General features: G+C 37.1%; 1 protein-coding gene across 1 annotated transcript; it reads left to right on the top strand.

Moving 5' to 3' along the window:
• The first annotated feature begins 3,554 nt into the window (after positions 1-3,554).
• Positions 3,555-52,212, top strand: LOC121416942 (condensin-2 complex subunit D3-like). Its single transcript, XM_041610473.1, has 32 exons — positions 3,555-3,655; positions 8,019-8,183; positions 9,067-9,228; positions 9,700-10,001; positions 11,322-11,455; positions 12,797-12,896; positions 13,910-14,028; positions 16,096-16,294; positions 17,208-17,277; positions 20,094-20,175; positions 20,400-20,544; positions 21,058-21,274; positions 21,881-21,966; positions 22,287-22,450; positions 25,477-25,662; positions 27,651-27,753; positions 29,431-29,727; positions 30,069-30,339; positions 31,568-31,817; positions 33,092-33,200; positions 34,132-34,216; positions 37,324-37,428; positions 39,157-39,311; positions 40,014-40,103; positions 43,642-43,815; positions 44,079-44,163; positions 44,887-45,077; positions 45,918-46,015; positions 46,870-47,263; positions 48,231-48,393; positions 49,530-49,620; positions 51,771-52,212. The coding sequence occupies exons 1-32, from the start codon at positions 3,586-3,588 to the stop codon at positions 51,976-51,978; spliced, it is 5,070 nt and encodes a 1,689-aa protein (XP_041466407.1). The 5' UTR covers positions 3,555-3,585; the 3' UTR covers positions 51,979-52,212.
• The last annotated feature ends 2,544 nt before the right edge of the window (positions 52,213-54,756 follow it).

Raw genomic sequence — 54,756 nt, 5'->3', positions numbered from 1 at the left:
CATCATCATAGAAAATAATCCATTTTGATAGTGAAATGAAAATGACCGAACATGTAACATACTTGTGTCGGACTCTCAACTGGCAAATCTCAATCGCATTAGAAGTTTCCTTGATAAGCGTTGGAGCGTTGTGGCCCAGTGGATAAGTCTTCTGACTTTGAAACAGAGGGTCGTGGGTTCGAATCCCAGCCATGGCGTAATTTCCTTCAGCAAGAAATTTATCCACATTGTGCTGCACTCGACCCAGGTGAGGTGAATGGGTACCCGGCAGGATTAATTCCTTGAATGCATGAGCGCTGAGAGGCAGCTCGAGCTAAAGCCGGGGTAATAATAATAACAACGCGCCTCGGAATAGAATATTTCTAGATAGATGGCGCTATATAAATGCCTATTATTATTATTATTATAAGGACACGTGTCATTAGGGCTCTTGTGCTCTCCAGGCTGGACTATGGTGGTTGCTTGCTGTAAGTAAACAGGAACTTGGAAGGGCTTGGAAGACTTCAACGCCTTCAGAACAAAATGTGCGCGATTAGTCTGTCAAAAACCCAAATGGTGTCATGCTACCCCCCTTCTAAATGAACTACATTGGCTACCTGTTTCTGATAGAATACATTATCGAATACTTGTTCAAACCTATAAGTCTCTGTCAACCACACTACCTTCTTACATTTCTTCATTGGCAGCAACAAAGATCTACTTACTCTCTTCGTTCTATAAACAGGCCGGTTTCAACTCCTTTCAATCTCTTGCCCCCGTCCTTGGAACAAACTCCCTCCATCTCTTCGAAACCTCTCTTCTCTTAACCTCTTCAAAAAACATCTCAAAACACACTTATATAACCATAAACCTTAACTTGTCTTATGCAATTAACAGCGCTTTGTATCCTTTGGAAAAAGCGCTATATAAATCCAATTATTATTATCATCATCCTCATCATTTTATTGCAAACCCAAAATATACAAATGCAGTGTTTTTGTGAGGAAAATTCAGATTTGGGTGTATAATTTGGTCAAGTTTGTATAGTGGCTTTAAAACACACACACACACACACACACATAGCGCGTTTTGAGGTTTGACATGTGACCAAAGACAAAATACAACGTGTTTATGGGACTTCATTAATGCCATGGTCACATTATACGGTGGCCGTATAGGCGAGTCGAAAACAGCCGTTTTAGCATTTTTTGTCCAACTTAATATAGGCGGTTTGAATCAAAAGTAATACAACGGCTGTTTTCGACTCGCCGTACGGCCGGCGTAGAGCAAATGTGACCAAGGTATAAGTCCCATGCGTCATTTACTTTTTGCGGCGCCCGGCAGCGCAGGATCACTGACCATACGGCTTAAAGCGATACCTCACTCACATTTCCCATACAGACACTAGTGTACCTATGAGGGGCAGGGGAGCAGACCCTTGCAAGGGACGTATCCCTGCCCCCCCCCCTGACGAGTCACAAATGGCCCCCACTATGAACTTGAAGACATTTTTTCTTTTTCTTCTTTTTTTTTGCTTGTCATTTTTTTTCTGGTGCAAAATGTCCTTTACATGCGGTTGAAGACCTTTTTTTGCTTGCTTGTCAAATTTCTTGGCGGACGAATTTGCCCCCCCCCCCCCTTTGGAAAATCCAAGGTATACGCTACTGCATACAGATCAGTGCATTTCTCCGTACGGTGGCCGTACAGCTAGTCGAAATCGGCCATTTTATCTTTATTTTATCAAAACCACTTGTTTTTTCGACTCGCCGTATAGGGAAAATGTGAAAGGCACACACGTATTAAGATTTTAATTCTCCATAGACTTATGTGTTAAAAATGAGATTCGAAAAACTTACTCGCCAAAAATGAGCCTAAATAACCATCCAAACGGCTTTACAATTTGGTAGTTCATCCAATATCCTTCAAGCGCTAAAGATATGAAAAGGGGTTCTCGGATCGCGCTACAGGGGCTCAAACCCTGAGTCGACAGACTATATACAAACTTGGTTGCAGTCACAGTGCTCACAGGGTTTCTTGGGCAACTAATTGAGTCCCCCCCGTTTGAGAAGCATAATTATAAATTTGTAAAAAAAAATGCAAAGAAAACAGTTGTGGGCCCCGGCCCTCTTTTGAACTTTAAGACCCTTTCTTTTCTTTTTGCTTGTCAAATTTATTTTGCTACAAAAAAACAATAAGTTTTGCTTGTCAATTTTTGTTCGGGTACGAAATATCCTCCATTTGTGGTTGAAATCCTTTAATTTTTTTCTGAAGCCCCCAGCCCACCCGGTTCCGCGGCCCCTGTTATATTATATATCATCCTTTTTATTTTCCTTTAATTTCCGAGTCTCCATTTTTTTTTCTTGGTCGTGATTTTTTAAAATTTATTTTCATTGATTATTATCATTTTTTTTTGGGGGGGGGGAGCATCGACTGTTTACGGCCCCAAGCGCCGTGTCCATCGCCACACCACTATGTTAAAGGTCAAGTCCACCTCAGAAAAATGTTGATTTGAATCAATAGAGAAAAATCAGACAAGCACAATGCTGAAAATTTCATCAAAATCGGATGTAAAATAAGGAAGTTATGACATTTCAAAGTTTCGCTTATTTTCAACAAAATAGTTATATGAACGAGCCAGTTACATCCAAATGAGAGAGTCGATGATGTCAATCACAATTTCTTTTGTTTTTTATTGTTTGAATTATACAATATTTCAATTTTTACACAATTATAGAGCCTCCTTGCCTGAAGCACGAAATGTTAAAATAATGGAATTCCACGTGTTCAGGGAGGAATGAAACTTCATTTCACATGACAATGACGAGAAAATAAAAATATTTCATATATCATATAATAAAATACAAAAGAAATAGTGAGTGAGTGATGTCATCATTTCCTCATTTGCATACCGAACGAGATGTGCATATAAAGTGTTTTGTGAAATGAAGCGAAACTTTAAAATGCCATAACTTTCTTATTTTACATCCGATTTTGATGAAATGTTCAATGTTATGCTTGTTGAATTTTTCTCTTCTTATTCAAATCAAATTTTTGTTGGGGTGGACCTGTCCTTTAAGTTCATCATCATGGTTACTTTATTGATGACATGTATGTTTAATTTGCAGAATTGAAATAAAGTAGAACTTGAACTTAACCCACCGCGCCGTCCCCAAAAGCAGTGCAAAGCATAATGTGCCAAAAAATACGAGGGGGCAGACATGGCGTATTTTTGCATTATTTATAAACAGCTACGAGCGAGTGAAGCAAACAAGCAAAATTGATGTCTGAGCCTTTTGCAATATTATACCAAATCTCAGTTTGAAATATGTCACATTAGGGCACATATACACTGCCTTTTCCCTTTCCTTAATTTTCTTTCTTTTCTCCTTTTTTTTTTGGGGGGGGGGGGTCTTGAAAGAGCTTGGGGATCCGTCCATTTGCCCCCTTCCCACTTAACTGATCTGCCCTCTCAGTGCCCCTCCCCTGTGCAAATAGCGAATTTGAGGTCGCCTCTAGCTCTATAATTTATATTATGCACGCACACGCGCGTTTGACGTACCGTACGTACTGCAAAAGCGCGCGCGGGAAATTTGATTGAGAAGGAAGATGGCGAAAGGACCGGAATCTAACGTTGCTGAACGCTTTGCAACTTTGGGTATTGAACTCTTAGATGAAGGTGAGACGATACTTAAAGTCAATTAGGAGATCTAGCGTTAGGTATTCCTGCTTAAGAGTGATGTTGTTTTTATAATTTTATTTCAAGATAACTTTGGCCTTTTTATTAGCTGATCTGCTCTGGAACTTGGAAGACTCGGCAGCTGGTGCCGCTATGCGGTACGGTACGTGCACGACTGGCCCGCCGGCGCTCCGGGGCGACAATGTTTTGATTTTCCGCTCGTTGAAAAACAACGACACAATTTGTTGAAAGTCATTTAGACTTCGTGCCTTCCGCCTTGCCCTTGCCACTTGCAGTCTGCACCCACCCTATGTTACCTCTAGACTATGTTCTGGAAGTCTTTCCTCAGGCTCAGTCATGTGGTGAGGAGGGTTAGGCCCTAGGGCGCGACAAATCCGCTTTGAGTGAGAGTTGAGTTGCAGTTGCATTTGCAGCCATGCCCCAATCACACATTGTACCACTTGTTCACTGCAACCATCCTGCCTGTGGAGAATCTACAGGTAGGACTATGGTATGCCAATGCTGTATAGAGTAGGTATGTTGCAAAAAAAATAAATCTCAGAAATAAGGTGTTTTCTCATGACATTGCATGATTTAGCTCATCAAGACCTTAAATTTAACACCTCCTTTAAGGCTTTATCTCAATAGCCCCAGAAATAAGAAAGTTATTGCAGTTTTAAGGTCATATAAATCGCCTATTCAATTCTTATGTATTCCTTTGTTTTTTAAGCCAAAAGTTGTGATCTTAACTGGGACCAAGGTGCACTAATAGAAAACAGCAATGCGCATGCATTTGCATATGGAAGTGCCCCAAAACACTCCCAAAAATAACAGACGCCGCCGAAACAGGGACATAAAAAAACACACTTGGCGTCAGTAGATTTCATTAAAATTTCACCACAATATAGTTAAAATGTTGCTCTATCGGTATGAATACCTTTTAAAGTGGTATGAAACCTGTAAATGTGAATAGCAAGAGGTTGAAAGCAAGGCCAAAGTTCCAGTAGCACACAGAGTCCCAAGATCGCCGAATGATTTTTTTTTTCAAGTCTAGAGAGCTGCTATAAACATTCAACTACGTAAAAACAATGATGCCATGGGCAATAACCTTTCCTTGCACATGCAAAAACAATGCAAAGCACTGCCCCCACAATCGCCCTGCAAATCAAGCCAGCACACTCATTGCCTCATTTAGAAAGCACCTAGAGGGCGCTTTTGCAACATACCTATATAGAGCACACACTTTAAAAAATCATTAAAATATCACTTTTGTGACCAAAATTACTAATTTCCATACAGTTTTAATTTATCATTAGTAATGTGGTAATAATTTTTGTATTTCACCAGAGCGCTCAAAAACTTGAATTTTGGGCATATTTTTGTGTACGCCCTCTATTGGTGGAAAGTAATATGGGAAGGAAATTTTCATTTTTTTATCTCTATTTTTTATTAAGAAAAAATGATATAAAGAATCAAATTTAAATAAGAGCCAAGCGGTATGAATTAAAAGGTCTAATGGAAACTGTCTGTGTAAAAAAATCAAGCATTTGCCCCAAAGAAAAAGAGAAAATAAGCCAAACATTGCCACCCTTATTTTGTCACACATGGAGAACTGAGAACAAGGTTATATTATATTTATAACCTTGTTCATTGAACGAGTGCATTGTACGAGGTTAGTATAGGAATAACGCATTCTGCGGAGTTGTTTAGCAAGTAAGCAGTGCACGAGAGGTTTCTTCTGAGCATGCGCACTCCACACGAGCCGAAGGCGAGTGTGGAGTGCGCATGCTCAGAAGAAACCTCTCGTGCACTGCATATCGCTGAAAAACGACGGGTAAATGCGTTATTCCTTTTATAAGATGGCTAAGTAATTTCGAACGCAATTTTAAGCACCTTATATGAGAAAGAAATAATGAAATAGATCTAAATCAAATATCAAAAATTTTGAAATTGCACTTACCGTGGGTTAGACAATTTGGGTGCGCGAAATTCGCACGGGCGTGCAGGGATAGACACTTTTCGCGAATGATCACGTGGTACGCTTTGACCAATCAGCAAGCTGCAAATTATTTAGCCATCTTATAATATGTACTAACCTCGTACAATAGACCGTGTTTGACCCTGGATTTCGAAGTAGTCGGCAAACATCGCTTCATTGCTGAAGTAATATTTGCCGAAACTCCTCGCTACGCACCGGGGCTCTTGCCATGCTTGCCGGTAAGTAGCAATAGTTTATTAAATATGAAAATAATAATAGGGGCCTAATCATAAAAAAAAGGAAATTTCGCTTACCTCGGCCTCAAAAGTAACTTTGCTTGTCTCTTCCATGGAATTACAAGGAAGCCTGTTGGTGGCGCTAATAATTTCACAACCTTGATTCAGCTCCTCGGTAATTTTATAACTGTATCTAAATTCTTTGAATGCGCAATCCTTATGATTAATTTACTAATTATGGGCACCAATGAATGAAATACCTTCAAAAACATAATTAAAGATTATTATTGGTGATGATAACACTTATTTGCAATTAATTTAAAAAGATGACTGATAAAAAAAAATAAAATAATATACGTGCCTGGAAAGAAACCAGCAGTACAAGCTTTGACGAACGTCAATAATACGTATACGGTATACCAAAGTCTATACAATGAAAAGATTGGACACTTCATGGACTTTGCGTAATGCCTTGCGTCGATATGCGTGTAAAATAGTGTAGGTGCCTATTCTTTCCCTTGTCGTGTCTTTGATATGAATATAAATCGCGCGCCCTCTTCAGGAGAAAATTGATATCCACGCTGATTGATTTCTATCTCCGTGAAATCTTCACTAAAGATCAAGAAAATATACATATTTTTAGAAAGAAACTTCAAGGAGAAGTCACGGAAGGATCTAAATGATTCGGTAAGTGTCATAGCAGGATGTGGAATACCAAATCATACATGATGTTTTATGTGGGCAAAAGCCCACTGTATTTTGGAAGTGTCGTGTGTGTCGCGTGCGTATGACTGATATTCCTTCGCACGCGAGATGATATGAACCCATGGGTGGCCATGCCCGGCCCGCCATGCCCGCAGTGCAGTGAAAGTGAGACGTGGACGGTGGAGGCGTAGGCAAGCATAGATCTAGATGATAGATCTAACTTGATTCAAACTAAACTGGGGCAAGTGGTTGTTTTTTAAATGAAATAATATCAGTAAATTATGATAGATTTTAAAATATTTTGAAATGGTTGCCATATTGCCAGTGTGCAGCCTTTTTTTTCTTCTTCTGGAAACAGTACAGTCCACCGACTGGTGTACTATTGTCGTACTGGTGAAATGCAGCATGCAAGTGTATGTACATTATCCAATAAAAAATTGCTTACAACGTGCTGCGATTTTGGCCCGGCACACTTTTTTTCTTGAACCCAAGAAAACAATATTGTCATTTCATGTTGAGATATATTGGAATAAAACAACTTTTGCCATATTAAAATGACAAAAAGGTATTTTTTACCCATGTTTAGCCCACTCCTAATGGTAGTGACTAAAATGAAAACGAAGTAGGCCCTAGGCTATTTTTAAGGAGCATTTGTCAGAAATGTGTTGAACATAGATTTTTCCCCTCAAACCCATGACAATTTTTGGGTGTGTGAGTGCGGTGCAAAAGGAGGAATATTAGCTCTGTGTGTTCAGTTTCCCTAGTAATGAATTGAAATTGCTGCATACATGTTCTTTCAGGGGATTTAAAGGACAAGTCCACCCCTCAAAAAAGTTGATTTGAATAAAAAGATAAAAATCCAACAAGCATTACACTGAAAATTTCATCAAAATCAGATGTAAATAAGAAAGTTATGACATTTTAAAATTTCGCTTAATTTCACAAAACAGTTAGGTGTGCATCCTGGTCGATATGCAAATGAAGAGACTGATGAGTGATGACATCATCCACTCACTATTTCTCTTGTATTTTATTACATGAAATATGAAATATTTTCATTTTCTCCTCATTGTCAAGTGAAAAAAACAAATAATTCCTCTCTGAACATATAGAATTTGCATTGTATTATATGGTCCAGTAAGTTTATAGTCCTTATTGTCAAATCTGTAAAATTAAAATATTGTATAATTCAAACAATAAAAAACAAAAGAAATAGTGAGTGAGGGACATCATCAACTGTCTCATTTGCATATCACTGAGTTGTGCATATCGTTATTTTGTGAAAAATAAGTGAAACTTTGAATTTTGATGAAATTTTCAGCATTATGCTTGTTTGATTCTCACTATTTATTCAAATCAACATTTTCTGGGGTGGACTTGGCTTTTACATAACTGAATATAAACTTTTAACACATTATATACCGGTATATTTTTTCCCTTTAAGGATGGGTGAATGCAGTATGGGAGAGCGACTTCACAGAAAACCCAGAGCTTCCAGAGGGGGTCAAAGGTCAATGGGACAACCAACGTGAAGTCCTAAGGTCATTGAAAGATGCCATCGACTGCTCCACACCGTGGGCCAGGGTGGACTTTGCCACACTCCCTCAAGGTACAGGATTAAACTTTATTAAACTTTCACAAAGTTATTTGTTATAATAACAATGCACAATAGCAAGTTTACTATTGATCAGCAAACGAGATTGAGCAATTTCACTAGCTTTTAAACTGACATTGCAAATCAGTCATTTTTATAACAAATTTTATGAAACGGGGCCCAATTTATTTAGCAAGTTTTTCATTTTTATTTTTTTTTGCCTTAGTTGTTTACTCAGGTGGAGATTCCCCATTAACAATGTTGTACAAAAATCAGTGAAATGTCATTATAAAAGAAATTAAATGTTTTTGTACATTAAATATATCAAAAGACAAATTTCTTCACACCCACTTTTGAAAGAAAAAAATATTAGTTTAATCATGATTACCATTACCAAATTTCAATTTCTGCAAATACATGTATCAAAGACTTAAAATTCTAATAACTTTCTTCATCTTTGTATTTTCCACAAACCTTTTATACCAATAGTTTTATTTTTTTTCTGGTATTTTAACATTTTTTTTTTAGGTTTAACTTTCCCTTTAATGCAATTGTTCTTTCATGTACGACAATGAAATGTCCTTTCTGAAAATTGTACTGGGGGGGGGGGGCATTTTATGAAGAGTTACAACTCTGGTAACTTTACCATTATAGTGATTGCCATGGTAACAGGGCTCAGCAGCCAATCACAAACAAGGGTTTCCATAGTAGTTGTATCTACAATAATGGCAAAATTATAATAAATATAATTCTTTTTATTTGAAATGGGTTTTCTGCATGTTGTACTGCACCATTTAATGAGGATAGACTGTCCTTTCATCAGAAGTATAAAGAGGGAGAGAGATATTTTAAATTTCACTTCATGCAGTTATTAATATGTAATTGTTCTTCCGAGCAGGGTTTTGGAACATCCTCTGTGAAAATGGAATAGTACCCAGGTCTCTGCTGGCTGGGCTGCACCATTTTATGAATAGGGTGGACAGCCTCCTTTCATCAGCAGTGGAAAGAGAGATTGCAATATCGGCCGCTCATCTGTACATCCTCCTGCTTGAGATACCAGGTAAATATGTAGTCTGCAAGCCAGGGTTGGGCTCAATTACAAGGTATTTGTTCAATTACATAATTAATCACACTTTCTCAAGTAATTGTATTCTAAAAATTTTGAAAGGGAAAGTATTTGTAATTATAATTGAAAAAAATGTAATTGACTTCAATTACTGTTAATTACTTTTAATTACATTCAGTTACTTTACAATGAACTTACTTATTTTTATGATTGATTTCATGACTTTTTTCATGTCGACTGCCTCAGCATCAAAGAGTGTAATGGGCAGAATCTGTGATTTTTATTCAACATAAACCTTCTTGTCCGTTTGTTTGTAACTTAGAATTATGTTGAGCAGCTCAGCTACAGCCAGGTTAATAATATGATACCAAGTATCAAGGGCAGTTGAGTATATATGCACATAGTAACAATGCTATATAAATGGACATGTTAATATTATTATCATTATTTATTATTATCCACCAGGAAGCGGAGCTTACCGTGTGCAGCAGCCGATGCTCTTCGAGGAAGCTTTGGACACCTTCAAGCTCTGGCCGAAGACAGAGAGCAACAAGCGGAAGCGCCCCGAGTCCAAAAGCCATCGAAGCTCCCAGCCACAGGGGGGCAAGAAGTCCCGTCGCATCACCTCCAGCCAGACCGCATCCCAGAAGGCCCACGATGCCGGCAACGATGAGGAGGAGGATATGGAGGAGGATGAGGAAGAGGTGGTTTCCTTGACGACGCAGGAAGTGGATCGCATCCACCGGGCTATCTACCATGCTATCAGGGTATTTATCTTTGATCCTCCAAGAAAGAAATTTAAAAAGCTATAATTCACAACTATAAGCTAAGTGATTTTGGATTATTAAGGCTCTGTTTTGACAAGCAAAGTCGGCGACTGTGAGGATAAAAGACTCGCCCATCCTATGTGCTGTGAACAGGGATTTATCTCCTGTGCAATTCGAACTACTATATCACAGAATTGTGATATCCCAACTGGAAATGTGTGCATTAGAAATTGCACACGGTGAAGTATGGAAAAACTGTTACGCGCGCACATGTATGACAGAAAAAAAAAGACGGACGTACGTAGCTCACTTTTTATGGTACAAAAACAAGACGCACTTGTTAGTTTGAAACTGTGCTTATCGTAAATTGAAAGTTACTTGATTTTGGCTTTACGGATATTTAAATTACATATGTGATATGGCTTCACTGCTCTCTCAAGGTGGGCGCAATTACCTGGAAAATATTTGCATCTGGTCGTCAAAATATTGATGATATTGGGGCTTTATTGGCGCAATTGATGGCTTAATGAGCGCGAATTTGCGCTCAGTGCCCGCTTATTTCAAGGCTTGCTTGCATTGTCACTCAGACTTTTATCCACTGTCTGCCATACATGTAGTTGGTTACTACCAGTGTTGAAGCTACGCAAAGGGGCGCCAGGCAGGCCTGCCTAGTGCTTTAGATTTGCGCGCGGCACTCGTGTTAAAACAAATGATTTCACTGACGAGGACATGTTCCCCTTAAATTGATTGAAAATGGTACAAAAAATTTGCTCAAATGAAGTCATTACATGTACAGGATTCACATCCATTACAGGTATAATGATAATAACTGCTGGATTTTTATAGCGCTTTTTGCCCTGGGATACAGAGGGCTTGCTATTATTGTTTGAAAAGTTTAAACAATTACAAAAAAAGTTAATAGTTTTCAAAGCCAGAACTGCTGATATATTTAATCGCATAATGCAGGTGAGACTGCCAGAGGTGCTACACTTGATGGCAGGAGGTTGTTTTTCCTACTGCTGAGTGTTGCGTTGAAGAGTTCTGAAGCTATCTTGGAGCATGTTATGCATCGTCTTATTATTATAATTATTATTACTGCACATCCAATTTTGTCGCCATTCTTGTCCTTAGCCAATCACATGCAAGGATTTCAATAGCTTACAACAGACTAATTATTTCATGAAATGCTCCTAAGGCCAGCACTATCATTGTTCCACAGCTTGAATTTATCTTTGAGACTTTACCTAGTATTTGTTTTTTAGGGAATTCTGTGCTTATCATCTGCAACATTCTGTAATTTAGTCACCATGCTTTTTGCAGGAGGTTGTTTTCTTGCTGAGGAACGTGCCATTGAAAAGTTCTGAAGAGATCATCGAGCACGTCATGCAACGTCTGGCCGAGGTCAGTCGTGTCCCCACGGAGCAGGGCTGGGATTCCCACTTTGGAAACAAGAGGTGAGACAGGAAAATAAAAGTAAATTTCAGTGCATGCAAAATTCAGCTGCAAGGCTCTTAGTTCACAAAAAGAGATTTGAACATGTTACACCGATCCTACGTAGTCTCCATTGGCTTCTGCTGCTGTCAGACGGTAAAACGGTCTCTCTGGAAAATCGCTGTTCTGAGAAAAAGGACTTTAAAGTTTAGAGGTTTGAGCTTCTTTATGAGACAGAAATAATGCATTTTTAGCAATGGGAAAAGAAGAAGCACAATAAACACTAATAACTGAAGAATCTTTTAGCTTATTTGGGGTTTTAATTATGAAATGAATGAGATTTTTGTGTAGATAGACTGTTTAACCACAGCACATGTATACACTCATACTACACATCATAAGATGGTAAAATGGTCTATTACCATCTTACCCCTATGCACAACATTCTTCAGCGATTTTCGAGATAGACCTTTTTATCATCTGACGGCCGTGTGAATGGTGGTAAACTGGTCTAACTCGAAGATGAACCATTTTACCATCTGACAGCGATGATGAAAAAATCTCAAGGTTAAAAGGTTTATGTCAAAGAAAGCTTGTTTTACCTCCAATTTCCAAACAATATTACCGACAATGGGCTAACTCAAAGATGGACCATTTTACCATCAAATCTGAATGAAAAATACAAAAAAGTACCAAGTTTGCGGAAATTATCTCTACATCAAGACATGGTGGGATTTTGTCGATAGCACCATTGGAAAGAGCGCCCTCACATTACAAGGAAAGTGAATTTACCTCAAAAAGTCAAATCTTGGAGTAAGACCGTTTACCATCTGACAGCTGAAACGACTCACATCTGCATCTCCAAGAACTGATTTATTATTACCCTATGTTATTACAGAGTGCTACATAACTTTTTAGAAGCTCTTGCCCAGTGGAGGAAGTAAATTATTAAATAGTTGGAATATACTTGCCCAAAAATCTATTTCACTTGCCCTAAAAAATCCTTGGAAAAAGTTTTACCTCTTCAAAAGGAGGTTTTGTGGTTTTAAAAAGTATTGACATTTTCCTCTCTTTTGACATGAACTGATCTACCTTATTGCATTTCTTTTTCCAAAGTGATTTTATCTTGCCTGCCATAACCAAACAATCATATTGACACTAATTTTGGTGATTCGTCTGAGAATTTTGCTTTCTACTGTGTGAATTTCGCTTGCCCAATTTGGGCAAGTAGTTTTGGTCTTTACTTCAAAACAATTGCCCTACTATAACTTTTACTTGCCCCGGGCAATCGGGCAAGTGCTTATGTAGCACCCTGTTATTATCATTTTCAACTCATCTGACTTCTTTTTCTCATTCTCACACAGTTCTCTAGAGGATGTATACAGTATCAGCCATCTTGCCTACCTTGGTCTAGAAGCTCTCTGCACAGGTTCTCATGGGGAATCCTCTCACATGCTACGACAGGTAATCAGACCTGCCAACCAGTACGTTTTAGGCGTATTTAGTACGTTTTTGCAACCAAAATACGGCAGTATGTTTTTTCTTTGAAAAAATACGATTAAAAAAAATATATTATTTTTTTACCATTATTATTTTTTTTAAAAAATCAGAATTTATTTAGAAAAATCATCTCTATATGTCTCTATTTCATAAAACGTACACAAATATGGTTATTAGATCAATGTAGTTTCAGGTAACTTGTTTTTTTTTTCAATCATTTTGTTAAAACCAGAGTGAAGATATACACATGTTTCAATGTTTTTTTTTTCATCTGCAAGAGCAGTGCACATTTTAGCTTGCATGCAACTTGAGCGCTGCGATCAGCAATTGCGCCAAGCAATTTACTCTGAAGTACACTTTTTGGGGGAAAAATAATTTGTTTTTAAATCAAAGAATACAGTTTTTCATTCCCAGAGGTTGGCAGGCCTGGGTAAGATCCATTTGTCTTAAAGTGTTATTTTGTTTGTGTTAAAGTTACTCCTTCATGCTGAGTGTTGAATGTTGACAACACTACAATATCCGTTGAGCCCAGAGAAACAAACTTAATTGAATGTAATATCTTCTCACCTGACTTCTCAATTGAATATCTTGACTTAAACATGGTAGAACTTGAATACATTTTTGAATACGTGCATTTTCTGATGGGATTTACTCATTTTTGAGCACCACTCTATGTATGATAAGTATGTAAAATAAGTATTGTTCATACCTTGGTCACATTTGCTCTACGGCAGCCGTACGGCGAGTCGGAAAACAGCTGTTTTAACATTTTTTGTACCAACTACATATAGGTGGTTTGAATTAAAATTAATAAAACGCCTGTTTTCGACTCGCCGTACGGCCGCCGTAGAGCAAATGTGACCAAGGTATAAACCAATTAGAAACGGTCACTTGGCTGAGAATGGAGTGACTTCGTATCCTTTTAGAAATCATTTTTTATCTTGAAACAATTTTTTTTCATTTTATTTTTGTCCCAGGTTTTCAAGCATCTGCTTCCAAACATCTTGATGTTGATTGGTGAGAATCAAGCCGTTGCGTCAACATCCATACCAAAACACATCCAACAAATGAAAGACCATGCAGAGGCTTTCGCCAGGTAATTACATACGATGCGTAGTATTATCAAAAGTTAGGCCAGGCCTTAGTATCGGCCAAATGTAATGTTGTCGCCTTTAGACGTAGAAGCAGTGGCGATCCGCGACCCGGAGGGGACAAAAAGTTGGAGGGGCACAGCATTGTTCACAAACAATACAGTGACCCTCCAATGCTTTGTCTCCTCCGGGTCACGGTCCGCTATTGCTTAGAGGCGAGCGAACTTACCAAGTGCTATGTATTTTCTCCCATTGATTGTGCCTTAAAAATAGCTAGTATCAAATATGCTGTTTGTGTTAGCTCTGAATGATACAGAAAATTATTTATCCTATAACTTACAATTTGTATAAAAATTTCTGAGAGGAAAAGTATTTGTTAAGCTATTTTGTATGTCTTATGGATGGGATGGTTGGGGAATTAATGTGTCATTTTTCATTTCATTTTATTTTCATTTCAAATAAACATTTATTTTCCTCCATTTTACAAAATTTCTTTAATTTTTGTTGACAAGAATTCACATGAAATCAATTTCCATAAAGAATATAAATATATACAACTTATGTGTATAGAAGAAGGCGTAGGTCCCTAGAAGCATGTGCTTGTGGCGGGACACGTCTGTGGACATATAAATATATACAATACACAAAATACAATACAAAGATAAGAAAGGCTAGGAAAAGAGAAGAGAACGGGAAGAAAATGAGAGAGGGAGATGTGAGCAAGAAGGCGGGCTGGAGTTACAGAGTGGGTCTACATTACAAGACTACTCTGGTTAGAATGTACAAGTAGCATGATGGGTTTCGAACCTGGCCAGATTTAGAAAATGAACAGTTATAAATCAACACTTCTGTGGGATGTTCGACTCAAATCTTTGAGATACAGTTAATTCATTCTGAAGTGATTTTTTTGATGAATATTCCTTTCCTCCCATTTTTATTGTAAAACCATTTTTTGATACTCCAATGGCTAGATTGCTGTAAAATATATATTCCAAGTTAACTAGCAAGTCAATCTTCCAAAGATTGAATATTCATCCAAGTTGAAGCAATTTTTTACCATTGTTATGGAAAACTCATTTTTTATACATTTCTTAAGTTTATTATGTAAGTCAAGCATATTTTTGTGGTTCCATAAGATTTGACTTAGGCAAATATACCCGTATTGCAATCTTTGAACGGTCCCACTAATGATATTATAGCCCGAATTCACAAAAGTACTTTTGAAAACCCACGGTTGAATCCATGGTTTATGCAGATTTCCTGTATTAATTACGCTTAATTTAGCGCATATTGGGCACATGTATGAATAATGTCCAATGTTAATACGGGCGTTTGTCACAGTGCGCCAAATTGACGCCTGTTACCATGGTTAGATACACTATTTTATTCATGAGTCCTCTGTTTGAAGAGTGGACTCATTAATTCAAAACAGTGGACTCATGAATAAAATAGCGTGCATAACCATGGCAACAAGCATCAATTTGGCGCACTGTGACAAAAGCGCGTATTAGCATTGGATATTTTTTATACATGCACCCGATACGCGCTAAATTAAGCGAAATGAATGCAGGAAATTTGCATAAACCATGGACTCAACCATGGGTTTTCAAAATCACCTTTGTGAATTCGGGCCAATATGTCTCTTGAAATTGAGACTTGGAATATCTTACTGTGTAATGTTCTAAATCATTGTACGAATACCTGTGTACAAATATGTGACTATGGTATCATCCTTTTTAGAATAAAAGCGAATTTAATAAATAGTAATAGTCATACGATTGGCTACGTTTTGAAACTAATTTGGCGTTTGCTCAGAAATAAAGGCTTGCAATCTTTCAAAATGGTTATATTGATATTCTTTCAATTTATTTACACCTCAAATAAGATGATATGTTCCATTTTTATTTTCAGAAAATGAGCAAAATGCGATTTGTTCTAAAATCGGATCGCAAACAGTCGCAAGGTGTGCGATGGCCTTTAGTCGAGAATATTTTTGTGGTTCCATAAGACTTGACCTGTATTGCAATCTTTGAACGGTCCCACTAATGATATATTGTGTCTTTTGATTCCAGCCATATGTATAAGGACATAGGGGAGAAATCCTTGCCGTGCTTGAGGGTTCTAATGCAGCACATGTGTGTCAAAGTGCCGGATAAGGTCGAGTATCGGACGCGAGCTTCACATACCATCGCTCGCATTCTCGCGGGTGTTCCGGCCGAAATGGAAGCCAGCTTCGTCAAGTGGCTCTTCCTTTACTCGAAAAATGCTAAGGTATGTTGGTATAATTTTCACTTTGATTTATGGAATGAAAATTTGTTACTCCTTTGAACCACATAAATTCCAGGGATGGGCAATTACCAAAAAAATATGAGTGAGGGAATTATTGAATTTATTAGATAATAAATGATTTCAATGAAAGAAACAAAGAATAATGAAGGAATGCTTGATCATTTGAATGAATTACTGAGTCATTGAGAAGTGAAATGTAAAATGAATGAATAAGGAAATACAATAATTGTATAGATATCATTGATTTGTAGATGAACAAAAAAAAATCAATTAATGATTGAATTAGCTTATTTACCAGTGATTAAATGAATGCATAGAAGAGATATTTGATTAATAATTGAATGGATAGGTAGATTCGTTAATAAATTAATTACTCACAAATGAATAATCAATCAATCATGAATTAATCAATTACTAGTACTCTCAAATGAACAAGATAATAAGCCTGTTCACGGTTGTAAACTGCGCACAAGCCGAAAAAGGTCATTTGAGATAAACCGTGAATGTGGTTTTCAAGTTCACTGACATAGGCATTTGTAATTTGAGGATGATTCATGTATTTTTTTTTAAATATTCTTTTCATCACATCCAAGCTGAAGAGAAACAAAGTCTATATAATCACTGGTATTTGACTGTAGCCCAAACTATAGTCAAAATGTGCCAGAAGCAGACAATAAAACAGATTATAAAAAAATTTACCCCTGATGTACTATTTCAGTCACCTGGTCTATACAATGCCTTTTGTTCTTAGAATTTGAATGCTTTGCCGGGAAAAACTTACGCAACATCTTCATTTGAAAATGTTAATGCTCATCCTAATGAAAAATTGCAAAGGTCATTTGAGAAAAGTGGATCAACAGTGAATACCCCTCTTTCCACCTCTTTTTATCCTCAGATCAGTTATCGTGTCTTTGCTCTTGAAGTAGTTGGTGCCCTTCTAGAGAGGCCAGAGAGACAATCATCAGGTTAACTTCCCTTCATATCATATCAAATCTTATTCATTTATTTATTGATTGATTGATTGATTGATGGATTTATTTATTGATGGATTTATTTATTTATTTATGCATGCATGCATGCATGCAATCATTCATTCATTCAGTTATTCATTCATTCAGTCATTTATTAATTCATTTATTCATTCATATGTTTATTTACATATTTATTCATTTATTTATCTGTGTGTTTATTTATTTTATCTATTTATTATTTATTTGATTTTATTAGTAAATTTTACTTGTTTGCTTATTTATTTGTCTATTTATTTATTAATTTGCTTTTTTATTTATTTATTCATTAATTTATTTATTTTATCTATTTATTATTTATTTGATTCTATTTGTAAATTTTATTTATTTGTTTGCTTATTCATTTATTTATTCATTCATTCATTTTTTATTTTATATATTTATTTATTATTTATTTTATTTTATTTATTAATTTCATTAATTTATTTATTTGTTTGCTTATTTATTAATTAATTAATTAATTCATTTTTAAGGGGGGTGGGAGTTTATAAATATCATAGAATGAAAAAGAATCCAATCAAACGTAATAAAGTTCTATCACTTGTGTGTATATATTTACTTTACAGTTATACGTGGATTCTCATTTTTTGTCTCACCTGCATAGCAGAGTGAGACTATATGCGCTGCTTTTCCGACGGCAGCGGCGGCGTCAACATCAAATCTTAACCCTAGGTTAAGTTTTTGAAATGACATCTTAACTCAAAAAGTATATGGACCTAGTTCATGAAACTTGGCCATAAGGTTAATCAAGTATTACTGAACATCCTATTAGAGTTTCATGTCACATGACCAAGGTCAAAGGTCATTTAGGGTCAATGAACTTAGACCATGTTGGGGGAATCAACATCAAAATCTTAACCTGAGGTTAAGTTTTTGAAATGTCATCATAACTTAGAAAATATATGGACCTAGTTTATTAAACTTGGACATAAGGTTAATCAAGTATCACCAAACATCCTGCATGAGTTTCACGTCACATGACCAAGGTCAAAGGTCATTTAGGGTCAATGAACTTTGGCCGATTTGGGGGTATCTGTTGAATTACAATCAAAACTTTAAAGTTTTTGGATCTGATTCATGAAACTTGGACATAAGAGTAATCAAGTATCACTGAACATCCTGTGCGCATTTTTGGTCACATGACCAAGGTCAAAGGTCAATGAACTTTGGCCATAATGGGGGTATCTGTTGAATTACCATCATAACTTTGCAAGTTTATTGATCTGACTTTTAACCCTAAATCTCCTGGGGTATTTTGATTCTTGTCATTCGGGGGGGGGGCATTATGGCCCCCCTTAACAAAAATTTGCACGCTGGTAGTGTGCGATGTAATCTACAAGGCTGTATGGTAAAATTTTCCAAAATAATGAAATTTTATTTTATATGAATTAATTATGCTAATTTATGCATAAATCATACTTTTTGCTCTAATTCACTAAATAAAGCTCCTAGAATGCTAATTTTTGGTAAAAATTTTCTTTGTAGCATTCTTAACAATCGTAATTCAAAAAAACTTTGGTTTGGAAATAAATTTCTTATGTATTTTATTGTTTTATGTATTTCTTTGTTTTTTTACTTTTTGTTTTTTATTGTTTTTTCAATGGAAATTGTTCCAGACATAATTCTGATCATAAACAAGGCAAAATTAATTAAGTTTAATCAGTAAAAGTAGAAATAATGATACATATATGAATTTTGGCTAAATACGCAATTTGCATTGGATTTGTACATGAAATCACGTTTATGAGCAATTTTGGGTCTGACATGCACTTGCATAATGTTGCGTAATGTCGTAACCGCGTACCCGGGCGTCACAACTTTGGTCTCAAAATTTGCGCGAGACTTGAATGTAAAAAGTCAGTGAGCTGCGAGGTGAAAAAATTTCGCGCAGCAGATATATCGCGAAAATTGTTGAGGGGGGCCATTATGGCCCCCCCCCCCGGGAGAATTAGGGTTAAACTTGGACATAAGAGTAATCAAGTATCACTGAATATCCTGTGCAAGTTTCAGGTCACATGATCAATGTCAAAGGTCATGTGAGGTCAATAAATTTTGGCCACATTGGGGGTATTTTTTGAATTACCATCCTATCTCTGTAAGTGTATTGGTCTAGTTCATAATTCGTAGAAATAAGAGTAACCAAGTATCACTGAACATCTTGTGCGAGTTTAAAAGTTTTCAAAGTCAGCACTACTGCTATGTTAAATCGCGTGATGCAGGTGAGACGGCCAGAGGCATTCCAAAATATATTCCCTGGAATGTCATGTTTCAGATGAATAATAATATTGATAATAGTAAAAGGCATTTATATCGTGCCAACAATGGAGCGTTGTGGCCCAGTGGATTAGTCTTCGGACTTTGAAACAGAGGGTCGTGGGTTCGAATCCCAGCCATGGCGTAATTTCCTTCAGCAAGAAACTGATCCACAGTGTGCTGCACTCAACCCAGGTGAGGTAAATGGGTACCGGTAGGAAGTAATTCCTTAAAAAGCTGTGTGCGCTCTGAACGCCTAGCTTAGCCGGGTAATATAGGAGCGCCTTGAGCACCTACATGTAACAAGGTGGATATATGCGCAATATAAATACCCTATACTATTATTATTATAATCTAGAAATAATCTATTCAGAGGTGCATTGTTTTTATTATCATGAATAGTAATTAATTGTTTTTGGATTTCCTATGCTCACGAAGCCTCAGTGCACAGTCGCCATAATTGTTGAAAATAATTTTTAATCTTTTTTTGTTTTTGATAGGCGAGGGCAACCAGGAGCAGTTTTTATCTCATCGTTTTTTGCTTGACATCATGGTATCCCGCTGCTCCGATAAGGCACCTACGTAAGTTTTAACCTTGGGACAAATTGTCCACTTTTTTAAGGTTTTGCTCAATAGATTTCATTAACAGCACTATAATCATTCCAAAGTTCTAATTCAGGCATGATTTTTTCCACAGATTTTGATATTTTTTAAAGGCTTTTTTCTGTGAATTTTTTTCCTGAGATCTACTATCAATTATTGCACTGTTTGTCTGATTTTCCTTTAATTATTTTTCCATAATCCAGTGTTCGAGCCAAGGCGCTGAGCTGTCTAGCCCAGTTTACTGCCCTCGCTGGTAACCAAGCGTCCAACCCTCTGTCGGATATTCTAGCTGCCCCTACGGCCAAGACCGGGGCTACCCCGGTGCTTGTTCTTGAGGATGCAATCAAGGTAAGATATCTATATTTATAAAACTCCCAAGAATGTTTTGTAATCTAATTGGTCCAAATCGGATTGCATGATGTTCAGCAATTGCACTATTGTTTCCAAAATGCCCTATCCTTCACTCTGACGTCAGAGTGCAGGATAGTGCGAGTTCTAGAATTATCTAGGATTTAGATCAAATATAGCATTCGGGGCAACTCAGTGACATGGGTGAGGGGGGGGGGTTGTGTAAAACAAACAATACACGCATTTTTGTGCATAGAGGACCTCAAGAACTCTGTGCTCGGCTTGCCAAATTGATTTACCGCACTCGGTCAGGCAGACTTCGGTGTGGTATATCCTTTTTTTCTTTCGCTCATTCATTATTTGGCCCTGCATGCACTCTATATAGATGATGATGATTATTATCATTATTTTTATTTAATTTAAATATTTTTATTAATATTATTTTTTGCTTGTCCTAGTTATTACCTCTCCTTAGCTGGATGCTCACAACCTAGTTTGTTCATTTGAATGCAGGAAGCAGCAGCAGGATCGACCAAGGACAACGCACCTGCAGGGCATGCTGGGACTGACGCAATGGATTGTGGGTCGACGGTGAACGACGGGGGGTCTGGAGAGGTCGTGGAAGAATCTGTGAAGGAAAAAGGTCCCTCAGAGCCTAAGAAGGGTGCCACCCCTGGGAACTTAATGGGAGGATCCCCTGCTCTGTTGTTTGGAGATGATAGTGCAGCAGGTATGCTTTCCATCATAAATTCCTCTTTTAAAAAAAATCATTTTTTAATAGTTTTTATTTTTATCAATATCTTAAGTAATAATTGTAGCAGTTTGTCTGTTTCATAATGCATGTGCCAACATCATATGGAGAGTTTTGCCACAGTGGATTAGTCTCCGGACTTTGAAACAGAGGGTCATGGGTTCGAATCCCAGCCATGGCATAATTTCCTTCGGCCAGAAATTTATCCACGCTATGCTGCACTTGACCCAGGTGAGGTTAATGGGTACCTGGCAGGAATTTATCCTTGAAATGCCACCGTTCTGTAAAAGGCTGCAGGGCTGTAGCCAGGATAATAATGTCCAATGAAGCGTAAAGGGATGCATTTGGCAGTGATATGCGCTATATAACCATGTTGATATTATTACCAGGACAACTGACAACTGTTCACATACAATTGTCAAAATTTTCATTTTCTGTTTCAAGGAAGAATTCGAGGTCCATCACAGTTGATCCAGTCTGTATTAAATGATTGTTGCCATGTTGGGCAAACCTCTAAGAGTTGCATGCTAGTTGGTCCTAGAAATTGTTACAATTAGTAAAAGACCCTTATCTCCAAATTTATAGGTTTTGTTGGTAGCAGTGGACTGTTGAATTGCTTGAAGGAGAGGATCTGTGATGATAAAGTCGGAGTACGCAAAGCAGCTCTACAGGTAATACTATTCAATTTTTTTTCATTTTCTATTTTTATTCCGTTCAATGAAACAGGCGAAAAATCTAACTCATACCTATTTTCCAGTTTCATTAGTTGAGAAGTTTGTACATATTCGTAATTTGTTGTTGCTATTGTTTTTTTGGTTTTGATTGCTTTTTGTTATTTTTATCTGATGACTTTATGATTACTTGTAAATAATGCATAATTTGTTTTATTGTGTATATATCTGGTCATCGTGGACACAATAAAATATATATAATTACAAAAAAATATATTAGTTCTTTGGATGAATTGGAAATATTTTTTTCATTTGTGTAGGCACTTGAGAACATCTTCAAGCTCCAGTGCATGGCCTTTGACCTTCAGCTGTTGGAGATCCTCAGGGAGCGTTGTCGTGATACCGCCCTCTCTGTCCGTAAGCAGGCACTAGACTCGCTCACCAGTCTTCTCAAAGAAAGCCCGACTGACGAAAGGGTCCAAAGGTACTAATTGAAATTTATTTTCACATGAACGCACTTAAACCGAATTTGCTGCAAACCATTTGGTAAATTAAAAAAAGCAGCTATATTCCCGACTCTCTGTGAACTCAACAGACGTTTCCTTCAACATGAATATTTTATGGCAGACAACATAAAGATACAATTTTTAAAGTTTTTTTAAGTTTGATATTTGACCTTCATATGACTGAATTTTGTGACAGGGAACATGAAAAAATTGTTTGAAGAAGTATCTCTATCTTATGCAAATAGAAGATTTTCTTGAGTATAAATTGGGTTTTTGTCTCACCTTCGAAGCAGAGTGAGACTATAGGCGCCGCTTTTCCGACGGCGGCGGCGGCGGCGGCGTCAACATCAAATCTTAACCTGAGGTTAAGTTTTTGAAATGACATCATAACTTAGAAAGTATATGGACCTAGTTCATGAAACTTGGCCATAAGGTTAATCAAGTATTACTGAACATCCTTTTAGAGTTTCATGTCACATGACCAAGGTCAAAGGTCATTTAGGGTCAATGAACTTAGACCATGTTGGAGGAATCAACATCAAAATCTTAACCTGAGGTTAAGTTTTTGAAATGACGTCATAACTTAGAAAATATATGGACCTAGTTCATGAAACTTGGACATAAAGGTAATCAAGTATCACTGAACATCCTGCATGAGTTTTATGTCACATGACCAAGGTCAAAGGTCATTTAGGGTCAATGAACTTTGGCCGAATTGGGGATATCTGTTGAATTCCCATCATAACTTTGAAAGTTTATGGATCTGATTCATGAAACTTGGACATAATAGTAATCAAGCATCACTGAACATTTTGTGCAAGTTTCAGGTCTCATGATTAAGGTCAAAGGTCATTTAGGGTCAATGAACTTTGGCCGAATCGGGGGTATCTGTTGAATTACCATCATAACTTTGAAAGTTTATTGGTCTAGTTCATTAAACTTGGACATTAGAGTAATCAAGTATCACTGAACATCCTGTGCGCGTTTCAGGTCACATGACCAAGGTCAAAGGTCAATGAACTTTGGCCGAATTGGGTGTATCTGTTGAATTACCATCATAACTTTGAAAGTTTATGGATCTGATTCATGAAACTTGTACATAAGAGTAATCAAGTATCACTGAACATCCTGTTCGAGTTTCAGGTCACATGATCAAGGTCAAAGGTCATGTAAGGTCAATGAACTTTGGCCATGTTGGGGTTTTTTGTTGAATAACTATCATATCTCTGTAAGTTTATTGGTCTAGTTCATAAAAAGTGGACATAATAGTAACCATGTATCACTGAACATCTTGTGCGAGTTAGAGTAGTATTGAAAGTCAGCACTGCTGCTATATTGAACCGCGTGATGCAGGTGAGACGGCCAGAGGCATTCCACTTGTTACAGAATTTAGACTCTCCCAGAATGAAAGGCATTTTCTGTGAAGATCTGCGTTTTCAAATAACTTGTGAAAAAATTAAGGTACATGAACCTACAATACATGTACATTTAAAAATTTACATGTAGCCTGTGGCTATGTGCTGGAATTTGGATAGACTGAGTTAGATATTGATTTAATTTCTTCATTTCTTTAACATAATTTATATGCAATCCAAGTAGCACCTCACAGTCAGAATCATACACAAACACCCACACCGTGATTCTAACCATGAAAAAAAAAACCTTAAATTTTTTTGGTAAATTTATTATTTGATCTGAATTCTCTCTTTTTTATGTTTGTTTTATTCATTTATTTAGATTTTTTTTTTTTTGGGGGGGTTCATTGTTTGTGGTTCATTAAAGATGAAAAGTAAATAAGCCCATGTAAAGGGGATGTGGAGTGAGGGTGTCAAAACACACTTAAACATTTAAATCTGATTTCTTAGTTGTTTGAATAAGCCTATTACTTAGCATGCTATTTCTGTACTAATTGAAAAATTGCAGGAGATGCGCTTACTATAAACAAATTTGGAGTGTGGTTCACAGTTATATTCTTTTTTTTTTAATTGCCCCTGGTTCCAGAAAATTGCCCCCGGTTCCTGTAAAATGCTCGCGAGCCGGGGGGCAATTTAAAAAAAAAATTGCCCCCGGCCTGCAGCTGCTTAATTCAAGGCTTGCACTGGTCATATTGAGTTTTTGTGAAAATATGATTTTTCACTAAAAAATATGATTTTTGAGGATATTCAGTCTGATTTTTTGTGTCAAGAGGTTGGCATCTCTGGCAATGTGAAAGCAAATTACGGGAACTTTTAGCCCAGCGTGTCGTTGGGCGCGGGAGCTGTGGGTGGCTGCTGGGCTAGTGATTTTGAATCTCGCGCCTTGCCTGCTCATCAGACCATACTATGCGAATGCTCGTAACTTCAGGAACTTATCCCGAAGGGTATGTTTCGGGGCGGTGTGAATGCAGGAATAATTAATGGGTATTTTTTAGCCGAAAACAGTTCCCGTAATTTAACGGGGATTCTTGTGATCGAGGCGGTTTGAAACCACCTAATGATATCAGGGCTCGTCTTACAAAGAGTTGCGATTGATCTGATCAACCACAAGTTTGGATGGCCATCAACATCTAAAATGCAAATTTATTCAAAATATTTTCTAGATATGATGTATATTCATACATTCATTCATCACTCTCTTGAAGATTTAGTGTGACTCTCTTTGCTTACTAGGGAGTGCAAATTTCCTGTAGAAAAAAGCTATGATTTGAATGGATTTCCATACAATTAGGATTGATTGGATCAGTCGTAACTCTTTGTAAGACAGGGCCCAGAAATATGTCTATTTAGTAAACTTATGAAAAATTGCCTCTATACTGAACAGGGGGGGGGGGAATAGTTGTTTTTATCATCAGGGCTATTTTTCAGAACTTGTTGCCTATATTTTCTACGTTGGATAAACTTTAACATTGCAGTGAATGGATATTTTCCTGGGCTATTTTGAGCATTTCGGAGGCAAAATTGCCCCAGCCCCCATGGGATTTTTTACCCCTGATCATGAGTATTCTTATTTCCTCACCTTGTTTCAGGGTATGGCTTCAGGGTGTCCTGCCAACGGTGTCCGACCGAGAGTCGTCAGCCTCAGAGAAATGCCTGCAGCTCCTTCAAGATCTCGTCCTGGATGGTGTATGCAGGAAGGGTGTCACCGAGACCAAGAAACGGCTGGCGTGGAGTCTACTATGTCAACTCATGGAACCTGACCTGTGTGACCTCAGGTTAGTAGTCATGTCTAAACGTTGAGTTTGGGTGGTTGTTTTCAGGGCCAACAGTTGTCCATGAAAGATACATGGTGTCCCGTTAAAAGCTACTACACCTATAAATAGAGCGAAGCTGGCTCAGTCGATAAAGCGTCTGCCCGTCAAACCAAAGATCGTGGGTTCGAGTCCACCTCGGGTGGATGACTGAAGCCAGTGCGTTGTGTGTAAATGTCTCTCCCATGTTTCATAGATGCATGCTATGTTACAGTGGAAAACACTCCGTCCCTCCGATAGGATGTTAAATGGAGGCCCTGTGTAGAGGAGAATCACCATCTTTGTACATTAAGAACCCACTGCACTATTCGAATAAGAGTACGGGGAAACCCCGGTGTAGTGGTCCACCTGCATTCCCCCAACCAGTTATGAGGAGAGACCTGCGGGTCACAGTTCTGTGTGCGCGCCCTTCTTGGCAACCTAGATTGGCTGGCTCCTCCAATGCGCCTTTGAATGTCTTTGACAGATATATGGCGCTATACAAATGCTGTGCATCATCATCAAATAAGCTTTCCTTTTGAATATATCTTCATTAATCTTGATCTCCAACAGTTGAGTTTGGTCAGCTCCCTGTCTGTGGGTGCATAAATTATGAATGCACAATGTGTATTGTATCCTAGTTCCATTGAACATCTGTGTATGTAAGTTTATAGAAACTCATTGGCCCGAATTCACAAAGGTGGTTTTGAAAACCTGCGGTTAAATCCATGGTTTATGTAGATTTCCTGTATAAATTACACTTGATTTAGCTCGTATCGGGCGCTTGTATAAAAAATTCCAATGCTGACGCGCGCTTTTGTCACAGTGCGCCAAGTTGACACCTGTTACCATGGTTAGATACGCTATTTTATTCATGAGTCTACTGTTTGAAGAGTGGACTCATTATTCAATACAGTAGACTAATGAATAAAATAGCGTGGATAACCGCGGCAACAGGCGTCAATTTGGCGCACTCTGGCAAAAGCGTGCATCAGCATTGGACATTTTTTTAATATACGCGGTAAAATAAGCGTAATCTATACAGTTATATCTGCATAAACCATGGAGTCAACCGTGGGTTTTCAAAACCACCTTTGTGAATTCGGGCCATTGTGAGGTTGTAACAAGCTTCAGATGCATCTTGCCATCTATTGGAAAGTATTGCTAGAATTATTTGGGGTATTTTTCTCTCATTTCTTCTTTATAAATCTAAAGGAACATTCTAAAATTTTGTTCATGTCTAATGGTAGTTGCATATTAAAGTGATTTGTTAACATTGGTTTGACTTTTTAAAAATCTGAGCTAGAAGGTCACACTTGTTACCTGTGTCTGTGACATGTTACAAACATGAAGCCCAGAAAAAATTGCATTCGAAAATAATTCAGTGCTTCAAAAATTGAAATATAAAGTGACCGGAAACAACATCTTAATTTCATCCCATACACTTATGTGTACTATTTAGGTGTCTATAAGACGCCTATTTACAAAATCAGGGTTTGCCTTGTAGTTTTAGCTTTTCATTCTCAATAATGGTTGTTTTCAGGGTTTATTAGTTCTAATACATGCACTTGGACACATGTTTCATCTTGGTTTGAGAATTTTTAAATCAGCTGCTCACAAAGTTAAAAAATACCTTTAATGTTGATTCCAGGGGCCCGTCTTACAAAGAGTTGTGATTGATCCCATCAGTCACAGCTATGGAAATCCAGTAACCTCAACATCTAAAATACATGTTTCTTCAGACTTTTTTTCTTGATGTGATGTTCATTCATATATTAATATTTTTCTAGAAAATTAAAAGTGCAGCTCTTGTTTAAAAAGGACATTATGGAAATATCCAAAAGAAAAAATTATGACATTGATGGATTTCCATACAGTTGAGGTTGATCGGATCAATCGTAACTCTTTGTAAGACTGTGACCCTGCTATAACTTCACTGAAAATAAATTGAGATTGTTTTGTTCTTTTATCAGGGTGTATTTCCAGCGAGTATGTCGTCTGTGGGCGAGGCAGAAGTTACTCACCCCATCGCTCGTCAAAGGCTTGGCAGAACACACGCAAGGAGATAATACTGTTGTAAGATAATATGGATTTATAGATTTTATTTCTTAAAAAATCATTCTGAGCATTAAAATTGGATGATTACAAGATCTTCAGAGTTGCCAACCAGTTTGTTTTTAGCGCATTTAGTACGTTTTTGCAATCAAAATATGACAGTACGTTTTTTCTTTAAACAATACATATTTTTTTTAATCGGAATTTATTGAGAAAAATCATCTCTATATGTCTCTATTTCATAAAACTTTCACAAATATGGTTATTAGATCAATGTAATTTCAGGTAACTTGTTTTTTGTTTTTAATCATTTTGGTAAAACCAGGGTGAGGTATACGCATGTTTCATTTTTTTTTTTAGCTGCAAGAGCAATGCGCATTTTAGCTTGCATGCAGCTTGAGTGCCGTGATGAGTGCGTTCGTCACACATTTTATTATGAAATACAGTTTTTCTGAGGAAAATAAAATACATTTTTTTTATAACAAAATTAAATTTTTCATTCCCAGAGGTTGGCAGGTCTGGTTCTTACTTGCAATTATTACAAGCAAATGCAAGAATGATCATGGGAGTCAACTCTGACAAGTTGTCTGGGCCGCATCTTACAAATAGTTGCGCTTGATCTGATCAAACCCAACTATGGAAAGCCAGCAAAGTCAACATATGAAATGCACGTTTGTTCAAAAATTGTTGTAGATACGAATGTATATCCATAAAGTCATTGATTTCTTGACAATTTGTTTTTTTTTCCTTTGTTGACAAAGGACATTTTGCTAATTTCTTGTAGACAAAATTATGACACTGATGGATTTCCATAGAGTTACGATTGATTATTGATTGGATCAATCTTAACTCTTTGTAAGACGGGGCCCAGATCTGACAGCTTTCCTCAGATTTGATTGGCTGAGAAGCACTGATACTGTGGTTACTGCCAGATAGCACAAGATTTGTCAGATAACACTTCTTACAAGTCCTTTCATGAAGCTCTCCCAGAAGACAAAATAAAACAAAAGAAAACTAAAGCTGTAGCTGAAAGAAAGTTCATCAGTTCATATATATAATGATATTTTCTACCTCCTATCTTTTAAAGTTTTACCGAAGTAAGAGTGTTTTCCAATAGATTTCTATTCAATGCAATATTAAAAATTGATCAACAGGTTTGAATTTAAAAAAATCATCATACAATATTACAATGAAATAAATAACATTAAAGATTTAAAACTGTATACTTGTTTAAATTGATAATTCATAATGAAGTATATTTTCAATCATCGTGGAGCGTTGTGGCCCAGTGGATTAATCTTCTTACTTTGAAACAGGGTCGTGGGTTCGAATCCCAGCCGTGGCATTGGTTCCTTTAACAAGAAATTTTTCCACATTTTGCTGCACTCAACCCAGGTGAGGTGAATGGGGTACCCGGTAGGAAGAAATTCCTTGAATGCTTGAGCGCCTAGGCAGCCCAGCTAAAGTTGGGGTAGTAATAATAGCAGGGCCTGCTAGGAGAACAGTTTTCAGAACGAAAGTTGCTTCCCTGGGTAAATATATACCTATCTTATTATCATCATCATCATTATTAGTATTTTTTTATTATCATCATTATCATTATTATCATCATCAACAGCATCATCATCATTATTTTTATTATTATTATTATCATTATCATTATTATTATTTTATTATCTTCCTTTTCCATCAATCCAGGCTGCCTGGATGTTCCTGTCCCAGGTCTCTCACTTCTGTCCTCACCTGGACAAGGCCCTGGTCCTCTCGACCTGGCACGACCTGACCACTGACCTCACAAACAGTTCAGTGAACTCTACAGCCCAAGGGTCAACAAACTCTGAGATCTTGACCAGCGTGCTTTCCGTCATTGGGAGTCTGGCAAGCCACCTTGTGGAGGATGAGAGGAAAGATCTTGTGCAGGGGATGGTTCAGAGGCTTGTTACGCAGATGGACTCGCCAAACCTTATGGGAGCTATGATAGAAACTGTATATAAGGTTAGTTTATGTATGACATATGTATTCATAAGTATAAAAGAGCTCTGTATAAGATATGGCCATTATGAACAAGATTTTCCCTTGTTATAATCTGTTGTAAATAATATATAATATATTATTTACAACAGATTATAACAATATAATATTGTTGCGTGTACATGTAGCTTTGCTGTGCCTGTGTCTGTGAGAACAAGACCGCCAACCCGCTCCTTGACCAACTCTGTGATACGATTGTGGTGATTGATATGATTAGCAGCTCAAGAAATGATGAAAAAGGAAAAGAAGATTTTTTTCCCTTGTTCTTATCAGTTGTTAATGATAATCTGTGTGTGTATATGTAGCTTTGCTGTGCCTGTGTCGGTGAGAACGAGACCGCCAACCCGCTCCTAGACCAATCCTGCGACACGATCCTCCAAGCCTGTGACTCGTACCTCTCCCAAATCCTTCTCACCGAAGACGCTCCAAGACCAGACGATGCCACGGAGGAGAAGCTCATAGCGCGGATCTTCCTGCTGGGCGAGATAGCCCAGCTGTGTCCCTACAGGATGCCTCGGAGGGTCTTTACCCTGGTCCAGTCTCTCCTTGCGGGTCCAGGAGCTGCTATCTCTGAAGGTAGGATGCTTAAAGGAAGTTAATGACTTTTTCCCCCAGATTCAAAACTGAATTGAAAGTTTCAGCTGGTAATTTTATAATTACAATGCTTATCCAGACCTGCCAACCAGTACGTTTTTTGGCGTATTTAGTAAGTTTTTGCAACCAAAATACGGCAGTACGTTTTTTCTTTAAAAAATCAAATTTTTCTTCATACAAAATCGTAATTTAGTGAGAAAAATCATCTCTATATGTCCCTATTTCATAAAACTTACACAAATACGGTTATTGGATCAATGTAATATCAGGTAACTTTTTTTTCAATCATTTTGTTAAAACCAGGGTTCAATACTATATGGTTCATTCAAGTCGGTCCTTATTGTCAAATCTGTAAAAAATGAAATATTGTATTATTCAAACAATAAAAAACAAAAGAAATAGTGAGGAACATCATTAAAGGACAAGTCCACCCTTACAAAAGCTTGATTTGAATAGAAAGAGAAAAATTCAACAAGCATAACACTGAAAAATTCATCAAAATCCGATGTAAAATAAGAAAATTATGGCATTTTAAAGTTTCGCTTATTTTCAACAAAATAGTTATATGAACGAGCCAGTTACATCCAAATGAGAGAGTTGGTGACATCACTTACCATTTCTTTTGTATTTTATTATATAAAATATGAAATATTTTTATTTTCTCGTCATTGTCAAAAGAAGTCCCTGAACACGTGAAATTCCATTATTTTAACATTTTGGGCTTCAGGCAATGAGGTCCTAATCATCAAATTCGTAAAAATTGAAATATTGTATAATTCAAACAATAAAAACAAAAGAAATAGTGAGTGAGTGATGTCATCGACTCTCATTTGGATGTAACCGGCTTGTTCATATAACTATTTTGTTGAAAATAAGCGAAACTTTGAAATGTCATAACTTATTTTATATCCGATTTTGATGAAATTTTCAGCATTGTGCTTGTCTGATTTTTCTATATTGATTTAAATCAAAATTTTTCTGAGGTGGACTTGACCTTTAACTGTCTCATTCGCATGTCACCGAGTTGTGCATATCACTGTTTTGTGAAAAATAAACGAAACTTTAAAATGTCATAACTTTCTTATTTTACATCCGATTTTGATTAATTTTTTCAGTGGTATGCTTGTTGGATTTTTCTCATTTTATTCAAATCAACTTTTTGTTGTGGTAGGCTTGACCTTTAAGTATCTTTTTCTCCCGTACCTTGCAGGAACTGATCTACCTTCTTCTCAGGGTCTCACCCAGTTCTCCCAGCAGCCCCTCTCCCAGTTCCGCACCAATGGTTCCCCTGTATCAATGGCCGTCCGGGCCCATGCCTTCGTAACCCTAGGCAAGCTGTGCCTCCACCACGAAGGCCTCGCGAAGCAGTGCATCGCTGCCCTCGCCCGGGAGCTTGAGATTGCGGAAGACGCGGCTGTCAGGAATAACGTCGCTTTGGTCATGTGTGATCTGTGCATCAGGTGGGTGTGTCATAAAGTTGGTTGTAAGTTAAGACCGACTTTAAAGGGGAATGAAACCTTTGGAACAAGGAAGCGTGTGTCGAAACAGAAAAATCAAAGAATCAAACAAAGGAAGTTTGAGAAAAATCGGACAAATAATGAGAAAGTTATGATTATTTTAATATTGCAATCACTAATGCTATGGAGATCCTCTCATTGGCAATGCGACAAGAATGTGTGATGTCACATATGAACAACTTTCCCTTTGATGGACTTTAAAATACCCTCAAAATGTCTCTTTTTGCTTTTTCTTATTGTGATACAAACTCTTTATCCATGTATCCTATGAAAATATGTATTACATGCCCTCCCCTAGAAAGAACGATCTACTGGTAGATGTGATAAAAGAGGCAATTTAAGTGAAATATATATACTAAAGTAATTGGGAGAGTTGTTCACAAGTGACATCACACATCTATGTCGCATTGGCAATTTGAGGATCTCCATAGCATTAGTGATCGCAATATTCAAATGCTCATAACTTTCTCATTATTTGTCTGATTTTTCTTGAAGTTCTAGTTGATTTGTTTCTTTTATTTTTCTGTTTTCACACAAGCTATCTTTTTCAAAAGGTTCCATTCTCCTTGAAGAACAACTGGTGATACTTTCTTTTGTGCTAAATAATCCCAAATGAACATATAATGGCGAACATCATTTACCACAAGATAGGATCGCCACTCGTTCTTAAAGTCGCTCTTAACTTACGAACAGATTTATGAAATTTTCCCTTGGTATAATTAGTAAATAGATAAATTAGATTTTTATAGGGTACATCTCCATTTTGGTAGGTCCTCAAGGCTCTCCAAAATTACCCTGCTTAAGCTAGTCTACCGATTCTGGTGCTCACAGCTTTTTGAGGTATTACTTCCTGCCGGTATCCATTTACCTCACCTGGGTTGAGTGCAGCATAATCTGAGTAAATTTCTTTCTTAAGGAAAACATGCCATGGTTGGGAATCGAACCCACATCCCTCAGATTGAAAGACGAGAGTCTTAACCACTAGACCACAACACCCCCAAATTCAATTTTTTTTTTAATGCAAATGTTTTCAAGTGTGGCATGTGGTGGATGTAATGACTTTAATGAAATTCTATGAACAACTCCCCCCCCCAAAAAAAAAAATGTGGGCTTCACCAGTATTAGAGTATAATTGTTTATTTTGAAATGTTATCAGCCGTGTTTTGACCCAAGTATGTTCATAAGGAACTGTCTCCTGTCCAACCTTTGATCTCTAGGTACCCTAATCTCGTTGATCGCTACGTGCCTAATCTAGCAGCCTGCCTGAAAGACAAGGATAAACTGGTCAGGAAACAGACGCTGACTCAGCTCACCCAGCTAGTTCTGGTATGTAAAGATTTATTCAAGTGTTATGGCTTGTACATAGTCTCTGCTTCTTTTTTAAGCCATGAAATAAGATTCTGAGTCTATTTTACAATGCGTTTATTTACATTTGCACTTAAAATCCTGATAAGTGTTTATTTAATGTCTTGATGAAATTATGGAAACACAAGCATTGTTTCAAAGAAACAAAACTTTGTTATTTCTGACCATTTTCCGCTATTTAGCTATCAAATAAACTTTTTAGGCATGTGATTTTCTTTTTGAAATTTTGATACCCCCCGCCAAATGACTTTTTGCTATTCTTTCTTCAAATTGTTTTTACTCACTTATGCATGGATAAAAATATTCTATGTTATATCAGCTGAAAGAAGAGAATCTAAGCTTTACACTGATAGCTCATTTGCATATTTTATTTGTGAATTAAGTTATGATAAGTCATCGCTAAACCTCGGTTTCGTTTTTTGTGGGACGCACTGTAGAGGTGGTAATTCTCAGAAGAAATGTACTACTTCATTCTCCAATCAATATTGAGCAAATCACAATGGGAAACCTGGAAAATTATTCAGTGGAACAAATTAGTCAGTTATTTTTTTTTCTTTATTTGCTTCATAAATCAATCATCTGGGCCCTGTTGTACAAAGAGTTGCAATTGATCTGATCAATTGCAACTATGGACGGCCAGCAACGTCAACATCTATTATGCATGTTTGTTCAAAATATTTTCTAGCTGTGATATATATTCATGCATTCATTGCTTTCTTGAAAATTCACTGCGCTTCTCTTTGCATAAAAAGGACATTGTGCAAATTTTTGGTAGAAAAAATTATGACAGTAATGGATTTCCGTAGAGTTATGATTGATCAGATCAATGATGTTTATGATTTGCCTTGTCGATTCTGTCATCTATTTCTATGAATTTTGTTTCATTTACCAGGAGGACTATGTGAAGTGGAGAGGACCCCTTTTCTTCCGCTTCGTTTCCGTCATCGTAGACGAGGTGGACACCGTGAGAGATTTTGGTAAGAATGCTGCTCCATAGATTAAAAAAAAGAAATTGATCTGCTTCTCCTTAATTCTTTCAAAATTATCATCAAGTTTCTTCAGATTCAATATAAATCTTGATTTAGATAAAAATTATGTATGAAATGTTAGTTTATTAAAGACAGATAGTGAAATATAAGATTTCAATGGTATAGGCCCTTTAACAGACCTTTCAATCATTCTAAAACTTGGAAGAAAGAATATGATTTTTATTCCCGTTCCGAGCTCGTTTTGATATAATTTTCCAGTCTTTCTTGATAACTTATTGTTGGATGTATGTAATGACTTATTTACCCAGGGATGCCACTTCAACTGTTAGCTGATTTTCAAGCAGGCTGTGCATGACATAATATTATTAGCAATTCTTCTAAGTCAAGCTCCTGACAAGAAGGCAAGAGGTCCCATGTTAACCCTATCTAGGCCGGGGTATTTTGGGAGTTCCTATGGCCAGGGGGGGGGGGCCTCCCAGGCCCCCCCCTAAGATCTCGGCCGTCGACCGCGCGATCGCGCCGAAAATTGGCCCGCGGGTTGCCTGGGGCATAATCTACAAGATTGTATAGTAATTTATTTCATGCGAATCGCTGTTAAGTGATTATGCTAATTTATGCGTAATTAGTATGCGAAATCATACTTTTCCCTCTAACTCCCTAAATAAAGCTCCAAATGTACTAATTTTTGGTATAGAAACTCTTTGTGGTGTCCTTAGCAAGTGTACATGAAAAAAATTGTGATATCAAATCATTTTCTTATGTATTATATTGTTTTTTGCTATTTCTTATGTATTTCATTGTTTTTTTTACCTTTTGTTTTTCATTGTTTTTTCAATGAAATTTGTAAGCCTGAGTCGAATCGATTTTAAAATCGGTGTTCGATCGATGTCATCGAACACCGGTGCAGATTTTGCAAAATCGGTGCATCGAAAAAAAAAAAAATACGTCGGCCGGCCGATTCGTTTGGTTTACACAATCAATCATCAAAATATCAGTAATGTCCAACTTTACTACTACTTACTTGATTTCTATTGCCCCCAAAATGAAACCGAATGAGTAATTATGATGCTATTCACCATTAATTTGAAGTTTATTTCGATCATAGTTCGAGTCTTACTCGTCTGCTCGTGCCGAGATAATTTATGCACGATGAATTCATGAATGGAAGTCATGGCCATCGATCGTGCATGCGCAGTACTGTTCTTTAATCAAACCAGAAAATGGCCGGAAATTGACGCGATCAACGTAAAATAAATCTTGCTTTCATGAACAATATTAAAATCATGACCATAGAACATTATTTAATCGTAATATTTAACCATAATTTGCATATGATAATCATTAATATGAATTTAGAGCTTGATGTGAAACGTTTGTATTTCGTTTCAATTTTCAATGGCGGACATCTCATGACGATCGACTTGACTTCTTGAGTCGAGCTAGTGCACTTGTCTAAAAAAAATAATCATCACGTCAGGATTGATTCTCGAACATTGTCTACATGCAAAAACTCTGTTCAAGTTCATAATATCACCATATAATAACATTTTACATGACAAAACAGAGAAAATTGCGTTTGATATTTTTTCCCATCAATTTGAAGCTAGTTTGTGCCCAACTTTGGGCTCTGATTTCATGAATGGGAAAATATGTCATACGTCATCAAACACGCATGCGCATTGTGCTTATTTTCTCGGAGCTTGGAGACGTCCAGAGATGGAATAACAATAGAAATAATCCCAGTATTATTTCTTCCATATGAACATAACATACTTTGCTGACATCGTCAATATTCTTAGTATGACCATAAAATCTTGTTAAATCGTAATAATTTAGATGAATTTAGGGCTCGATTCGAAACATTCGTATTTATTTTGATCGCATGCTCAATTGCGTCTAAAAAACTGGATTGTCATTATCAGGATTAATTCTCGAACATCGTCATAACTCATATTCCACAATCTTTCCTCACAATCGTTATATCAGCATTGAATAGCAATTCAAATGACCATCCAGAGAAAATTACGTATTTATTCCCATAAATTTATTTGGAGCTCATTTTGGATCCAACTACACAATCTCAGGCAAGTTACAGCGCTCTCCGTTGATTGCAATTGTTTGCTGGCGCTGACGTCAAGCACGCCTGTCGTTTCGGGAGAGTGAGTGTACGGAGCTGCGGACGCGACGGGGCTGGTGAATGGACTGCGAATGCTAGTTGACCGAAAATCATTCGGATCGACTCTGCGTGATTCATGTCTTTATTATTGTTTCATTTTAAACTTTTATGTTGTCATCTGCAAATATCATTGTTGAAGATATTTTGGGAAGAATTCTGCTTTGGTCCCCGGCCTTTTTTGTGTGTTTTGTGATCATGGAAAATACAAACGAACTTTGCTCTGTCATCTGCTTGTGCAACGCTCACCCGGCCAACGCCAGCGCATATCGTCAGTGCGTAGTGCAATATGCAAAGCGCATTGCATCGACGCAAAAACAAGACTAAATTTTCCCCGCCTTCAATATTCGATGCATCGATGTTCGATCGATTTAGAGCTGTCGAACACCGGTTTTCAAAATAATCGATATGACTCAGGCTTAGAAATTTGTTGGGGACTCTTCTCTGATCATAAAAAGCATAAAATGAATACATTTAGACTAGAAAAACTAAAAATAATCATACATTTATGAATTTTGGTTGAAAACACAATTTGCATTGACTTTGTACACGAAATCACGTTTTTGAGCAATTTCCGGTCTGACATGCACTTACATAATGTTGCGTAATTTCGGAACCACGTACCCGGGTGACGCAAAATTGGTCTCAAAAGTTGCGCAAGACTTGAAAGTAAAATGTCAGTGAGCGGCGCGGTCAAAAAATTTCGCACGGCGAAAAAATCGCGCGAATTCGTTGAGGGGGGGGGGCCTCTGAGGCCCCCCCCCCCCCCGGCCTAGATAGGGGTCTTTGGTCATGGGATCGAACCCACAACCTCCCATTCATGAGGTGCATGTACCAACACTGAGCCACTATGTCTGGTCGATATGCATGACTGAATTGCCCTCTTACATCTTAAAATAATTGTTTTATTTCCCTTTTACAGCTGAGTATTGTTTGGTGGAGCTCCTTTTGAAACGTCATCCCGGGATGCTGATGCAGCAGTTTGTCGAGAGTGTTTTCCATTTCAACAACTATCGCAAACACTCTGGTAAGCGCTATTACACGTCTATGAAAAGATGAATAATGATTCGTAGTGTTATGATTGCAAAGTGAATCTCAACAGAATCCAACAAAGGTACCACCCTGGTGGTTGTGTATATGATGCAGTATTTGGTACCCTGGGGTACCAAATAATAATCCGCCATTTTGTTGAATTATTTATTTTATTTTTTGCGCTGTACCCTGGGTTACCAAAAAATGTGTACAAGTATATTTTAATGTTTTGTACGGATTTTTTCTTTCTTTTTAGTGATCTTATGTAACAATTAATGCATGCAAATGATAACTTTATTCTATTTGTTTACTATTATTGGCATTAGATTGTATCAAAGAAAGGAAATAGGCATTGTGATCATTGTCCCCATTCATTGTCATGATTGTCGCACCGATCGTACGACCGTGATCACCATGACAACAATGTAACTGTACACTATTACAACACGAGATGGCGATGCACAACGCGGTACCCCGGGGTACGGCGTTGTGCATCATATAAATGAAAGTAAGGCGCCAAATAATTCCGGGCTCAATTAAACATAGGTTTGGGATGGAGTGCAAGTATGATAGAACACTCCTCGTTTGCTCCACTTCAGTGTTTTGAACAGAATTCATATGGTACAGTGATCCTGATTGGCCGTTGCAACCTAGCCCAGGCATTGAATGTGTATTATGTTTAGTAAAAGAAATCATTCAGTTACAGGAAACATGCTTGAGCTTTTCTTTATAGATAAATGAAAGTAGTTGCAGTAAACACTGATTTCACGTAAAACCAGGCTTAATTGCCTCTATATCATCAAGAATCTAGATCTGGTACAGTTACATAAACTGAACTTTGTGAAATCTTGAAATCTACGCTGAAAAATGTCCACACTGAAGATCACCAACACAGATATGCGCACGTTGGGACAGTGTATCAGTATTGCTAAAATGTCGGCCCGACGCTTGACATACAATTTTCAATCAGTTCACCTATCTGGCTGAAAGAGAGGGAGCTTTAATTTACAAGATAGAGAATGTCTAATTTCAAATAAGAAATTTGTTGTCATACATGCATATTTTTTGTTTTTAATCTTCGCCACTGCTTTCTTCATCTTTCTGGCCCAATCCTCTCTCTGTACTTTCTATCTATATCTTTTAATTATCCTTTCCCTTACTTTAATACTTTACATTCATGCATGTACAATGTGCCTCATTGTAATGGTTATAATTTGCGTGTACTTAATATTTATAATGTAAAATACCATGTATGATTTTATTTACTTTCAACAATTTCCTTTCTGTATTTTAATAAGAAGTACTAGTAATTTTTTCCAGTTGATATCATTTTATGTTTGTATTTGAGTATTTTTCTGTTATTGTAAATTGTTCACATATTTTTATTCAGCCTTTGGCTGCGAGGCATATGTTAATAAACCATTATTGAATCGAATTGAATTGACTTGAATTTATGCTCAAGCACAAGATTTATAAGGTAATCAACTAAATAAACAGGGGTGTGAGAGTTCAGCTATTTAGCTGATTTCAGCTATATTTTTTCTTAATTGTCAGCTTATTTCATTCTTTGTTTTTTGTCTGTACAAAAGTACATAGGAGCTTTTGCAATTTCAGCTATTTTAATTTGTTGTTGCTCACACCCCTGATAAAATGCCTGGGTCAAGAGTGAGAAAGTCCGTAGAGCAACATTCAGTAACAATTTTCTTATTTCTCTTTCATTCAGTCTTCAATCAATTCACACAATCTGACCGAGAGAGGGAGCTCTTCAGTTTACAAGGAAGTGAGAACTCTGAGAAGAGAATGATCATCTTTAAGTTTATGCTCAAGCACATGACTGATGAGCATCGCTTCAAACTAACCGCTAAACTCATACAAGAGGTAAGCATTTTGAAATATTGGACCAAACAGGGATTAGATTATGTTGGATTGGTTCAAATGGATTAGATTATGTAGGATTGTTCGAACATGGATTAGATTATGTTCGATTGGTTCAAATGGGTTAGATTATGTAGGATTGTTTCAAACAGGGATTATATTTTGTAGGATTGGAACAAACAAGGATTAGTCCATGTAGGTTCCGACCAAATAGAGACCAAACCATGTGTTAAATGAACAAAAAAACAAAGCTCTTAGTCTGTGGGATCAGACAAGGATTGGACCAAATTTGTCTGGATCAAGCAAGTATGGGACGAAGTAAGGAAAGGACCAAGTTGAGATTAGACCATATTGGTTTGGTCCAATTGAGATTTTTTATTGGTTTGGTCCAATTGAGATTAGACCATATTGGTTTGGTCCAATTGAGATTGGACCAGATTGGTTTGGTCCAATTGAGATTGGACCAGATTGGTTTGGTCCAATTGAGATTAGACCATACTGGTTTGGTCCAATTGAGATTAGACCATACTGGTTTGGTCCAAGTGAGATTAGACCATGTGGGAATTATGTAATTAGGATTAGACTGTGAGATCAGACCAAACAGAAACTAGCTCGACCATGTTTAATCATCTGCAGATTAGACCATGTGTGATCGGATTAAAAAAATTGATAAGACCTGGTTGAACTATTCATTTTTTTCTTCAGGTTCTTGGAGCATTTGTTGATGGAGTTCTCTCTCTTGACAACGAGTCTAGCCCCATCCTCCAAGATACGCTGAAGATTCTCTGTTGCAAGGTAATTTAGGCTATGCATTGGAGTACTATTCCAATAGTAATAACTCAGTGCTAAAGATTGGTTGAGTTGCGTGCAATCAACCGCAACATGTATCATTCAAACTTTTCTGCGGGCATATTGAACCAGTCGATTTTTGTTAGCTTTACCAGTAGTTTGGTCTTTTTCCAAATAATATAAAATACACTGTCCCACATGTTCTTATTTTTGTTGGTGATCTTTAGTGTGATAGTGAGGTTGAAATAAAGGTATCAGATCTGGATCTATGATGATATGGTGACAGTTTTCCTTGAATCGAAAGACTTTCTCAGAAAATCATTGTTTGCGGTAAGTTTAAATAACTCTTAAATGTGTTGGCTCAGTCGGGAACGCGTCTGCCAGTCGAACCAAAGATCGTGGGTTCGAGTCCACCCCGGGCGGATGACTGAAGCCAGTGCGTCGTGTGTAAACATTTCTCCCATGTTTCATAGATGTAGGCTATGTTGCAATGGAAAACACTCAGTCCCTCGGATAGGACGTTAGATGGAGGCCTGTGTAGAGGAGAGTCACCACCTTTGCAAGTTAATAACCCACTGCACTATTCGTATAAGAGAAGGGGGAAACCCCGGTGTAGTGGTCCACCAGCATTCCCCCAATCAGTTATATCGGGAGGAGAGACCTGCGTGTCATAGTGATTCAGTTCACTTTTTGCTTCCCAGGCACATAGTCCATGATAGAAGAGGCATAACCTTGTTTTTTATATATATATACAATATTTTTTATGGTTTCTTGTCAATTCAAGGGTGCTGATTATGAATCTGAATGATGCCACTCGTGTAACCTTGAGCATTTCCCGCAAATTGGGAAAGTCCAATATAACCGCCGAAATATGCAAATTACCCATGAAAATCATAAAATTGTCCGCACATTGGCTGTGAAATGCATGCAATTTTGTGGCAGGAGTGAAATACTCTCTGAAAAAATGATTTTTAACAATATATTTATTTTCCTGATATTCAAAATGGCCGCCATAGGTCATTGTATACCTTATTATGTACAATATGAATAGGGAAAACTAATTTTCACAAAAATGAGCACTAAACTGCAAAAATTGCGATGTATGAACGAAGTAATATATGCAAATTATCATTACTAACGAGATATATCATTTATAATGTCATATATGGGAACATTGCTGTATTTTGATATCTAAAATAGCAGCCACTGGCCAAAACAGTATTGCGCACCATGGCAATGGGGGCCAAAAAATGTACAAGAGTGATCACTAAAATGCTTATTATGAAGATTTAACAGGTGGAATACTGACTATAAACATAATTATTAACGAAATATATTATTTATATGCCATGTATGTGGTGAATGTTGTATTTTGATATTCAAAATGGCTGCCAAAGGCCCTAAAAGTATAATGCACAATGAGAAATGGGAGAAAGGAAATCACAAGAGTGAGCGCTAAAATACATATATGTCATAAATTAATTGGATACTGTCTAAAAACGTATTTTATAACGAAATATATCATTCAGGTTCCAAGTTTGTGTTAAATACTGTCTTTCGACTTTCAAAATGGCCGCCATCGACATTAACTGTATTATGTACAATGCAAAGTGGGAAACCAATATTCACAGGAGTGAGCACCATAAATGCACGTTATAGTGATCTATGAGTAAAATATTGTCTGGAAGCATAATTTCTATTAAGATATATCATTTATTCTGCCAGTTAGGTGATAAATACGGTTATTTTAAAGTCAAAATGGCCGCTACAGTCCCTTACGGTATTATGCACAATATGAATGGGAACAAATCATTTCAACAGAATTTGACTTTGCTTGGTCAAATGGTGATGTATGAGTGGAATGTTGTCTGAAAACATGATTTATAACAAAATATATCATATCTTATGTAATTTAGGTGATAAATACTGTATTTCAACATTTCAAAATGGCTGCCATATGCCCATTTTGTGAACATTATTTGTCTCCACCCAAATTATACGATAAGTGGCCATTTTCAATTTTTAAAATGCAGCATTTATCACCTTAATTACACAACATTATGATATATCTCGTTAGAAACCATGGTTTTAGACAATAATTCACCCTTACATCACAATTCACAATTATATGCAATATTTAGAGTCGAGCAAAGCCAAATTCTGTCAAAATTATATGTCCCATGTTACAATGTACACAATACTTTTAGGACCAATGGCAGCCATTTTGGAATTCAAAGTACAGCATTTATTACCTTCACCATGTCCACGACCAATATGGGATGTATTTAGTTAGAAATAATGTTTGAGACAATATCTTTACTCGTACATCACAGTTTATGATTCTCACTCTTGTGAAAATTAGTTTTCCCTGTTCGCATGTTACATAATTTAGTTAGGGCTTGTAGAGGTTATTTTGAATGTCAAAAAAGTATTTATCACCTATATGGAAGAAGAAATGCGATGATTAAAAAAAATGTTTTCAAATAACGTTTTACTCATACAACAGGAATATATGGATGCCATAGTCTAGCAAATCCAAATTCTTTCAAAATTATATGTCCCAATTCACATTATAAATAATACTTTTAGGGCCTATAGGGGCCATTTTGAATTTCATAATACAGTATTTATATCATGTATGACTAAAGAAATGTCATGTTGTCAGGCAATGTTTTACTCATAGATCACAATTACATGCATTTTATGTTTCTTACTCGTGTGAAAATTAGTTTCTCCTTTCGCATTGTACATGATGAACATCGGGGCTATGGCGGCCATTTTGAATTTCAAAATACAGCATTTATCACATAAATGGCATATTTACAATAATGTTTTTAGTCAGTATTCCACTCGTTTATCTTACTAATATGCATTTTAATGCTCAATCTTGTCATTTTTTTGGCCCCGGTCATTGCCATTGTACAAAATACTCTTTGGGCCAGTGGTGGCTATTTCGGATATCACAATACAGCAATGTTCCCATATTTGACTTAATAAATAATATATCTCATTAGTAATGATGATTTGCATATATTACTTCGTTCATACATCGCGATTTTTGCAGTTTAGTGCTAATTTTTGTGAAAATTAGTTTTCCCTATTCGTATTGTACATGATAGTGTATACAATGGCCTATGGCGGCCATTTTGAATATCAGGAAAATAAATATTTCGTCAAAAATTATTTTTTAAGATTGTATTTCACTCCTGCCACACAATTTCATGCATTTCACAGCCAATGTGTGGACAATTTTATGAGTTTCATGAGTAATTTGCATATTTTGGCGGCCATATTGGATTTTGCCATTTTGCGGAAAATGGTCAAGGTTATACGAGTGGCATCATCCAGATTCGTAATCAGCATCCTCGAATTGACAAGAAACCATAAAAAAATATTGTATATATAAAAAACAAGGTTTGGTCAATTTTCTATGGGGCCTATCCTGGACTAACAGACTGGTGATGCCAAACAAATAATAATAATAATAAATAGAATAGGCTGTGTACTGCATTGTCTACATTAAACTATGTATATTTAACAACAGGAGATCAAGCTAGCCTCCCTCCACTCCAAGCAAGCAAACCCTGATGACATTGTTGAGGAGATGCAGATGGCCGAAGCCGTCATGGCCCAAGCGAAGACCAAACTCATTTCCCAAGTCGTCAAGAAGAACGTCATTGAGAACATCATCCCAGTGATCATCGCCCTCAAGCACATGGTAAGATGAACTGACATGTTTTTAAAAGATATTTGCTAACATTGATTTGACATTTTAAAAATCTGAGGGGATAAAGAGGAGGATGATGATGATAGTGATGATGATGATGATGATGATAGTAATGATGATGATGATGATGATAGTAATGATGATGATGATGATGATAGTAATGATGATGATGATGGCTGTGATGATGAGGATGGTGATTTTTTTTTAATGCTAAACAATTCAAATACTTTTTTATATTTTCCATATCATATTAGCTGGAGGAGAAGCATTCTCCATTGCTAGGCGACTTGATGCTCTACTTGAAGGAACTGATGAAGGAGTACCGCAATGAAATCAAAGGTATCGCTTTATCAACTAAAGATAGGCATTTACATGCTATGAATTTGTTTCTATGCTTTTCTAAAATCATGGTTTTCATTAGTTTTTCAAAACATTTGCCATATCTTTATGGTTTCCAAACAAACTAAAGCATAATCCACAAGGGTTTCTCAGGGCACATGTATCTACACACTTCAACTTGCTGCCATAACCGCTTGAACTCCATGATTGAAGTCATCTTGTAATTCTTTACCAAGTGTCTAGAGTCTCATCTGTCAGCCTTCACTATATCCATATATGATATTTATTTACCATCTTGCCACGTATTTCACATGGGGCCTAGGACACAAAGCTTGGAAATCAGCTTACAACATTTTTTTAATGATATAGGCATTTGTATAGCGCCATCTATCTAGAAACAGTCTATTCTTAAGCGTATTTCTATTATTATTACCCCGGCTGTAGCTCGAGCTGCCTTTCAGCGCTCGTGCATTCAAATAATTAATCCTGCCAGATACCCATTCACCTCACCTGGGTGGAGTGCAGCACAGTGGATAAATTTCTTGCTGAAGGAATTCACGCCATGGCTAGGATTCTAACCCATGCCCCTCTGTTTGAAAGGCAAGAGTCAGAACCACTAGACCAGGACCCACCCATGATTGATTGCCTTGACTACAATGTACAATTAATCGTAAAATTCAAGCATCAATTAATCGCTAACCTTAGTGTCCTTTGTCCTTCCAGACATTCTTGCGGCCGATCGTCAGCTGGCCTCGGAGATCGAGTTTGACCTTCGCAAGTTTGATGAACAGCAGGCGGAAGCCGCCAAGCAAGCCGTTCAGGAGAAAGACAAGGCCAATACGCCGGGCAAGGCAGGAAAGGAGACGCCCACGGCAGAAGGGATGCAGAAACCAGCTACTCCAGGACTTACCAAGGTAAACCTTAACTGTGGTACTTTCCCCAGGGGGCGGAGATTATGCATACGTGTCATGCAGTCAAGACTGGTTAAATCTTATTACCGACACCCAAGGTAAACTCGCTCCGACTACTCCTCAGTGAGTGAAGTATGTGCATGCATTTTTCATAGAAAGGATCTATTGAATGCAATTATTAATGCCGTAGGTAAACTAGCTCTTATTATTCCTCAGGGAGTGGAGTATGGGAAAGACTGAATGAATACAATCTCTATCATCCAAGGTAAACTTTAACCCCTATTGCTCCTTTAGGCACCTAATTGAGGGGAAATCCTGTTATATGAATGATGGCAAGTAAAAATTGTGTGCTTTCAATTTTTTAGTGTCATTTATAAACCCTTTGTTTTCTTCCCTACCTTCAAATTAGAAAGCTAATAAAAGGCAATAGTTATCATATAACATCCACATAATACTAATAACTATCCATTATCCATGGTGCAATACAGAAATCTTGAATTAAAGAAAATAACATGGAAACAATTGTCATTATTATTCCTCCAAATTAATTCAGCGAGCAAAGAGGTAAGGAGATTATTGTGATAACAAGTTCAAAGGAATAACTGGTCATATTGCCATCATTGAAAAAAAAAAATCATTTGTTTTTTATGATTGCATAGACTTGCCCCTTTTCTTTTACATTTTAAAAGAAACAAGGAATAAACAACAAAATGATCTTGATATTAAATAGTTATTCAATGCAAAAAAATATTTATATAATAAATGAAGTAGGTTTCAATTTAAAAAGCTGAACACGTCCTATGATTTCACATTGCATTTCTTCTGTTTGCTTCAATTTTAAAGACACCACAGCTTCTTTCACCAAGGTCCGTGGCAGGTCGTTCGCCGAGGGTTACTGGACAGAGCCCCAAGACGCCGACAAGCAAGGTTGCCCCAAGCAAGTAAGTATTCCATGAAATAATCGATTGTATCTGGCCAGTTTCATCAAGTTGTGAAGCCTGTCTATAGGGACCACCCAAGGGAACAAAATGAGGCTGGTGCTTGTTATACACTGGCTCTTATACACATAATCTGCCTCCGTGGGAATAGGTTTTAGTGTTCACTATAGGCAGGTAGCTGCTATAGACAGGTTCTTATACACATAATCTTCCCCCATGGGAGTAGGTTTTAGAGGTCACTATAGGCAGGTAGCTGCTATAGACAGGTTCTTATACACATAATCTTCCCCCATGGGAGTAGGTTTTAGAGGTCACTATAGGCAGGTGGCTGCTACAGACAGGTGGCCACTAACACAGGTTTGAAATAATGAAAATAGTAAAATGTAACACTGATAAAGTTTTTAAAACAGCTTAAGATGTCCCGAAATGACACACTCGGGCCTAGTTAGAAAACCTTCCATCCGGGCCTCATTTCACAAAGTGTTCCTTTGCCACTCTGCCTGCTGCCACAAAATCATGATTGTGATTGACTGCACAGCCCTATATCTATATAGTGTTTCCCATTATGGCAAATATACAATGGTTGGAAAGCTTTATAAAGATCATTTGCTTTTGCATTCCCCACTTTGTGGAATAGCCTTCTTGAAGACATTGTAAAAATGCACCTCTGTCGAGACTTTCAAAGATCTTCCAAAAACCTTTTTTTATCTAACTCAGTGGTCTTTATGCGCCATGAGCACTCTACAGAGTGGATTTGATGCTTTATAAGTCACATTATTATTAAACAGTTCACTGATCTTCCATAATATGTTATGGTTTTCATCCTCATCTAAATTTTCCTTTTTCTTTTCTTTCAGAGAGAGACTTCTTGCTGCCCAGGCCATAGTGAACTCCGCCCGGCGAGCCTTTGCGACCGCCAGGCGTGCCAACACCCCCGGAAACAACACACCTGGTGCCAACGCCAGCCCTAGGGTGCAGCAGGGTGGCACCCCTCCACGTCCCCAAGCTGGAGGGGCGAGTGATGGTACCCCTCCACCGCCTGGGCCCCATGCTAGAAGGGTGAGTGATGGTACCCCTCCACAGGCTCGGCCCCAACCTGGAGGGGCGAAAGATGGAGTGATGGATAATGAGGGCGGGGCCAGTACGGAAATCGAGGAGAGGGTACGGCGGGTACGCGTCAGCGAGGACACCACTCCGGAGTCCAGTCTGCGATCGCCGCTCAGGGAGTCATGTGATCAGAATACATCAAAGGTACACAAACTTGAGGATTTTCTTTTATTCTTTATGCATACCAAAGATTAAGTAGAATTATTCAGATCTGGGCCCCATCTCACAAAGAGCCATGATTGATTCAATCAATCTCAAGTATATGGAAAACTATCAATGTCATGAGTTTTCCTGAGGAAATTTGCACAATGTCCATTGTAAACAAAGACAAGCACACTAGAATTTCAAGAAAACTCATTTTATGAATGGACATATTTAGAAAATGTGTTGATTAAACATGTTTTTTTGATAATGACATTGCTGGCTTTCCATAGATGTGTTTGATTGGATCAATCGCAATTCTGTGTAATAAGCCAGTTCGTAGTTCCTTTCTGTGCATGATCAAAAGATTCTACGCATGATCAGAAGGTAATTTGTACTAAAGTGACATGGTGCTTTAAAATCTAATGAGATAAGCACCAACTTTGATGTCTTGATTATTCATGTATTCTTTTGAATTGTCGTTTTCATTTACATCCACAAAAGAAAAACAATGCTTCCACGAACGACTGGTACTTCACAGTTGTAAAGTACATTGTGCAACATGCTAAGATATGCATTCAAAGTAGGAATGCAACAAATACCTTCATTAAGTGTTCACTGGTGTGCTATTCTAGTCACCTGGTCTATTCAATTTCTTCATCTTGCTATGTAAGGCAAGCTTACGTAATATCTTGCTTTGAAATCTGCCTATCATGATGAAAGAAAGGAAAGGTCATTTGACCAAAATTGCCCATGAAGTAACTACGAACTGGTCTATACTGATCAGAAATGCAATTGGTTGATTTGGTCATGCATAATTCATGCTTTATGTGTATTTTAATACTTTAGAAACTTGTGAATTGAATTGAAAAAAAAGGAATTTCCTTGTTATGAAATAGAATTTCTCTTGTCACAGTTATTTGTTCTTTATCTATTTTAATTTTTTTTTTCATTTCTTTTGGGTATACAGGAGAGTGAGCCAGACATCCAACGAGCTATCAGCACACCAGATAAGACGATTGCAAACATCACCTTCCAAGCTCCGATGGATATGAGCATCATTCCGCTCTCGTCCCCCATCCCGACATCACTACCGATCAGGGTCTACAGTGACCAACGCCCTTCTTCGAAAGGTTTGTCCTCAAAATCCCTGAGTCGGCTCAATGTAACCCTATTTTGACTTGGCTCTTGCAGAGCAGGGGAGGGGGGTTGGGGTGTTACCACAATGATTTTGATCGATTGATACTGACTGCTTCCACTGGTAATACCTTGGTCACATTTGTTCTACAGCGGCCGTACGACGGGTCTAAAACAACCGTTTTAATGTACCAGCTACATGTAGGTGGTTTTCGTAAAAATGAATAAAATGGCCGTCTTTGACTTGCCGTACAGCAAATGTGACCGGTATAATTCAGATGAACAGGCACTTTCCTAAAATTCTTCCCTGATCTTGGCCGTGACAGGTCCTGTAGACACATATTTCTTCATAGAAAAAGGACAAGGCTAGTGGGTGTGACATGTCTTTTGTTTTTCAAAATGATTTTGTAATTTTATTACACGAGAACATGCAAATTCCATAGCTGTATTTCTATTTTCGCTATCATTTCCCCCCAAAGTTGCTTCATCAAAGCAAAATATTTTGCAATGATATCGATGAAAACTATTCAAACAACCACTATTGGATAGGAATTAAAGAAACTGAGGGGCAGGCAGGGCTGTTCGTGTGATAAAATTTCAATTAGTTGACCTAAATTTCTTGAAATTACATTTAGATTTCATCGATGTTGTTATCTTCAAAGAATAGCTAATTTTGTATACATTTGATCAGTTCAACTATCCACTATGCCTGTTTCAGAGCTGCCAAGTAGTACGGATTTTCAGTATTTAGAAAATGAGAAGAATACTGATGGTTTCATGCAAAATAACGATTTCTAAAGTTTCAGTTTTATGTGTTGTCCTATGGTATTTCATTAAAAATACTGATTTCCTCGCCGAAATACTGATTTTCAGCTTTAAAAATACTGAAATGTTCTTGTTCAGGTTGGCAGCTCTGCTGTTTATTTTTAAGTTGCGAAATATGCATGAGCATGTAATTTTCGACGGCCCACCGTCTTCAGGAGTTTATAAAGATGGAGGACCGTTGAAAATTTTAGTGAATGATATAAACTTCAATGGCGATCAAAGAATTGTCATCAGCATTATTTTTTTACATTACTGAAGCCAATATAACTATATATATGTGTGTGTGTATCTTTTGTTTTTATTTTAGGTACTAAGAGTTGGGTACCCCAGCTGGACTCGCATGAGGAAATTCAGATCAAGAAAGAAAATCTGGTTCTCATGTTCTCACCAGAACAACCGTGAGTAGCTTTTATCCTTCCCACAATTCATAGGTTTATGTTGCGGCGTGTGCAATGTCGATTTTCAAATTTAAACAGCAACATGAATCATGATTGAAAACTCAATTCCAAAACACTGAACACAAACACGATCAGCGGTGCACCGTTCAGTGTTGAAAATGCAAAGCCATTTATATGTTGATTGCTATATATTTCCCGCTTTCGTTAGTTCAGCTTTAGTGCTGCTTGACCCATCACAAGAAAGGTCAGTTCTGGCACCTGTTTGTGTAGGCTTCCACTTTGTGAACAAATTTAAAGACGTTTCCCTGTCGCATTCCCGATGCTCAAGGTCGTAAATTTGAGCTGACCGTGTTTACAAACGAATGTTTTTCGACGTCTAAATGTTCCTCGGAATCATGATTTGAAAGACATTTACTTTTACTATTGGGAATAGTGGACACTAAACATACCCTTTGTTTCTCATATTGTTTTGTTATCACGTTTTCAATCATGATACTTGTTGCCATTTCAATTTGGAAACCGACATTGATCGCACCCTTGGTCTACAAGTAATTGATCAATTTGGTGTAATATTAAATGAAACTGAAAAATGAAAACCCTTATGTTATCGTACAAAATGACATCTGAATTAGATATAGTTTTTGGCCGAATTGGATTGTGGGCCTGGCAGCCACTGTGCAGTGCCAGATCGACGTAGCTTAACCCCTTGAATAATTGAACGCCAAACAGGGTAGCAGCAACTCTTTTTTAACGTCTTTTGGTCTGACGCTGCCAGGGGTTTGAACTCCTGACCTCCCAGTTTTGAGACAGACACTCTATCAACTGAGCCAACACACTGGTTAATTGGAGTAATGCCATGTGGTCTACAATCTACTTGGTCTAATTCTCATTTAGTCTAATACCCAGTTGGTCTAATTTTCACTTCATTTATTACTATTGTTACGATACTGCAACAAATAACAAAGAAGATTTAATTTGAATTTCCTTTTTTTATTACAGGAAATATAACACTCAAAAACTAATAAAACATAAATAAATATATATATTGGTCTTACATGTACATTCCTTGAAGTGCTAGAGGTAAAATTCTGAAGTGATGATGCTATATCCAAGTAATAATCCAAATGATAGTATCCAGATAAAAGTCCACAATGATGGCGATGATGAAACTAATGTTGAAGCACGATTAATAACAAGAGTCACTGTAACGAGTTGAAATGTCCGTGAAGACGATGTTGACGATGATTAACAGTCAAATTCAGCAATCCATGGGTTGAAAAGCGTTCATTAAACAGATTGATGATCTCGATGAGAACCTGCCTGCTTAAAAGCTTTTACAAACGTGTTGTGGAATGTTCTTGATCATTCTAAGCTATCCTTAAAGGGGAAATAACTAATAGATTGCTTAATTGCTTTTACAATTCTTCTTATATGTAACACTATTTGTTACTTTGTTATTTAAAAATTTGTTCATAAACAGTTCATCTATTCACATTTACATTGTACATAGTAGAGTTTGATATGTTGATATTGAAGCACTTGACTATTGGTAGCTCATACTGCCCTTTGTCTTTGCTGAGAGGTTTGAGGTAAATTTGTCAGTATGTTGAGAACAAAATTGACTTTCGCAACGTGGTTTGTTTTGCGATCATGAAAGTTCATGTGTTGGACAGGGAACTGCAGAACATCGAGAGAAGCCTGAATGAAGCATCTACAATAGTGACAGAGGGTGATAAAAGTTTCCTAATTTCTGTGACCTGTGGCCCGTCTTACAGACATGAAATGCCGGCAAAGACAACATATAAAATGCATGTTTCTAGATATGAATTCATTGAGTTCTTGACAATTTGGTGTGCTCTCCTTTGTTTACAAAGGACATTTTGCAAGTTTCCTGTAGAAAAAATTATGGCACTGATGGATTTCCTTAGAGTTGCGATTGATTGGATCAATGGTAACTCTTTGTAAGCCAGGGCCCTGATCATCAATCATTACATCACTAAGGTCAAATCGGGTCACAATGCTGAGAAAGGCTTTAGTCAGTAGCCAAACATTTTGAGGTGACTCTTGGAGATTTCTTAGTGCATTTTTAATGAAATGTTTTTTTAATGAAAACATTGTTCCATTTTTCTCTTAAATGTTCCTATTTCCAGAGCTCCAAAACCTAGGTTGTGGAATATCACCTCACCCCAGGTTGACCAGAAACCGAGTAGTCGTCGACCACCAGCAGAATCCCAGCCGACATCATCGACCTCCTCTGACAAGGCCGAAGCAGGAGGACGACGAAGTAGGCGAAGAGGTCCTTCTGAAAATGAACCCGAACCGGAGAGACGACGAAGCGGCCGGATGAAAGCTCGCTAAGGAAAGCTTGACCATGCCGAAGAATAGTATTTTAGAATTTCTTGATAAATGAATATTTCATTTAAAAAGTAAGTGTGTATTGAGATTTCCTGAAAAATATATTATAATGCCAACATCAGGCTCTATGGAAAACAAGGGATATACATGCAGTATCCCTGCTAGAAAGATTACAGGTGTGATTCGTATGGTGGCATCTATGAATATGAGGTTTGGAGCACAATGTGAAAATGATGATTTCACACTGGAGAGTCATCGACGGTGTGTGTGTGTTCATGTGTGTCTCGCAGTGTTAAAAGGCTCATGGTGGAACGTGTGAAGATTTGTTCACACTGTGGACACCTCGACAGTGAGGATTTACAGATAGTTCAAGCAGTGGCCTTCGTGAATATGAGGTTCATGATGTTCAATTTGAGCCTCCTAACAGTGTGAAGGTGATTACACATTGTTCCGCACTATAAACACACTGTCATCATGCTGTGTTCCACACTAAATGTACTGAAGATGCTTAGAACACACACTTTGAATGCACCATGAACACACTGAACATACTGTGCTCTACACTGTGTTCCACACTGAATTTACGGTGAACATACCATGAACACACCATGAGTACACCATTATACACACCGTGAATACACCTTGAACGCAAATGAACACACTGTCATGAACACACCGTGAGCACACTGTCAACACACTGTGAGACACTATTCCATCTGGCAGGGATAACTGCGTATTTTGTCTTCTGCCAATTATGCTCATTATTAAAATAGAAACCTAATCATTCCTATTTTTGGATGCGGTATTGTGTTCATTTGTTGTCGCTGAAGGTAATTAAGAAAAAAGGTGTTGATGTCAGATCTTACTCCATTTCTCTTTCTGCCAGTATTAAAGGGGAGTTTCACCCTGAAGATAAGTTGGTTTAAATAAAAGCCAAATGAAAGAAAAATATTTGTGAATGTTTGATGAAAAGCGATTAAAGAATAACAGGGTTATGCATATTTAAAGACGAGCAGCTCTTCCATTTATCCTGTGATATAAATTCTCAAAAATGTAATTTTTCAAGAAATGTAAAATTATTGGATTTATCATACCCCTCCATTCCTATAAAGAAATTAGAATTTTTATTACATGATATATGGGAGAGCTGCTCACACAATTATGATGTCTCAGATTGAAAACTTAAAAAATTCATATTTCTCTTATTTGATGCATTTTATTCAAACCTATGCCAATATTAAAGAAAATCATTTTGTATTGAAGGGATGGTCTGGTCTGAAAATATTTATATCTTAATACATAGAGTAGAATTAACTGAGTAAAATGCTGAAAATTTCATCAAAATCATATAAATAATAAAGTTATTGAAGTTAAAGTTTAGCAAAATTTTGTGAAAACAGTCGTCATGAATATTCATTAGGTGGGCTGATGATGTCACATCCCCACTTTCTTAAGTTATGTTATTACATAAAATCATTTTTTTCCCTTATTTTATACTTAAAGTAATTCGCAGCAATTTCTAGTTCTTGGAGGAAACAATATGAATAAACCTAATTTCATATAATGAAATAATAATTTTTTAGCATTTTGCTCAGTGAATTATCTATTTAGTAAGCTATAAATACTTTCAGCCTGGACCATCCCTTTAAAGCCAACTTATCGTCCAAATGAACTTCCCCTATTTTAAGGCACAAGAAGAACTCGCGCACAGTTCGTGACGTAATATATTTATTAAAATAAAATATCTAGATAATATGTTAACTAATAACAAGAATGTTATGGTTATTCTAGTGACCGCACTCAAAGATTCTCCTTTCATTGAGTATAAGAAATGTTGTTTTCTGCTCTCAAATATATATCTATGATGTGTTATCTATATTTTTTTCTGTGATTAGAGTCCTGTGGCCCATCTTACAAAGAGTTGCGATAGATCCGATCAATCGCACCTATGGAAAGCCAGCAAAGTCAACATATAAAATGCATGTTTGTTAAAAAAAAATTCCTAGTTATGAATGTATATCCATAAATTCATTGATTTCTTGACAAGTTGGTGTGTTTGGCTTTGTTTACAATGGACATTTTACAAATTTCCTGTAGAAAAAATTATGACACTGATGGATTTCCGTAGAGTTACGATTGATTTGATCAATCGTAACTCTTTGTAAGACGAGGCCCTGGGGAGCATTTCATGAAAAGTTTTGTCAGGGATTTTCACCTGCTAATTTGCTCTCGGCCAATCAGATGCAAGGATTTCAGTAGCTAATAACAATAGTCAGTGACAATTTGTGGTTGGTCATGACTTTACTCATGCTGGTTGAACCAAACATTCTTGTGCATGTACGTCGTAAGATTAATCAAAATCACTGAAAAACTTTGGGTAATTGAATTGCATTTGATATTGCTAACCTTTTACGGGAATTATTAAATAGATGCACCAGCTCTGTAAGGTGTTTACTAGCAGGAAAATTTGTGCTTTCGATATTTTGCTTTGTGAGCGAAAAATGATTGTTTTCTAGATCCCAAGTTTGAAATGCAGGTGACATTTGTATACGAAGAATTATGTGTGGAATCAAAGCTCCATATATGTATTGAGTTTGTTATGCTTATGTTTATTTTATTATCATTGTCATGTTATGTTTTATTTTATTAGCAATTTTACTTTCTAATTATATTCCCTCATCATGTTTGCTTGAATTATTTCATTCTTTTTTTTTTAATTAACAAAAGAATCATTTAAAAGTGATAAGATTATTTATAGGTTGGTAGCAAGTTATATTTCAT

Source organism: Lytechinus variegatus, chromosome 6 (assembly GCF_018143015.1).
Source record: "Lytechinus variegatus isolate NC3 chromosome 6, Lvar_3.0, whole genome shotgun sequence".
Taxonomy (NCBI): domain Eukaryota; kingdom Metazoa; phylum Echinodermata; class Echinoidea; order Temnopleuroida; family Toxopneustidae; genus Lytechinus; species Lytechinus variegatus.
Note: the sequence above shows the minus strand (reverse complement) of the source record. Positions and strands in the feature narration are given on the sequence as shown.

Coding starts and splice junctions, on each gene's coding strand:
- LOC121416942 (XM_041610473.1), top strand. CDS start 3,586: ATGGCGAAAGGACCGGAATCTAACGTTGCTGAACGCTTTGCAACTTTG. Junction 10,002..11,321: donor CTATCTACCATGCTATCAGG/GTATTTATCTTT, acceptor TGCTTTTTGCAG/GAGGTTGTTTTCTTGCTGAG. Junction 49,621..51,770: donor ATGTTCTCACCAGAACAACC/GTGAGTAGCTTT, acceptor TCCTATTTCCAG/AGCTCCAAAACCTAGGTTGT.